The sequence below is a fragment of the Pristiophorus japonicus genome, chromosome 26 (assembly GCF_044704955.1).
Source record: "Pristiophorus japonicus isolate sPriJap1 chromosome 26, sPriJap1.hap1, whole genome shotgun sequence".
Taxonomy (NCBI): domain Eukaryota; kingdom Metazoa; phylum Chordata; class Chondrichthyes; family Pristiophoridae; genus Pristiophorus; species Pristiophorus japonicus.
In genome coordinates, this window is record NC_092002.1 from 21,385,326 (window position 1) to 21,457,414 (window position 72,089).

At 50.3% G+C, this 72,089-nt stretch overlaps 1 protein-coding gene across 1 annotated transcript; it reads right to left on the minus strand.

Annotated features, from left to right (window-relative positions):
* Positions 1-17,837: 17,837 nt before the first annotated feature.
* Positions 17,838-50,908, minus strand: chp2 (calcineurin-like EF-hand protein 2). The gene is made up of 7 exons (XM_070867626.1): positions 50,776-50,908; positions 47,531-47,603; positions 26,523-26,603; positions 25,083-25,207; positions 22,986-23,047; positions 18,695-18,817; positions 17,838-18,218 (listed from the first exon to the last, which is right to left on the minus strand). Exons 1-7 carry the CDS (start codon positions 50,840-50,842, stop codon positions 18,165-18,167), a joined length of 585 nt encoding a protein of 194 aa, XP_070723727.1. The 5' UTR covers positions 50,843-50,908; the 3' UTR covers positions 17,838-18,164.
* Positions 50,909-72,089: the final 21,181 nt, after the last annotated feature.

The window sequence follows — 72,089 nt, forward strand, 5'->3', positions numbered from 1 at the left end:
TGACACCCAGGCCTCGTTGCACCTCTCCTTTTCCTAATCTGCCGCCATTCAGATAATATTCTGTCTCCGCGTTTTTGCCCCCAAAGTGGATAACCTCACATTTATCCACATTATACTGCATCTGCCATGCATTTGCCCACTCACCTAACGTGTCCAAGTCACCCTGCAGCCTCCTAGCATCCCCCTCACAGCTCACACCGCCACCCAGTTTAGTGTCATCTGCAAACTTGGAGATATTACACTCAATTCCTTCATCCAAATCATTGATGTATATTGTAAAGAGCTGGGGTCCCAGCACTGAGACTACGGCACCCCACTAGTCACTGCCTGCCACCTAGAAGCGCCAGGAGGACTGCTTTGTCAGTTGAAGTGAAGGTTACAGCTGCACTTTCATTCTATGCATCTGGATCGTTCCATGCCACAACTGTGGCTGTGTGCGCCATTTCTCAACATGCAACACATATCTACATTCAGCTGGTGACTGCTGCACTATATGCCTGGAGGAATGACTTCATAAGGTTTCCTATGACCGCCCAGGGAATGCGTGAAAAGGGCTGTGGGCTTCTCCAGGGTTGCTGGCTTCCCAAAGGTACAGAGCTGCATTGATTGTACCCACGTCGCCTTGCGAACACCTTTGGAGGATTCCAAGATGTACAGGAACAGAAAAGGCTTTCACTCCGTTAATGTGCAACTCTTGTGTGACGACATGCATCACATCATGTCAGTTGATGCGAGATACCCTGGGAGCACCCATGATGTGTTCATCCTACGCGAGAGCGTTATACCTGCCATGTTTGAGCAGCAGCCAGAAGGGCAGAGCTGGCTGCTGGGGGACAAAGGATACGGCCTCGCCACTTGGCTCATGACGCCCCTACGCGCAACCCGGACGGAAGCTGACCGGGAATAAAACATGTCGCACATTGTGACATGCACCATAATAGAGAGGACCATTGGCATATTGAAACAGCGTTTCCGATGCCTGGACCATTCTGGGGGCTACTTGCAATACTCTCCTGAGATAGTCGGTCAGTTCACTGTTGTGTGCTGCGTGCTGCATAACTTAGCCATCATGAGGCAGCAGCAGCTGATAGTAGAAGACCCACCTGAGGTGAGAGTGGCTGATGATGAGGAGGAAGATGCAGATGACGAGGAGGAGGAGGAGGATCAGAAAGGCTTGGGGGTAATATATTAGCATAGATAGAGGATTGGCTAACTAACAGAAAACAGAGATTCAGGATAAATGGGTAATTTTCCGGTTGGCAAATAGTGACTCATAGGGTGCCGCAGGGATCGGTGCTGGGTCCTCAACTATTTACAATCTATATTAATGACTTGGATGAAGGGATGGAGTGTAATGTAGCCAAGTTTGCTGATGAGACTGTCATGTATGTAGACCATGTATACTAACGTATAGTCACATAAGGTGTGCCACCAGAGGGCACTGCGGTGGGAGACCTGAGGGTCACCTGCATAAGTGTGCAGGGCCCAGTATAAAAGGCTGCTCACCATGCTTGTGCCTCACTCTAGAGTTACAATAAATGGGACTAAAGTCACAACAGCTCAAGTACAATAATAGACCTCATGGAGTCATTCATGAGTATTAAAGACATAACATGGACAAAGATGGGAGGGAAAGTAAATTGTGAGGAGGACACAAGAAATCTGCAAAGGGATATAGGCAGGCTAAGTCAATGGGCAAAAATTTGGCAGATGGAGCATAATGTGGGAAAAAGTGAGGTTATCCACTTTGGCAGAAATAATTAAAAAGCAAATTATAATTTAAATGGAGAAAAATTGCAAAGTGCTGCAGTACAGAGAGATCTGGGGATCCTTGTGCATGAAACACATAAAGTTAGTATGCAGATACAGCAAGTGATCAGGAAGGCAAATGGAATGTTGGCCTTTATTGCAAGGGGGATGGAGTATAAAAACAGAAAAGTCGTGCTACAACTGTACTGGGTATTGGTGAGGTCACACCTGGAGTACTGCATACAGTTTTGGGCTCCGTATTTAAGGAGGGAGATACTTGCATTGGAGGCTGTTCAGAGAAGGTTCACTAGGTTGATTCCAGAGCTGAGGGGGTTGACTTATGAGGAAAGGTTGAGTAGATTGGGCCGATACACATTGGAGTTCAGAAGAATGAGAGGTGATCTTATTGAAACTTTTAAGATAGTGAGGCGGAGATAGACAGATTTTTGAGCGATCAGGGAATAAGGGGTTATGGGGAGCGGGCGGGGAAGTGGAACTGAGTCCATGATCAGATCAGCCATGATCTTATTGAATGGTGGAGCAGGCTCGAGGGGCTAAATGGCTGGCTCCTGCTCCTATTTCTTATGTTCTTATGAAGCCATGCAACTACCTGAACCCGGAGCATAACGGCAGAGGAGGGCAGGCCGTCATGCCCCTTTAACGATTGCTCGAGCCTTGCGCCAGCAGTTCATCCGTGAATGCTTTACTGCCTGAAGGCTCAGTGGCAACTATTCCAACTGGACTATGTTTACTGTTTGGACCTGTTCCATAATGTTGTGTTGTGTTAATGGAACAAATAATGGAAATGATTCTTCTTTACTTCAAAAAGTTGTGTTAATAATGGCAGTGAGTTAGTTATATTTTATTCAAAAGTTTAACAAACACTTGTTTGCACTTAACTTAACTTTAATAAAAATATTCTTGTATCAAACTTTAAAGTTTTCTGTTAAGATCACTTACATCACTTACAAACACTAAGATCACTTAAAAATTTAAGATCACTTACTAACTTTTAAACTTAAGGGGAATAGATAGATGTTTCTACGGCCGCAATCGAGACTCCAGGATGGTATGTTGCCTCTCTGGTGCAAGGGTCAAGGATGTCTCGGAGCGGCTGCAGGATATTTTGGAGGGGGAGGGTGAATAGCCAGTTGTCGTGGTGCATGTAGGTACCGATGATAAAGGTAAAAAATGGGATGAGGTCCGACAAGCTGAATTTGGGGAGCTAGGAGTTAAATTAAAAAGTAGGACCTCAAAGGTAGTAATCTCAGGATTGCTACCAGTGCCATGTGCTAGTCAGAGTAGGAATTGCAGGATAGCTAAGATGAATACGTGGCTTGAGGAGTGGTGCAGAAGGGAGGGATTCAAATTCGTGGGACAATGGAACCGGTTCTGGAGGAGGTGGGAGGTGGGACCAGTACAAACCGGATGGTCTGCACTTGGGCAGGACCGGAACCAATGTTCCAGGGGGAGTGTTTGCCCGTGCTGTTGGGGAGGGCTTAAACTAATATGGCAGGGGGATGGGAACCTATGCAGGGAGACAGAGGGAAATAGAATGGGGGCAGAAGCAAAAGATAGAAAGAAGAAAAGTAAAAGTGGAGGGCAGAGAAACCCAAGGCAAAAATCAAAAAGGGCCACATTACTGCAAAATTCTAAAGGGGTAAAGTGTGTTAAAAAGACAAGCCTGAAGGCTCTGTGCCTCAATGCGAGGAGTATACGTAATAAGGTGGACGAATTAACTGCGCAGGCAGCAATTAACGAATATGATATAATTGGCATCACGGAGACATGGCTCCAGAGTGACCAAGGCTGGGAACTCAACATCCAGGGGCTATTCAACATTCAGGAAGGATAGACAGAAAGGAAAAGGAGGTGGGATTGCGTTGCTGGTTGAAGAGGAAATTAATGCAATAGTAAGGAAGAACATTAGCTTGGAGGATGTGGAATCGGTATGGGTGGAGCTGCGGAATACCAAAGGGCAGAAAACGCGAGTGGGAGCTGTGTACAGTTCACCAAACACTTGCATTTTCCTGGACTACTACGCACTCGCTATAAAGACCGAGGGTCCAAATTCCGTTTGCAACACCACCCGTTCGCGACTAACGGGCGGCGAAGAACTTACCGTCGGTGAGGAGCGGGTTCCTCGGCGCTCACGGGAAACATGGCTGGGGGTTGGGGCCGGCGCCAAATGGTGACCGCTGAGCGCTCTGCCGCCACCCACGTGGTGATGTCATCGAGCGTGCAACGCCCCCTTGGCGCACGGCTGCGAGATTCAGTGAGTACGGTGGCCTTACTGGCCTGGGAAAGGTGGGGGAACATCGGGGATCCCGGGGCGGGACGTCCGGGGATCTAGGTCAGCGGGGATGTTTATTTGCTTCAGCATTCATGTATTAATGGGGCCAGTGGGGAAGTGTGGGTGTGGGTGAGGGAGAGGGTCGGAAACATTTTCCTCTTCATTTTTTTTCATCTCACATTCTCCGGCCGCCGACTGTGGGGATATTCGGCCGGCCTCCTGAAATACCGCTCCGTTGGAGCCCGAGGATGGGAGTGCAACGCCACTTTTAGCGCTGATCTTTGGGCAGTAAAACCGAATTTGGCACTTTGAGGCAGTGATTACTGCCTGGCGGTAAAACCACTCTTCAGCCGGTGTCACCGCCTCCGAAATGGCGGCAGGGAATTTCACCCCTCCCCCCCACTGCTTTGATACCTGGGTAACCTCCTCGAACACCTCTTGGCACTAGATACAAGCAAGGAACTGTTTATCTGGCGCCTCTCGCTTCTCGAGCCTCTGATCATTCCCTCTGCACCACATCCTTTGCTGTCTCTTTCTTCTGTAGTCAATATTCCTGGTTTCTCAATCAGCTTTCCTCTCTTATTCACTCTGATCGCCGAACATGCCGTTTACACACTCGTCCTCTGCCTTATATCCTTACTGTGCTGAAATTAAGGCTCATCTCCTCCTCCAACTCAACCTTACTCAGGACTTCAAAATTCTCCCTTCTCTAGCTCAGTCTTTCCTGCTTGGTCTCTTTTTATTACAAAATCATCATAGGGGGTCCCTCGAGTGAGGATGTCTTGCTTCCACATGGGTTCACAGATGTTTCAATGAAGGACCCGATATTCCAGTCCTGAACTCCAGTTGAGGGGGTGGAAGATGCCTGTGTGTGGATTTTTTTAACGTGGGGTGACCGTTGCACAACAGCCACCACACGGGGCTTGACAGAGCGAGGTCTTGGTCCAGTGGCAAGGGTTAACCAGGACGACTGGAGACCTGCTCTGCTGCACGGACCTAGTGACAGGATCATAGAATAGAATGGTTACAGTTCAGAAGGAGGCCATTCGGCCCGTCGAGCCCGTGCCGGCTCTCTGCAAGAGCACTTCAGCCAGTCCCACTCCCCCGCCCTTTCCCCGTAGCCCGGCAATTTTTTTTCCCTCAGGTACTTATCCAATTCCCTTTTGAAAGCCATGATTGAGTCTGCCTCCACCACCCTCTCAGGCAGCACACTCCAGATCCCAACCACTCGCTGCGTAAAAAAGTTTTTCCTCATGTCGCCTTTGGTTCTTCAGCCAATCACCTTAAATCTGTGTCCTCTGGTTCTCGACCCTTCCACCAATGGGAACAGTTTCTCTCGACCTACTCTGTCCAGACCCCTCATGATTTTGAACACCTCGATCAAATCTCCTCTCAACCTTCTCTGCTCCGAGGAGAACAACCCCAGCTTCTCCAGTCTACCCACGTAACTAAAGTCCCTCATCCCTGGAACCATTCTCGTAAATCTTTTCTGCATCCTCTCTAAGACCTTCACATCCTTCCTAAAGTGTGGTGCCCAGAATTGGACACAATACTCCAGTTGGGGCCGAACCCGTGTTTTATACAGGTTCATCATAACTTCCTTGCTTCTGTACTCTGTGCCTCTATTTATAAACCCCAGGATCCCGTATGTTTTTTTAATCGCTTTCTAAACCTGCCCTGGCACCTTCAACGATTTGAGCCCATATACCCCCAGGTCTCTCTGTTCATGCACCCCCTTTAGTGCCATGTATCTTACATTATTATATATAACTGTATCCCAACATGCTATACATGACTGTAATAAGATATGACCTGTAACCACCAGCATACCTTACCACCAGGGGTGCACTTGCAAGAGACAGGTATATAAGGACAGGTCTCAGGCAAGTGCAGCATTCCAGAGCTGTGAAATAAAGGTGCAGGTCCAGAGTGACCTTGACTTCACTACATGCCTCGTGTGAATCTGTACTGAGGGGACAGGACTTTACATTTAGGATTGTAACCTTTAGTTTATATTGCCTCTCCCCTCGTTCTTCCTACCAAAATGTATCACTTCGCACTGTTTTGCCTTTATCTGCCCCGTGTCCGCCCATTCCACCAGCCTCGAAGTCTATCACTATCCACCTCACTGTTCACCAGGGCTCGATTGGGTAGATATAGAAGATATTTCCACTTTTGGGGGAGATCAAAAATAGAGGTCTGAAATATAGGATAGTCACTAATAAATCCACTAAGGAATTAAGGAGGAACCTCCTTACTCAGAAAGTGGTTAGAATATGGAACTTGCTACCAAATGGAGTGGTTGAAACAACAACAATAACGTATTTATATAGCGCCTTTAACCTAATAAAATATCCCAGGGCACTTCACAGGAGTGTTATAAGACAAAAGATTTGACACTGAGCCGCATAAGGAGAAATTAGGGCAGGTGCTTGGTCAAAGAGATAGGTTTTAAGGAGCGTCCTAAAGGAGGAAAGAGGTAGAGGCGGAGAGGTTAAAGGAGGGAGTTCCAGAGCTTGGGGCCCAGGCAACAGAAGGCACGGCCACCAATGGTGGAGCGATTATAATCAGGGATGCTCAAGAGGGCAGAATTAGAGGAGCGCAGACATCTCGGGGGGTTGTGGGGCTGGAGGAGATTACAGAGTTAGGGAGGGGCGAGGGCCATGGAGGGATTTGAAAACAAGGATGAGAATTTTGAAATCGAGGCGTTGCTTAACCGGGAGCCAATGTAGGTCAGCGAGCACAGGGGGTGATGGGTGAGCGGGACTTGGTGCGATGGGGAGTGTTTGCTAGTGCTGTTGGGGAGGAGTTAAACTAATATGGCAGGGGGATGGGAACCAATGCAGGGAGACAGAGGGAAACAAAATGGAGACAGAAGCAAAAGACAGAAAGGAGATGAGTAAAAGTGGAGGGCAGAGAAACCCAAGGCAAAAAACAAAAAGGGCCACTGTACAGCAAAATTCTAAAGGGCCAAAGTGTAATAAAAAGGCAAGCATGAAAGCTCGGTGCCTCAATACGAGGAGTATTCGGAACCCAGGAGAGGGCTCTGAGCTAGTTAGAGTGGGTGAGAGCTCAGATGAACACGACCCCAAGAAAGAATGCAAAAGGCAGGAGACAACAGAGCAGAGTAGCACTAGGGCAAGTGTAAACCACAAGGTGATAGGAAGGGACAATATGCATGAATATAAAGGGGCTGGAGGAGGGGTCAAAACTAAAAATCATGGTTTAAAAACTAGTATTAAAACACTCTACCTAAACGCACGCAGCATTCGAAATAAAGTAAATGAGTTGACGGCACAAATCATTACAAATGGGTATGATTTGGTGGCCATTACAGAAACGTGGTTACAGGGTGGCCAAGACTGGGAATTAAACATACAGGGGTATCTGACAATTCGGAAAGATAGACAAGAAGAGAAAGGAGGTGGGGTAGCTCTGTTAATAAAGGATGATATCAGGGCAGTTGTGAGAGACGATATTGGATCTAGTGAACAAAATGTTGAATCATTGTGGGTGGAGATTAGAGATAGTAAGGGGAAAAAGTCACTGGTCGGCGTAGTTTATAGGCCCCCAAATAATAACTTCACGGTGGGGCGGGTAATAATCAAGGGAATAATGGAGGCATGTGAAAAAAGAATGGCAGTAATCATGGGGGATTTTAACCTACATATCGATTGGTCAAATCGAATTGCACGGGGTAGCCTTGAGGAGGAATTCATAGAATGCATACGGGATTGTTTCTTAGAACAGTATGTTACAGAACCTACAAGGGAGCAAGCTATCTTAGATCTGGTCCTGTGTAATGAGACAGGAATAATAAACGATCTCCTAGTAAAAGATCCTCTCGGAATGAGTGATCACAGTATGGTTGAATTTGTAATACAGATTGAAGGTGAGGAAGTAGTGTCTCAAACGAGCGTACTATGCTTAAACAAAGGGGACTACAGTGGGATGAGGGCAGAGTTGGCTAAATTAGACTGGGAACACAGACTAATAGGTGGCACAATTGAGGAACAGTGGAGGACTTTTAAGGAGCTCTTTCATAGTGCTCAACAAAAATATATTCCAGTGAAAAAGAAGGGCGGTAAGAGAAGGGATAACCAGCCGTGGATAACCAAGGAAATAAAGGAGAGTATGAAATTAAAAACCAATGCATATAAGGTGGCCAAGGTTAGTGGGAAACTAGAAGATTGGGAAAATTTTAAACGACAGCAAAGAATGACTAAGAAAGCAATAAAGAAAGGAAAGATAGATTACGATAGTAAACTTGCGCAAAACATAAAAACAGATAGTAAAAGCTTTTACCGATATATAAAATGGAAAAGAGTGACTAAAGTAAATGTTGGTCCCTTAGAAGATGAGAAGGGAGATTTAATAATGGGAAATGTGGAAATGGCTGAGACCTTAAACAATTATTTTGCTTCGGTCTTCACAGTGGAAGACACAAAAACCATGCCAAAAATTGCTGGTCACGGGAATGTGGGAAGGGAGGACCTTGAGATAATCACTATCACTAGGGGGGTAGTGCTGGACAGGCTAATGGGACTCAAGGTAGACAAGTCCCCTGGTCCTGATGAAATGCATTCCAGGGTATTAAAAGAGATGGCGGAAGTTATAGCAGATGCATTCGTTATAATCCACCAAAATTCTCTGGACTCTGGGGAGGTACCAGCGGATTGGAAAGCAGCTAATGTAACGCCTCTATTTAAAAAAGGGGGCATACAAAAGGCAGGTAACTATAGGCTGGTTAGTTTAACATCTGTAGTGGGGAAAATGCTTGAAGCTATCATTAAGGAAGAAATAGCGGGACATCTAGATAGGAATAGTGCAATCAAGCAGATGCAACATGGATTCATGAAGGGGAAATCATGTTTAACTAATTTACTGGAATTCTTTGAGGATATAACGAGCATGGTGGATAGAGGTGTACCGATGGATGTGGTGTATTTAGATTTCCAAAAGGCATTCGATAAGGTGCCACACAAAAGGTTACTGCAGAAGATAAAGGTTCACGGAGTCAGAGGAAATGTATTAGCATGGATAGAGAATTGGCTGGCGAACAGAAAGCAGAGAGTCGGGATAAATGGGTCCTTTTCGTGTTTGAAATCGGTGGTTAGTGGTGTGCCACAGGGATCAGTGCTGGGACCACAACTGTTTACAATATACATAGATGACCTGGAAGAGGGGACAGCGTGTAGTATAACAAAATTTGCAGATGACACAAAGATTAGTGGGAAAGCGGGTTGTGTAGAGGACACAGAGAGGCTGCAAAGAGATTTAGATAGGTTAAGCGAATGGGCTAAGGTTTGGCAGATGGAATACAATGTCGGAAAATGTGAGGTCATCCACCTTGGAAAAAAATACAGTAAAAGGGAATATTATTTGAATGGGGAGAAATTACAACATGCTGCGGTGCAGAGGGACCTGGGGGTCCTTGTGCATGAATCCAAAAAAGTTAGTTTGCAGGTGCATCAGGTAATCAGGAAGGCAAATGGAATGTTGGCCTTCATTGCGAGAGGGATGGAGTACAAAAGCAGGGAGGTCCTGCTGCAACTGTACAGGGTATTGGTGAGGCCGCACCTGGAGTACTGCGTGCAGTTTTGGTCACCTTACTTAAGGAAGGATGTACTAGCTTTGGAGGGGTACAGAGACGATTCACTAGACTGATTCCGGAGATGAGAGGGTTACCTTATGATGATAGATTGAGTAGACTGGGTCTTTACTCGTTGGAGTTCAGAAGTATGAGGGGTGATCTTATAGAAATAATTAAAATAATGAAAGGGATAGACAAGATAGAGGCAGTGAGGTTGTTTCCAGTGGTCGGGGAGACTAGAACTAGGGGGCACAGCCTCAAAATACGGGGGAGCCAATTTAAAACCGAGTTGAGAAGGAATTTCTTCTCCCAGAGGGTTGTGAATCTGTGGAATTCTCTGCCCAAGGAAACAGTTGAGGCTAGCTCATTGAATGTATTCAAATCACAGATAGATAGATTTTTAACCAATAAGGGAATTAAGGGTTACGGGGAGCGGGCGGGTAAGTGGAGCTGAGTCCACGGCCAGGTCAGCCATGATCTTGTTGAATGGCGGAGCAGACTCGAGGGGCTAGATGGCCTTCTCCTGTTCCTAATTCTTATGTTCTTATGTTCTTATGAGTTGGGATACAGGCAGCCGAGTTTTGGATCACCTCTAGTTTACGTCGTGTAGAATGTAGAATTAGCCAGAAGCAAATAGCATTGATGCCTTTAAGGGGATGCTAGATAAGTACACGAGGGAGAAAAGAATAAGAGGATAGGCTGATGGAATGAGATGGATTAAAGTGGGAGCAGATTCATGTGGAGCATAAACCGGCACAGAGAAGTTGGGCTGAACGGCCTGTTTCTGTGCTGAAAATTCGGTCTAATTCTAGGTGCAATTCTTAGGCCTGTAAAATCAAAGCTTTGCAACACTCATAGAAACGTAGAAACAAAGAAAATAGGTGCAGGAGTAGGCCATTCGGCCCTTCTAGCCTGCACCGCCATTCAATGAGTTCATGGCTGAACATGCAACTTCAGTACCCGCTTCCTGCTATCTCGCCATACCCCTTGATCCCCCTAGTAGTAAGGACTTCATCTAACTCCCGTTTGAATATATTTAGTGAATTGGCCTCAACTACTTTCTGTGGTAGAGAATTCCACAGGTTCACCACTCTCTGGGTAAAGAAGTTTCTCCTCATCTCGGTCCTAAATGGCTTACCCCTTATCCTTAGACTGTGACCCCTGGTTCTGGACTTCCCCAACATTGGGAACATTCTTCCTGCATCCAACCTGTCTAAACCCGTCAGAATTTTAAACATTTCTATGAGGTCCCCTCTCATTCTTCTGAACTCCAGTGAATACAAGCCCAGTTGATCCAGTCTTTCTTGATAGGTCAGTCCCACCATCCCGGGAATCAGTCTGGTGAACCTTCGCTGCACTCCCTCAATAGCAAGAATGTCCTTCCTCAAGTTAGGAGACCAAAACTGTACACAATACTCCAGGTGTGGCCTCACCAAGGCCCTGTACAACTGTAGCAACACCTCCCTGCCCCTGTACTCAAATCCCCTCGCTATGAAGGCCAACATACCATTTGCTTTCTTAACCGCCTGCTGTACCTGTATGCCAACCTTCAATGACTGACGTACCATGACACCCAGGTCTCGTTGCACCTCCCCTTTTCCTAATCTGTCACCATTCAGATAATAGTCTGTCTCTCTGTTTTTAACACCAAAGTGGATAACCTCACATTTATCCACATTATACTTCATCTGCCATGCATTTGCCCACTCACCTAACCTATCCAAGTCGCTCTGCAGCCTCACAGCATCCTCCTCGCAGCTCACACTGCCACCCAACTTAGTGTCATCCGCATTCCCTAGCCACCATTCCCTGGTTTACCTCATCTTCTCCTTTACTCTTTTCAACCTTGGCGTTGAACTACACTCTGGACAGGAGAGATGCCTCAACCGGACTAAGAACAGGTCCATTCTCAGTGACCTGATGCAATTATTGAAGATAATCATTGTTGAAATGATTCGGCCTAGCACAAAATGACAGCGTCACTTAAGTTTGACAAAAATGTCTTGCACTGTGCGTCTAAAGATTGTGTCATCCATTTTGTGGCTGTTAAATTCCATTTTCTTTCCATGAAATGAATTACTCATTTTGTCGAGGATCCGTTGCAGTAACTTAGAATTCCTGCAGATGGTGCTGTGGAGCTCGTTTTCTCAACAGTGCCACCACCAGGAAGGTCTCATTTAATATTTTATTCAATTATAGAAATAAAGATATTGCATTTATATAACACCTTTCACGGCCAGAGGAAGTCCCAAAGCTCTTTACAGCCAATGAAATACATTTGACATATTTCACTACCTGTTGTAATGTGGGAAACGCGGCAGCCAATTTGGGTACAGCAAGCTCCCACAAACAGCAATGTGATAATGACCAGAGAATCCGATGTTTCGGTGCTGATTGAGGGATAAATATTGGACAGGACACTGGGGAAAACTCCCCTCTGCTTTTCTTCTAAATTGGGCCAAGGGATCTTTTACATCCCCCTCAGCGAGCAGACAGGACCTCGGTTTAACGTCTTATTCGAAAGACGGCACCTCCGACAGTGCAGCACTCCTTCAGCACTCAACTGTGCTCAAGTTCCTGGAGTGGGATTTGAACCCACAACCTTCTGACTCAGAGACAAGTGTGCTACCCACTGAGCCACGGCTGACACAGTGGGTGGATTGTAAAGGCATAAGACACCTTTATCTTATCTATTATGGATGAATTGGAGTTTAAGGTCGAGCTGCGTAGAGTGTTGGAGTGATGGAGCGTGTTACAGTGCCGGGGCAGGGGGAGGGGGGGATTAGAGGGAGAGGATAGATTGGGGGGGGGGGGGGAGAGCTGGATGGGGGGGGGGGGGGAAAGAGTTGGATTGGGGGAGGGGTTTGGTTTGGGGGGGGAGGTGAACTGGGGGGGAGGTGTGTGTATTGGGGGGGGGGGGAAGAGGTGGACTGGGGGAGGGGGTGGAGGTGTGTGGATTGGGGGGGGGAGGTGGACTGGGGCGGGCAGGTGTGTGGATTGGGGGGGGGGAGGGGTGTGGATTGCGGGGGGGGAGGGGTGTGGATTGTCGGGGGGGGGGAAGAGGTAGACTGGGGGGGTGGAGGTGTGTGGATTGGGGGGGGGGAAGAGGTGTGGATTGTGGGGGTGGGGGGGAAGAGGTGGACTGGGGGGGGGGGTGTGTGGATTGGGGAGGGTGTGTGGATGGGGGGAGGGTTGTGGATTGGGGGGGGGGTGGTGGATTGGGGGGGGAAGAGGTGGACTGAGGGGGAGGTGTGTGGATTGGGGGAGGGTGTGTGGATGGGGGGGGGGGAGGTGTGTGGATTGGCGGGGGAGGGGTGTGGACTGTGTGGGGGGGGGAGAGAGGTGGACTGGGGGGGAGGTGTGTGGATTGGGGGTGTGGATGGGGGGGGAGGGGTGTGGATTAGGGGGTTGGTGTGGATTGGGGGGGGTGGATTGGGGGGGTGGTGGACTGGGGGGGGGGGTGTGGATTGGGGGGTGGTGGATTGGGGGCGGGGAAGAGGTGGACTTGGGGGGGGGGGTGTTGATTGGGTGGAGGGATGTGGATTGGGGGGGAAGAGGTGGACTGGGGGGGTGTGGATGGGGGGGAGGGGTGTGGATTGGGGGGGGGGGAAGAGGTGGACTGGGGGGGGTGTGGATTGGGGGGGAGGGGTGTGGATTGGGGGGTGGTGGATTGGGGGGGGGGAAGAGGTGGACTGGGGGGGTATGGATTGGGGGGGAGGGGTGTGGATTGGGGATGGTGTGTGGATGGGGGGGGAGGGTGGTGATGTCGTGGAGCAGGTGGATAATATTGTGGAGATGGAAGCGAGAGATGTGGGCGAGGCAGGAGATGTGGGGGTTAAATCCCAGCTCTGGGTGGAGCAGGACACGGAAGCAGTGTATCGCTGGGTCCAGGGAGGTGATCTATTCAGCAGCTGAGGTAACAGATTTCGAGGCCTATCGCTGCAGCTCTCGGGATGACAAGGGACTAATTGGCCCACTGCAGCTCTCCCCTCGTGGCAACCAATAATCCCAATGTTTGTGACAATTACCGTGTTTCGTAGATTATTACAAACATTCACCTCTTTCAGGAAAGAACATCTTCCTGCTATTTATTCTAAAGCGTCCTCTGGTTCAACCTGGGTGGACTTTGAAGTCACACACCTACTTTATCTTATCTATTTCTTTTACTATTTAATGGGCTTCAGTGAGGTCCCATTTAACACCCTTCACTCTGAACTTTGGAGCTTAAGTTTCTCTAATCCTAGCTCATCCCCTTTACTCCGTGCTCGTTGTGGCCTTTCTACTCCAAGCTTCAAATGTCGATCCCAGTAACATTGAAAAGATCCCCAACAAGGAAGCATTTTGATCCATGACGAGTTGCCTCAGAAATGGACCCATTGGAGATGTGATAATAATGTGTCTTCAAGAAAGAGGCAGTCTGGACTTTCTCAACCTAAAATATCTCTTGCATAAAGCTTCTGAAGTTCTAAGTGTCTTGGCAAAGTGAAGAAAATTTCGAGTTCTTGGAAGATTTTTTTAGTTTTGAGCATTTAGTGGACAATTTGCATCTTGCCTATTTTGCCCAGGTTTTGTTTTCTGTGGAGCTGCTGAAGTGGCTGTATGATCGAGGTAAACGTTCCATAAGTTGGTCTGAAATGGTAACCATTTCCAGAAAACAGGTTTGGTAATATACGCTGCGATATGTGTGTGCACTAGGTCTGTGCAGCAGAGCAGGTCTCTAGTTAGTCCTGGTTAACCCTTGCCACTGGACCAAGACCTCGCTCTGTCAAGCCCGTGTGGTGGCTGGTGTGCAACAGTCACCCCACATTAAAAAATCCACGCACAGGCATCTTCCACCCTTCAGGATGTAGTTCGGGATCTGGAATATTTGGTCCTTCATTGAAACACGTGAAATTTTTGACGTGGAAGCAAGTCACCCTCGACTCGGGGGACTCCCTGTGATGATTGATGACTCCAAGTGTGTCCTTTTATGATGTGGCACCCGAGGGTTAACCCACATGAGGTCTGATCCCGTGCATTGCAAAACCATTACCTTTAAAAAGAAGTCCCACCCCACGTTTGCGAATACCTTGTCCTCGGGTTGTCGAGCTGCCAGTCTCAGTTGAGGATTGCTGTGCGTGTCCGGGGTCCTGGCCATCTTTCTCCGCATTGCCTTGGGGGAGAGCTGCCTGCGGCTTCCTCGCACTTTCGCTTGCTGCCATTAGAGGGCGCCCCTTGCCCACCTCGAACAGACCAGGAACTCTCCCCGCCGCCCCACGCGTTCCCGACTTTCTGCGGTGGTCCCGCTGAAGTTGCGGCAGGCGGCTGGGAAAGCCGCTGCTGGCCTTCACTCCCCGGGCTGATCGCCACGCTCAGTCCCGGACACGCCTCTACAACTATTTTGTAGAAATAATCGAGTGACCCCTGATTCAAAGGGGACACACACACACTCCAAAAGCTTTTCAAGTGCCCCCTTGTTTTTTTTTGTTCTGTATTTTCTTTTTGAAGGCACTAAGAACACAAATTATACAAGTGCCCCCTGGCTAAAAGAGGGGCACTAAAACCGGCAACTTAAACAAATTAAACTTTAGACATTTAAAATCAAATTTAAATTTGGTTGCCGGGGGTGATAGATGCACTCCAGTCCCTCCGGCGCCCACCTCTCGCGGAAGGCCACGAGCGTACCGGTGGACACCGCGTGCTCCATCTCCAGGGACACCCTGGCCCGGATGTAACCGCGGAAGAGAGGCAGGCAGTCGGGCTGAACGACTCTACAATCAGAACGAGGCTGTGTCACCCTGAGTCGGCGAGAGTGGAGAAGAACTGTGTACAGATGTGGTCGCCAAGACTCAAGACTTGCATTGCTGTCCCGCCTTTCACTATCTCAGGCTGTCACAAAGCCCCTTACACCCATTGAAATGCAGTCGCTGTTGTAATGTGGGACACGCGGTGGTTAATTTGTGCACAGCAAGCTCCCACAAACAGCAACATGATAATAACTGGGTAATCTGTTTTAGTGATGTTGATTGAGAGATAAATATTATCTAGGACACCGGGGAGAACTCCCCTGCTCTTCATAAATAGCCTCGGTTTAGCGTCTCTTTCGAAAGACGGCACCTCCGGCAGTGCGGCGCTCCCTCAGCGCTGCCCTGGGAGTGTCAGCCTGGATCTTGTCTCTGGAGTGGGACTTGAACCCACAACCCTCTGGCTCAGGGGTGAGAGTCCTGCCCACTGAGCCACGGCTGACACCCAGTGGGAGAGCTTCGGTGTAGGGGACAGGGACCGGCTGTGAGGGGCCGCACGGCCCGCAGACCCTCGGGTGGAGGGCGCCGGTTGGTGTGAGTTACACCAGCGAGGTCGGTGGGTCGGTGGCCGAGGGAGTCAAACACCTTCTCACAGGGAGGCAAACATCAGTCCGTACAAGAACACAACTGAATATTTACCGTCCATTTGCAGAATCATTTTATTTGTTGCAAATCCATCAGGCAACGTGGCGACGAAAAATAAATCGTCAAATTGAAACAATCAATTCAATGGCCTGATATTTGGGACCAACCCAATGTTGGCCATTTCCGGGGCAGAGGAGGCTTCAGGGGTTGTTATATCGGCATGGTTACTGGGTACTGGGGGCGGGGTTCTCCGCTTCACCGGGTGGGTCAGTCACATGGTACCATGATCACCATGGAGACGGGAACCCCAGATTCACCATGACATAAATCCGGGGGGGGGGGGGGAAGAGACAGAGAGACAGGGATGGGGGGCGGGGAGGGGAGGAAATGGAGAGTCAGAGAGAAAAGGGGGGGTGGTTGGGAAAGAGAGAGACGGAGGGGGGGGGAGGGGAGAGTCAGAGAGAGAGCCTGGGGGGCGAGGGGGGTTGGGGGGAGTCTGGCAGATGTGTATAAGGGTTGGGAAGAGACCATGGCACCCTTTATTACAGTGGGGCCACTGGCAGTAGCTGTGGCAAGTCAGGTGGGGTACAGAGAACAGAGAATAGCGACGGCTGCCTATGCTGCCATGTTTCCCCGTGTACTCGCCCCGCCCCCCAGGGCCCGCACTGGATGTATCGGACCCTCCCGCCCCCAGCCCCCTCGGTGAAGGTCTGAGCCCAGGACTGCTCCCAACCCCCGGGTCGGGAAGGCCTCTGGCCTGGCCCATGTTCGGCGATCTGCCCGCTGTGTAAATGGGGCAGTTATAGAGCGTCGGGGGGCTTCTCACCTGGGGGCAGTCCCACACTGGGAGAGGGGAGCTTTAAACCCCAGACCCATTCACTCCGTGGATCGTGTCTGGAGTGCATCGACTGTTACTGTGTGGGCAAAGCACTGGTGTGAGGGAGAGAGAGAGAGAGAGAGAGAGAGAGAGAGGAGGGAAAGGAGAGACAGCGAAAGGATAGAGCGAGCAATAAGATAGAGAGCAAAAGGATAGAAAGTGAGAGATAGAGAGCGAGAGAGAAAAGAAAAAAAGGAGAGGGGGGGATTTTAAACCACACCATCTCCTTTTACTTACACCCCTCTGATGGACCCTCCCCTCCCCGAGTTGGGTTATGGGGCGTGGGGGCCAAGTGACCTTCAGTAACTCTCGCAATGTGGCTTCATTCAATGGGTGAGCCATGTCAGCAGGCCATTCAACCGCACGTGCCGTTTCCAGCCGGGGGTGGGGGGTGGGGTGAGGATGGGGACAGTCACTGCACAGGGACCGGGAGTAGGGACGCCCTGGCTGACTGTCCCGCTCCCTGACTCCAGGGCACAGAGGAGATTTGAGATCCCCATACTGCCAACCCACCAGATATCAGAGGGCTCAGCACCAGACCCGGGGGGTGGGGGGAACCCCAGGGTCTCCCACGTCCTGTATGGGCCCCGAGACTCAGTGAAACATGGTGGGTGGGGAGGGAGAGGGGTGGGGTGGGGAGGGGAGGGAGATGGGTGGGTGGGGTGGGGAGGGAGAGGGGTGGGTGGGGTGGGGTAGGGAGAGGGGTGGGGAGGGAGAGGGGTGGGGTGGGGAGGGGTGGGGAGGGGAGGGGTGGGGAGGGGTGGGGAGGGAGAGGGGTGGGGAGGGAGAGGGGTGGGAGAGGGGTGGGAGAGGGGTGGGAGAGGGGTGGGAGAGGGGTGGGAGAGGGGTGGGAGAGGGGTGGGAGAGGGGTGGGAGAGGGGTGGGAGAGGGGTGGGGTGGGGTGGGGTGGGGTGGGGAGAGTGGTGGGGTGGGGACGGAGAGGGGAGGGGTTGGGTGGGGTAGGGAGAGGGGTGGGGTGGGGAGGGAGAGCGGTGGGGTGGGGAGGGAGAGGGGTGGGGTGGGGTAGGGAGAGGGGTAGGGTGGGGTAGGGAGAGGGGTGGGGTGGGGTAGGGAGAGGGGTGGGGAGGGAGAGGGAGAGGGGTGGGGTGGGGAGGGAGAGGGGTGGGGTGGGTAGGGAGGAGGAAGCCACTTAAATCTCAATCCACAAATCTTAAAATGGCAGTTTACCAGCACACATTTCTGAACTAGTTCCATGTATTCTCCCAGGAACGCAGCAGGCCACAGATCACGGAGAAGCAGTCCTTCCAGCAAAGTTTCCCGGCGTTACTGAAGAAATCGAATGCTCATCTTGTGCTCCAAATTAACATTCTCGAGTGACTGCAAAGGGTGAGACAGAGGGAGAAGCAGACAGATGTTAGACAGTTCATGTCATGTTCCCCCCCTCCCCCACTCCCCCTGCGCTGAAGGTGCTGGGTGTACGATTCCCTGGGAGCGGGCTGTTGTTGGTGTAAGTATAGGACCACCCGGTTATAAAGACTTAAAATACTTGCATTTCTACAGTGCTTTGCACAACATCAGGACGTGAAGTACAACCAATGAAGCACTTTTGGAGTGCAGTCACTGTTGTAATGTAGGAAACGAGGCAGCCAATTTGCGCACAGCAAGCTCCCACAAACAGCGATGTGATAATGACCCGGAGTGGGACTTGGACCCGCAACCTTCTGCAGTGAATTGGCCAACTCTGGCCAAGTTCAGTGCCTGATCAAAATGTTTTCCCCAATACTTGGTTCACACGGTCGATTGGGATCAGTTCTTTTTGGAAGGTGGAGGGGGGGACGCGCAGGGCGAAGTACCTTTCTGAACTCCTCGAAAGAGATGGCACCGTCCCCATCGAGGTCAGCCTCCTGAATGGTTCGGTCGGTGATGCTGTCCAGTTGGTCATCTGTAACCTGCGCCTCCAACATCATTCGAAGTACCTAAAGAAAAAGAGAGAATCGCGTTCTAGATTGGTCTAGAAATGGTCACCGACATTAATGGATGAAAGAGGTACATACAGTAGGGCAGTGTGCACCATCTACAAGATGCACTGCAGCAACTCGCCAAGGCTTCTTCGGCAGCACCTCCCAAACCCGCCACCTCTACCACCCAGAAGGACAAGGGCAGCAGGTGCATGGGAACACCATCACCTCCACGTTCCCCTCCCAGTCACACACCATCCTGACTTGGGAATATATCACCGTTGCTTCATCGTCGCTGGGTCACAATCCAGGAACTCCCTCCCTAACAGCACTGTGGGAGCACCTTCACCACACGGACTTCATCCGGTTCAAGAAGAACATAAGAAATAGGAGCAGGAGTCGGCCATACGGCCCCTCGAGCCTGCTCCGCCATTCAATACGATCATGGCTGATCTGATCATGGACTCAGCTCCACTTCCCCGCTCGCTCCCCATAACCTGGCTCACCACCACCATCTCAAGAGGCAATTAGGGATGGGCAATAAATGCTGGCCTTGCCAGCGACGCCCACATCCCAGGAACACATTTTTTAAAGTAACTGGACTAGCAATACTAGGGGTCACAAGTAAATCCCACCCTCAAACTAAATTCAATCAATCTGATAACCCCCAGCAGTGAAAGCTGCTGGATTTTGTAAAGACCAAACTGGTTCACTAACGTCCTTCAGGGAAGGGGACCCAACACTACTATTTGCGAAAGTTCGCATGCAAGATTCCCAAAGCAAGCACTCTACTCGGAACTCCTACACGGCAAGCGAGCCCCAGGTGGGCAGAGGAAACATTACAAGGACACCCTCAAAGCCTCCTTGATCAAGTGCAACATCCCCACCGACACCTGGGAGTCCCTGGCCAAAGACCGCCCTAAGTGAAGGAAGTGCATCGGGGAGGGGACTGAGCACCTCGAGTCTCGTCGCCGAGAGCATGCAGAAACCAAGCGCAGGCAGCGGAAGGAGCGTGCGGCAAACCTGTCCCACCCACCCCTTCCCTCAACCACTGTCTGTCCCACCTGTGACAGAGACTGTAATTCCCGTATTGGACTGTTCAGTCACCTGAGAACTCACTTTTCGAATGAAAGCAAGTCTTCCTCAATTTCGAGGGACTGCCTATGATGATGATAATGATGATATTCAATGGGTTAGTTCCGCTAATACTTCAAAGGAATGCCATACAAATGTGTTGAGGTGTTTGCCCACACATCATCTTCGCAATCCAGGCTCTTTTTTGCTACATTTATTTTGTAATGGGTGGGGCCAGGAATTTCCTCGAAGCTCCCCTCACTCCGACGCTGAAACTTTGCCGGAAGTGCGATAGAAACCCTGATTAGGCAGGTCCACAGGTTTACACGGCACCTCCGGTGAAGGAACAGGAGCGGTTCGGAGGAAATTCCCGGCCGAGGTCTCCTTGGAACCGGAATCTGCACCTTTGAACGCGCCATTCATGGGATAATCCGCCACGGACTACAATCACACTGGTGTAGAAATGCACGAGGAAGTACGTGGGCCCTGTCCATCCAGAGAGGTGGTGAATACCCGAAAGTCGGAAGAATATCTCGGCTAAAACTGATACTTATAAATTCAATGCAACAACGTTTAAAGCGAGGCAGAAAGCCACAAGAGACTAGTACAGTGCTGGACTAACACAATACATCAATTGTTTCAAAACAAGAAACCAGACAGTCTGATCCCTTGTGGTTCGAATCTCGGAAGAATGCGACGTGGGAGGTTGGTTTCACACTGTGTCAGCCGTGGCTCAGTGGGCAGCACCCTCACCTCCGAGGCAGAAGGTTGTGGGTTCAAGTCTCGCCTCAGAGACCTGAACGCAAAGAATCGAAGATGACGCTCCAGTGCAGTGCTGAGGGAGGTTCTCTCTGGTGTCCTGGCCAATATTTATTCCTCCATCAGCAGAACAAAAAAAAACACAGATTAGCTGAGATTCAGTAACCCACAGGCCTGGACGGTTACTCTGAAGACGTGAGTTTGAATACCACCATGGCAGTTTATGAATTGAATTCAATTAATTAAATAAATCTGGAAGAAGCAGCTAATGTCAGTAATGGCTATCAGTGTTATGTCTGTAGTGAACTTGTGAATGACTCCACGAGGCAATGTGTTGTACTCAAACTGTGGTGACCTTGGTCCTTTATTCGTAACTCCAGAGTGAGGCACAAGTCTGGTGGTTCCCCTTTTATACAGCCCCTGCCACCAGGGCAGGAAACCCCAGCTGCACCCTCTAGTGGTGCCAGCATAGTATATATACAGTAAGCCTTATTGACAGTACATCAGGTAAACAAGTCTCCATCTTATGCAACTATACAGTGACTACAGAGAGTATATCTATAGTCTGCATATATAACAATCAGACTGTGCTAAAAACCCATCTGGTTCACCAATGTCCTTTAGCGAAGGAAATCTGCCGCCCTTACCCGGTCTGGCCTATATGTGACTCCAGACCCACAGCAATGTGGTTGGCTCTTAACTGCCCCCTGAAATAGCCCAGTAATGACCAAGGCACCTTCTCCAGGCAATTTGGGATGGGCAATAAATGCTGGCCTTGCCAGCGACGCCCACATTCAGTGAATAAATTAAAATAATAGAGGTGATCAAAATTGAGGGTTTTTGATAGAGTGAATAAGGAGAAACGGTTTCCAACGGCAGGAGAGTCGGTAACCAGAGGACACAGATTTAAGGTGATTGGCAAAAGAACCAGAAGGGAGAGAGGAGGAGAATTTTGTTTTTTTAATGCAGGGCTGCCAGAAAGGGCGGTGGAAGCAGATTCAACAGTAACTTTCAAAAGGGAATTGGATAAATATGTGCAAAGGAGAAATATACCGGGCGGAGTGGGACTAATGGGACAGCTCTTTCAAAGAGCTGGCGCAGGCACGATGGGCCGAATGGCCTTCTGCGGTGCTGCAACGTTCAATGTTCTCAGATAACTGGGCTCATTACCAACTTAAAACTTGGCCAAGAGAAATCAGCCTCCATTTCAATTCTGGTGGTTTTAAAATTATAACATAAGCAAACGGTTCAACACAAAACAGAAAGTTTGCTTCAGTTACAAGGCAAGGGAATATGCATTAAACGGTAGGACACTGAAGTGTAGCGGAACAAAGGGACCTTGGAGTGCAGGTCCACAGATCCCTGAAGGTAGCAGGCCAGGTAGATAAAGTGGTTAAGAAGGCATACGGGATACCTGCCTTTATTAGCCAAGGCATAGAATACGAGAGCAAGGAGGTTATGCTTGAACACTAAAACACTAGTTAGCCCACAGCTAGAGTACTGCGTGCAGTTCTGGTCACCTCAGTACAGGAAAGATGTGATTGCACTAAAGAGGGTACAAAGGAGATTTACGAGGATGTTGCCTGGACTGGTGAATTTTAACTATGAGGAAAGATTGGATAGGCTGGGATTATTTTCTTTGGAACAGAGGAGGCTGAGGGGAGACATTATTGAGGTGTGTAAAATTATGAGGGGCCCAGACAGAGTGGATAGGAAGGTCTTACTTCCCTTAGCAGAGGGGTCAACAACCAGGGGGCATAGATTTAAAGTAAGTGGGAGAAGATTTAGAGGAGTGTTGAGGAGAACTTCCCCCCCCCCCCCCCCAGAGGGTGGTGGGAGTCTGGAACTCACTGCCTGAAAGGGTGGTAGAGGCAGAAACCCTCAGCACATTTAAAAAGTACTTAGATGTGCACTTGAAGTGCCGTAACCTACAGGGCTACGGACCTAGAGCTGGAAAGTGGGATTACACTGGGTAGCTCTTTGTCGGCCGGCGCGAACACGATGGGCCGAATGGCCTCTTTCCGTGCTGTAAATTTCCTCGATTCTATGACTCATTCCACATATAATAAAAAGGACCCAGAAACAGAACCTTGGTGGGACATGGAACGTTTCACCTGATGGACAGCTCCTCTCTGGCACAGTAGCACTCCCTCGGTACTGCACCGAGGGGGCAGTCCTTGAACAGGAGCTCAACTCCTGAACCCACCACCTTTAGACCCAGAGACAAGAGACCTAGCAAGCCAAGAACTCAATGCAAGATATTGGGATCTGGACTGGGAGAGTTGGTAAAGAAAGCCCCTGGTTAGACAGCTTGCTCCGAAAATACTGTTGCCAAATTTCACCACCGTCTTACCTGGAAAAGCTCGTCTCTCGAGATCTTCCCGTCTCTGTCCTGGTCGTACAGTTGAAAAGCGACTGAAGTAAGAAGGGGGACAAAAAGGTGGTGGGTTAGTACTGATCGTTCAGAGAGCAGTCGTGTCAATCACAGCCATCGGCACCAGCCCTGCTCAACAGTCGCTGAGTAACCTGGGACACTGGGGGTAGCAATGACCTCGGCAAGGCCAGCTTTTCCGGAACGGGAAATTTCACTCGCTTGTTTTCCTGCTGCTCGTCTCCCCGTCCCCCTCCCTCCCACCGCCGCGACCCTTTGCTGCTGGCCCAGCCACTTCCCCCTGCCCCCCACCAGGCAGCAATGCTAGGATTTCTTGCAAATAATTTAGCTGGGGGAGAAAAGTGATCCCGTGTCCATCAACCCAGCAACCTTAGCCGATAGGGTAGGTGTTGCATCGAGACACCACCCTCACACCAGGACCCTGTGACCCCAGGTCAGGACCCAGTAACCCCACCCCCAAGTGTCAGGACCCCGTGACCCCAGACTAGGTCTCCGTGAGCCCACCCCCAAGTGTCAGCACCCTGTGACCCCAGATCTGGACCCCGTAACCCCACCCCCAAGTGTCAGGACCCCGTGACTCCAGACCATCACTCCGTAACCCCACCCCCAAGTGTTAGGATCCTGTGACCCCAGGCCAGGACCCCGTGATCCCAATACAGCTCAAGCCAGAACACAAAAGCGTTTTCAATGTTCTTGTACACCATGAGGTCAGAGGGGCAGATTTATCTGGGTTCGTGCTCCCAACACGTCCGGGGAGCACAAATTGGAGAAATACTGTGGCACCAGCTCATGGGCAGCAGCTCACGGGCAAGGGTAAGGCAATTTCCCAGCATGCATTTGGAGCGCTAAAACAGAAAATGGTGATCCAAGCAGCATTAGTTAGTCACCTTCTGGAATAAAGCCACAAACTGCAATGTGATCATCGATTGGCCAACGGAGGGCCATCTGTCCTTACAGCAATGAATATCACAGCAGAAGGACAAAAGCACAGAGCAGATCAGAGGCTAAGTGTCTCACCTCCTGACTCCCCAAAGTCTTTCTACCATCTACAAGGCACAAGTCAGGAGTGTGATGGAACACTCTCCACTTGCCTGGATGAGTGCAGCTCCAACAACACTCAAAAAGCTCGACACCATCCAGGACAAAGCAGCCCACTTGATCAGCTCCCCATCCACCACCTTCAACATTCACTCCCTCCACCACCGGCGCACCATGGCTGCAGTGTGCACCATCTACAAGATGCACTGCAGCAACTCGCCAAGGCTTCTTCGGCAGCACCTCTCAAACCCGCCACCTCTACCACCTAGAAGGACAAGGGCAGCAGGCGCATGGGAACAGCACCACCTCCACGTTCCCCTCCGAGTCACACACCACCCTGACTTGGAAATATATCAGCCATTCCTTCATCGTCGCTGGGTCAAAATCCTGGAATTCCCTCCCTAACAGCACTGTGGGAGCACCTTCACCACACGGACCGCAGCGGTTCAAGGCGGCAGCTCACCACCACCTTCTCAAGGGGCAATTAGGGATGGACAATAAATGCCGGCCTTGCCAGCAGTACCCACATCCTGTAAATGAATCAATAAAAAACACCAGAGCTACATTTACACTGGGTTTGTAAGCCAATGATAGAGATGGGCACCAGAGGGACTGAAGTGCATTATCACCCCCGGCAACCAAATTATTATTTGATCCATTAACGTCCAAAGTTTAATAGGTTTATTTTGTCAGTTTTAGTGCCCCCTTTAAATCAGGGGATACTTTTATTAATGTTTCTACTAAAATAGTTGTAAGCCATTGGTTAATCCCAAAGTAAAACCGCTGGCCCATCTCCCAGAGATGGGCAAATCCGGCAAGTGGGCTCTGGAGATGCTGTTGGGCACACGGGCCTCGGCCGTTGGGGAGCTGGTGACATCAGTGGGTCCTCAATCCCAACACAAGCGCACCAACGCCCGAGCCAGAGTGGGCTAGGCCGAGAGTCAAAGGTTAAGCTGGAACAATCGGCTGGAAGTCGGGGGTGAGGCCCGGGAGACCTGACGACCAGCTTGCTGTACTTACACCGCAGCTTGTTGCTTCGGCTATTGATCGGCTCCGGTGAATTGGGACCGGCCGACTTGTCCACAGTCACGGGACGGAAGCAGGCCAGGATCCGGATGAAGGAACGGAAATCCAGAGTTTGGTTACTGCGAAGAGGTGCGGGAGAGGGGGGGAAAAAAAAAAGGCCAAAAGTGAGTGAGCAAGGCAATCATAGAACGACACAGCACAGGAGGCCACTCTGCCCATCGGGCCTGTGCCAGCTCTCTGCAAAGTGCCATTCAATTGTTACACAGTATTTGCCCCACAGAAACAGCCCCGACAGACCCATGGCGATGTTTATTCCCCACACCACCCAGCCCACTCCCCCCCCCCACAGCTCTGCTAATATTCACCCTTAGTATCTATCCCAATTCCTTTTGAAAGTTATTATTGAATCTGCTTCCACCGTCCCTCAGGCAACGCATTCCAGATCACAACTCGCTGCGTATAAAAAAAAAATATCCTCATTCCCCCCCCTCCAATTACATTAAATGGGTTTCCCCTGGTTATTGACCCTCCCACCACTCGAAACAGCTTTGCCTTAGTTACGATAGAGAGGGGGGAGGGGCAGAGCGAGAGAGAGAGCGGGAGAGAGAGGGGAGGGAGAGGGGAGGGAGAGAGAGACACACACACACACACACACACAGAGGGAAGGATAGAGATTGAGATAGAACGATATAGAGAGACAGAGGTAAGGACAGAGAGACAGAGAGAGAGAGAGAGAGAGAGAGAGGGAGAGAGAGGGGAGGGAGAGAGAGAGACACACACACACACACAGGGAAGGATAGAGATTGAGATAGAGCGATAGAGAGACAGAGGTAAGGACAGAGAGACAGAGCGAGAGAGAGAGGGAGAGAGGGAGGGATAGAAAATCTGTGTCCTCTGGTTACAACCCTCCTACCACTGGAAACAGTTGCTCCCTAGTTACTATAGAAAGTCAGAGAAAGACAAGTATTTCTATCACACCTTACACGACCACCAGACATCTGAAAGTGCTTTACAGCCAATAAAGCACTCTTGCCAGTGTAACACAATTCTAATGTAGGAAACCCCTCTATTAAATCTCCTCTTAACTGTCTCTGCTCCAATACCAGTATCTCTATCTTGACACGTAACTGAAGTCCCTCATCCCTGAACACAGAAGCAATGAGACCATCTCGAAGGGCTTGACACTCTCCCTACAGTGCGGTGCCCAGAATTGGCCACAGTACTCCCACTGGGGCCTACAGTGATGATAAAGGTTCAGAATAACTTCCTTGTATTAGTACTCGAGGCCTGTGTTCATCAGGCCAAGGACCGATTACCATCACACGCACACAGGAGAGAGATAGATAGATACATCTACCCCTCCCTCACTCCCCCGAGGTAGCTACACAACTTACCCTTCCCTTCCCGCCCATAACCTCATTGCAAGTCACTCACCCGTCAGGAAAGAACGCGTTGATTATTCGGTCTCCCAGCGGATTAACTGCGAGCTCTCCGATACGCTGGAAATCTTCCCGGCTGGAAAAAAATAAGGATGTGTGTTTGTACAGCACCTTCTCAATTCACGGGCGACTCCGCAAAGCACGTCACCCAGGCGACATTTGTTCAAAATACAGCGAGTGCTGCTGTTAGTTACACAATCGCTGCAGCCATTCTACACACAGCAAGACTTCAGCAAATCTAGCAAGGCTCGAGGCAGGGATGTTGGCCAGGACGCTGGGTGAACTCTCTAATCTTCTTCATACACTGACTTGGCATCTATAAAGTCAGTCTAAACCAGCAGGCCACCATCTTGATTTAACGTCTCAATCATAGAACACTACCTCCGACAGTGCGGCACTCCCTCAGTACTGCCCCTCCGACAGTACGGCACTCCCTCAGTACTGCCCCTCCGACAGTGCGGCGCTCCCTCAGTACTGCCCCTCCGACTGTACACTACTCCTCAGTACTGCCCCTTCGACAGTACGCTGCTCCCTCAGTACTGCCCCTCCGACAGTGCGCCGCTCCCTCAGTACTGCCCCTCCGACAGTGTGCCGCTCCCTCAGTACTGCCCCTCCGACTGTACACTACTCCTCAGTACTGCCCCTTCGACAGTACGCTGCTCCCTCAGTACTGCCCCTCCGACAGTGTGCCGCTCCCTCAGTACTGCCCCTCCGACAGTGCGGCGCTCCCTCAGTACTGCCCCTCCGACTGTACACTACTCCCTCAGTACTGCCCCTCCGACAGTGTGCCGCTCCCTCAGTACTGCCCCTCCGACAGTGCGGCGCTCCCTCAGTACTGCCCCTCCGACTGTACACTACTCCCTCAGTACTGCCCCTCCGACAGTGTGCCGCTCCCTCAGTACTGCCCCTCCGACAGTGCGCCGCTCCCTCAGTATTGAACTGGACTGTTGGCCGAGTTTGTATGTGTTCAATTTCTGAAGACAGAGACTTCTGACAAAGAGGAGAAGGTGCAGTCAACACAGAGAAAGAATGACAGAGAGAGAGAGAGAGAGAGAGAGAGAGAGAGAGAGAGAGAGAGAGAGAGAGAGAGAGAGCGAGAGAGAGAGAGCGCGAGAGACACACACACACACAGAGACAGAGCAGCCTTTCGCAAACTCAGGGAACAGAATGGGAGTAGACACTGACTGCTTCTCCCTGATCTCTGCTGTTACTGAAGTTTATTTATATTCGCAGTTATAAGTGAATCCAGAAACATGGTTTGCAAACGATGTGGGTCCAAGTTGCCTCTCCTCCACCATGCCCGGACCCCTTGAATGACCTGCTCACTCTCGGAGGGGTGCACAGGCAATTTCCTCTCAGTACTCGAGGGCGTGGATCCCTCTGCATCTCACTGGGGGGCTGTGACTGTCAGCTGGAGTTTGATCCTTCAGGGAGAATCTCCGAGCAAGAGTTACAACAGCATGCATTTATATAGCGCCTTCAATACAGTAAAACATCCCACAGGACCGTTATCAGTCAAAATGTGGCACCGAGCCACATGTGGATATATTAGGGCAGGTGACCAGAAGCTTGGTTAAAGAGGTAGGGTATAAGAAGCATCTTAAAAGGAGGAGGAGAAAGAGGTAGAGAGGCGGAGAGGTTTAGGGAGGGAGTTCCAGAGCTTGGGGCCCAGGCAGCTGAAGGCACGGCCACCGATGGTGGAGCGATTATAATCAGGGATGCTCTAGAGGGCAGAATTAGAGGAGTGCAGACATCTCGGGGGGTTGTGGGGCTGGAGGAGATTACAGAGATAGGGAGGGGCGAGGTCATGGAGGGATTTGTAAATGAGGATGAGAATTTAAAAAAAATGATGAGTTGCTGGACTAGGTACCAATGTAGGTCAGCGAGCACAGGGATGATGGGTGAGCGGGACTCAGTGCGAGTTAGGACACGTGGCAGCGAGCACCGGGGGGTGATGGGTGAGCGGGACTCGGTGTGAGTTAGGACATGGGGCAGCGAGCACAGGGGGTGATGGGTGAGCGGGACTCAGTGTGAGTTAGGACATGGGGCAGCGAGCACAGGGGGTGATGGGTGAGCGGGACTCGGTGTGAGTTAGGACATGGGGCAGCGAGCACAGGGGGTGATGAGTGAGTGGGACTCGGTGTGAGTTAGGACACGGGGCAGCAGAGATTTGGATCAGCTCATGTTTACGGGGGTGGAAGATGGAAGGACAGCCAGCAATGTTCCCTATAAATATTTTGGGGCCCTGCTCGGTCCATTCAAAATACTGCGCATATGCGTTTTTTACATTGGAAAGCCGTCTGCGGGGTTTGCTGGAGCACTGTGTGGCTTAAAGGGAACATTGGTGGCCAGAAGAGCATTGGAGTACCACCAGGGACTATGTTGGAGCAATACTGAAAATGAAAGACCGTTATATTTAAGAATGATGCATCAAAGTAGGTCACAGTTATAAACCAGTGAGGAGTCTCTCACATGAGTGACACTTGATGTGTGGCCTTTATTCCCTGCAAGCATCGGGAGTTTGCGTTGGAATGGTCAGGACTGCAAGCTACACACAGACTGAGAGAGACTCCGAGATAGCGTGTCAGTACTGGGAACCTCCCCTCCCTCCCTCCCTCGGTCCTCCCCTCCCTCCCTCACTCGGTCCCTCCCTCCCTCCCTCGATGGGGATTATCCTCAGCCTGGTGTCACAACCACACTTACTCCGTGATTTAACTCAACCCCTTTTCAATCATCAATATAAGATTGTTATGTCTGTAATGTACTTATGAATGATTCCACGAGGCAATGTAAGAACATAAGAACATAAGAATTAGGAACAGGAGTAGGCCATCTAGTCCCTCGAGCCTGCTCCGCCATTCAACAAGCTCATGGCTGATGTGTTGTACTCAAACTGTGGTGACCTCGATCCTTTATTCCAAATTCCAAAGTGAGGCAGCCTTTTATACTGGGCACACCTATGCAGGTCTCCCATCGCAGTGCCCTCTGGTGGACAGCCCCTGCCACAGGGGCAGGAAACCCCAGTCTCCACCAGTTGCACTCTCTAGTGGTGCCATCATAGTATATACACAGTGTAAACCTTATTGATAGAACATCAGGTAACAAGTCTCCATCTTATGAAACTAGACAGTGACTACAGAGAGTACATCTATAGTCTGCCTATATAACAAAGATAGTCCCCAATAAATCCAAGAGGGAATTCAGGAGAAACCTCTTTGCCCAGAGAGTGATGAGAATATGGAACATGTGACCACAGGGAGTGGTTGAGATGGATATCATAGATGCATTTAAGGGAATGCTGGACAAGTACTTGAGGGAGAAAGAGAATAGGATATGCTGATAGGGTGAGGGGAGGTGAAGAGAAAAGACTGAAAGACTTGCATTTATAGAGCGCCATTCATGACTAAAGGACTTCACAACCAATGAAGTGTAGTCACTGTTGTAATGTGGGAAACGCGGCAGCCAATCTGCGCACAGCAAGCTCCCACAAACAACAATATGATAATGACCAGGTAGTCTGTTTCTGTTATGTTGATTGAGGGATAAATATTGGCCAGGACACCGGGGATAACTCCCCTGCTCTTCTTCCAACTAATGCCATGGGATCTTTTACATCCACCTGAGAGGGCAGACGGGGCCTCGGTTTAACGTCTCATCTGAAAGACGGCACCTCCGACAGTGCGGCACTCCCTCAGCACTGCACTGGGAGTGTCAGCCTAGATTTTTGTGCTCGAGTCTCTGGAGTGGGACTTGAACCCACGACTCAGATGAGAGTGCTACCCACTGAGCCACAGCTGGTGAGAGGAGGCCTGGTGTGGAGCATTAACACTGGCACAGACCAATTGGACTCTGACACTGACTCGCTGCAGTCCTAGCTCTTGTCCTTGAACTATGTTTCCCAGTTTTAAAAAAACCGAGGGATATATAGAGTTTCCGAACTGGGGTTGAGGGGAATTATTGGGGGTCCAGGGGCCCTTTGGAGGTTAGGATGGCGTCCGTAATGTATTTGCTTCTTGGGTTCTTTGCTTAAGAATTCATAGCAACACATGGCTATTAAAATCTAGTTGGTTTATTACACTACACATTACCAGTTCATCCATCGGGCTCACAACCACCTGCCCCATCGTGGATCCTCTGAACCCAACTGGCTGGGGTTTTATTGAGTCTTGTGACCATCACGTGACTGGCTAAACCATTCACAGTGCAACAGCTCTACAACTATTTTAGTTGAAACTATAAATCAAATGCCCCCTTATTAAAAGGGGCACCAAAACCGACACATTAAATAAATTAAATTTTAGACACTAACAAATTAAATTAAAATTTGGTTGCCAGGGGTGATGATGCACACCAGTCCCTCCGACACCCACCTCTCGCGGAAGGCCACGAGCATACAGGTGGACACCGCGTGCTCCATCTCCAGGAGTTTGCCAAACGCTGACAGGGCATTCCCCACACAGGAGCGAGTCGTGATGAGGAGGTTGGGTCTGACTGTGGTGACCTTGCAGCTGGTGCATAGATTTGGATCAAAGTTTATGGTCCTCCCGCAGAGAATGGATTCTGCCCTTCCTGGGCACGCCTGTTAACTTTCAACAACACAAAAAGGTACAAAGGTTTCACGTAAAAATGACAGGCACGTGACTCAACAGCTCAGAACAGGCTCTCGAGTTGGGTATATCAAATACCTGGCCCGTCACAAACACATCTTAGATTCAGCCAATGAGGAAAGAACAGAATTAGGAGCAGGGATAGGCCATTCAGCCCCTCGAGCCTGCTCCGCCATTCAATAAAATCATGGCTGATCTTTGACCTCAATTCCACTTTCCCGCCCGATCCCCATATCCCTTGATCCCCTAGAGTCCAAAAATCTATTGATCTCAGCCTTGAATATACTCAACGACTCAGCATCCACAGCTCTCTGGGGTAGAGAATTCCAAAGATTCACCACCCTCTGAGTGAAGAAATTCCTCCTCATCCCAGTCCTAAATGGCCAACCCCTGATCCCGAGACTGTGACCCCTGGTTCTAGACTCCCCAGCCCAGGGGAAACAACCTCTCAGCATCTACCCTGTCAATCCCCCTCAGAATCTGGTATGTTTCAATGCGATCACCTCTCATCCTTCTAAACTTCAGAGAGTATCGGCTCAATCTATTCAATCTCTCCTCATAGAGCAACCCTTTCACCCCAGGGATCAGTCTAATGAATCTCTGTTGTACCGCCTCCAAGGCAAGTATGTCCTTCCTTAGATAAGGAGACCGAAACTGTGCACAGTACTCCAAGTGTGGTCTCACCAGGCCCTGTACAACTGTAGCAAGACTTCCTTACTCTTGTACTCTGACCCTCTTGCAATAAAGGCCAACATGCCATTTGCCTTTCTAATCTTCTTAGAACTTTAACTTTAACTTTGATGAGGATGTTTAACTTTGTAGCTAGATTTAAATACTTCCCCTTCTCCAATTACCCCCCACCCCCGCTTCTCTGTCACCCCACGAAGGTGCTCACAGGGCTTCAGTTTGAATGGATGCCCAGTTTTCCAGTAAGTTGCCCTGGTGAGAATCCTTCAGTACATGGAAATTACAAAGTGGAAACAAGCTATTCAGCCCACTGCATGTGAGCAGTGGACCCAATGCCAAGTGTGCACCCTGTTCCTATATCCCTTTAATCCCCCACCCCCCCCCACCCCATCTCCCTGCTTTCCTTCACCCATCTCTCTAACCCGTATTTCAAGACTGACATGGTCTCTGCTTTCAACAGCAACTCCAGGAGTCCATCCCACAGCCTCAGCCCGGGCAACTCTGGGTGCAAGTGTCCGACGAGGTTGTCGTCACATGATATCCTGCCCTGCCCCCACACTCCCGCCATTGGTTGCCTGACCCGTCCATCCTCGCGGCGGCCCGCCTTCCCACAGCCAGCTGGAACGTTACCCGATTGGATGGCCCTCTCACCCATCTCCCCTTTGATTTGATCAACCCTCGCATTTCTCTCGCTGGCCTTGCTCACTGGAGTGTCAGCGAGATTCATCCTTGATTCTTGCAGACACCACAGCAATCCAGGAAGGTTCACAACCCCACGTGTTGAAACAAAATCTCTCGCCCGCTCTCTGTAATAAATCTCATGTCATCTTGTATCAATTTCAGGCCCTACAAAATCTCTGGACACGTGTGAAGTGTTGACAAATATTAAATATTAAAAGAACGAACTTGCATTTATATAGCCCCTTTCATGACCATCGGACATCCCAAAGCACTTTACAGTCAGTGAAATACTTTTGGAGTGTAGTCACTGTTGTAATGTAGGAAACACGGCAGCCATTTTGCGCACAGCAAGCTCCCACAAACAGCAATGTGATAATGACCAGATAATCTGTTTTTGTTATGTTGGTTGAGGGATAATTATTGGCCAGGACACCAGGGATAACTCCGCTGCTCTTCTTCGAAATAGTGCCATGGGATTTTTTTTCTGTCCACCTGAGAGAGCAGATGGAGCCTCGGGTTTAACATCTCATCTGAAAGACGGCACCTCCGACATTGCAGCACTCCCTCAGCACTGCACTGGGAGAGTCAGCCTAGATTTATGTGCTCAAGTCCCTGGACTGGGACTTGAACCCACAGCCTTCTAAGTCACGTATTGCAGTCGAGGCCGATGCGATTCTCACACCGACCTCGTGTCTTTGCCAGGCATGTGATCAGGAACAGGACACTGGGTTAACCTCTTATCACTCACGCCCTGCCACCGACTGCAACACCCCAACTATGGCAGCAGCCGAGACCGTCTCTTGTGACAGGGGCTAAAGCTGGGATGTTTTGGGCCTTTCAGTACAGCACTGGGTCATTAGGGAAGCTCGTGTGAAGAGCTGTGAGCTAGAATATACAACCAGCGGGTGTTCAAAGGCCTTTACACTCGGACTGTGTTGCGGGAGCGTGTGGATGAGCTGGGCTCCGCTTGTACATGGAGCCCCACAGACATGACCCCCAGGGTTCGGTCATCCTACACATGGTGGGCACGACAGGGTGGGAAGAGATTCTTGTCCAGTCTTCATTACCTAACCCGCAAGAGTGAAAGACTTCTACAAATAAACAACAAGGCGACACACATCATTTTAGCAACGAGGGAGACTCAAACAAATGAATGGGATGTGCTTGGAAAGTTTCTGGGGAATTAGCGAGGAGTTCAGGGAGAGAACATAAGAATTAGGAGCAGGAGTCGGCCATTCGGCCCCTCGAGCCTGCTCCATCATTCAATGAGATTATGGCTGATCTTCTACCTCATCTCCACGTCCCTGCACTATCCCCATATTCCTTAATATCCAAAAATCTAGTGATCTCCATCATGAATATACTCAACGACTGAGCCTCCACAGCCCTCTGGGGTAGAGAATTCCAAAGATTCACAACCCTCTGAGTGAAGAAATTTCTCCTCATCTCCGTCCTACAATGGCCGACCCCTTATTCTGAGAGAGTGTGAATAGGATTAACATCCCTGTGTGTTTATGGAGCCTTTCGGACCGGAAGTGAGCTTTTAGAACTTTGCAGAACATTTGATTTTGTCGAGAGCAGACGGGGAAACTGGGCACCAAGCCTTTTAAGCAATGGTTAAATATCACAGACAGGCCCTGCCACACCAAGGCTACACCACCGTCAGTCTAGGGTCAACTCTGACTTGGTCATCACTGCTGAGGAACCTGCATCCACACGCCTGACTGTCCAGACAATGTTTGCCATGTATCTTACATTATTATATATAACTGTATCCTAACATGCTATACATGACTGTAATAAGATATGACCTGTAACCACCAGCATACCTTACCACCAGGGGTGCACTTGCAAGAGACAGGTCTATAAGGACAGGTCTCAGGCAAGTGCAGCATTCCAGAGCTGTGAAATAAAGGTGCAGGTCCAGAGTGATCTTGACTTCACTACATGCCTCGTGTGAATCTGTACTGAGTGGACAGGACTTTACAGTGGCGACGAGTTACGGGATCACAGAATCCACAGAATGGCGAACGACGGATCAGATGAAAAGTACAATGCAGGAGACAATTGGGAGGACTTTATAGAAAGGCTCCAGCAAAGCTTTGTAACCAAAGACTGGTTAGGCGACGATAAGGCAGACAAGAGAAGAGCCCATCTCTTGACCAGCTGTGGTTCGAAAACATACGCTTTAATGAAGGATCTGTTGGCACCCGAGAAACCAGCAAGCAAGTCGTTTGAAGAATTGAGCACACTGGTAAGAGACCACCTGAAGCCAGCGAGCAGCCGACACATGGCCAGACACAGGTTCCACAACTACAGACGCTGTGTGGGCCAGAGCATACCCGACTTTGTGGCGGAACTTTGGAGGTTGGCTAGTTTATGTGAGTTCTCCGATGAACTGAGGAGAGAAATGCTGAGAGACTTTTTCATTGAAGGAATAGGCCACGCAGGCATATTCTGAAAGCTCATAGAGACCAAGAACCTGACCTTAGAGGCAGCAGCACTGGTCGCACAGACATTCTTGGTAGGGGAAGAAGAAACGAGGTTGATTTACAATGCAGGTACGACAACTAACGAAATATCGGAACAAGAAGTTCACAGCACTAAACCCACACACAGACAAAACCGGGAGAACAGGCTCTCGACAGCAGGCAGAACCCATCAAGGGTCACAGGAACAGCCGTTCACACCTCATCAACCCACAATGCGAGCAATCAACTACAAACTGAGAGAAGCTCAAGAGAGATCAGCCAGATGCAGCTCATTCTTTGGGAACACTTTAAACAATGGAACAGGTCTGTGCTGGAGGTGTGGGGGTGGGCACTCGTCAAGGGGATGTCGATTTCAGCAGGCTGTTTGCAGAAATTGTGAATATACAGGGCATTTGGCCCGCATGTGCAAAAAAACAGCAGCTCGGCTGCTATACGAATCGGATGGGTCGGCAAGCGGACCAGAAGATGGTGGGGACAGTACCCGGGACACCGATGTACAGCGGGTCAACACGATCAATGGCCGCTGCTCCTACAACAGGATGCCTCCTATAATGATGAGGGTCCTACTCAACGGGTTATCTGTCAACATGGAGCTGGATACGGGAGCGAGTCAATCTCTCATGGGCGCTCAACAATTTGAACAACTGTGGCCGCATAAAAGAGACAGACCAAAACTCACAAGGGTCGACACCACACTAAGGACCTATACCAAAGAAATCGTAGCAGTCCTCGGCAGCGCCATGCTCTCTGTCACACACAAAGGGACAGTGAACCGACTTCCCCTGTGGATTGTCCCCGGAGATCCCCCAGCATTGTTGGGGAGAAGCTGGCTGGCAAAACTAAACTGGAAATGGGATGATGTCCATGCCATGTCATTAGAGGAACGGACCTCCTGCTCAACAGTTATAAAGTGATTTGAACATCTCTTTCAGCCAGGTCTGGGCACTTTCAAAGGGGCCAAAGTCAAAATCTACATCACACAGGATGCTAGACCGGTCCGTCACAAGGCCAGAGCTGCACCCTATGTGATGAGGGAAAAGATTGAACACGAACTAGACACCTGTGGAATTTAGCGACTGGGCAAGTCCCATCATCCCAGTCATGAAGCCTGATGGATCCGTACGAATCTGTGGGGACTACAAATCTACCATAAACAGAGTCTCCCTACAGGACCAATACCCGCTGCCCAGAGCGGAGGACTTATTTGCCACATTGGCTGGAGGTAAACTTTTCTCAAAATTAGAAACATAGAAACATAGAAAATAGGTGCAGGAGTAGGCCATTCGGCCCTTCTAGCCTGCACCGCCATTCAATGAGTTCATGGCTGAACATGCAATTTCAGTACCCCATTCCTGCTTTCTCACCATACCCCTTGATTCCCCTAGTAGTAAGGACTTCATCTAATTCCTTTTTGAATATATTTAGTGAATTGGCCTCAACAACTTTCTGTGGTAGAGAATTCCACAGGTTCACCACTCTCTGGGTGAAGAAATTCCTCCTCATCTCGGTCCTAAATGGCTTCCCCTTATCCTTAGACTGTGTCCCCTGGTTCTGGACTTCCCCAACATTGGGAACATTCTTCCTGCATCTAACCTGTCTAACCTCACATCTGCGTATATGATGTAAGAATTGACCGAGGAATCCAAGCTACTCACCACCATCAACACACAGAGGCCTTTTCACGTACAATCGATGCCTATTCGGCATCAGGTCGGCAGCTGCAATATTCCAGCGCAACATGGAGAGTCTGCTCAAGTCCATCCCGGGGACGGTTGTATTTCAAGACGACATACTTATCACGGGCAGGGACACTGACTCCCATCTCCGTAATTTGGAGGAAGTACTAGAGCGATTGGATCGGGTAGGCCTACGAGTCAAGAAATCCAAGTGCCTGTTTCTCGCACCCGAGGTTGAATTTTTGGGCAGAAGGATTGCCGCTGATGGAATCCACCCAACAGAGTCCAAAACAGAAGCAATTCGCCTGGCACCCAGGCCCCAGAATGTCTCAGAACTGCGCCTTTCTCGGGCTACTCAATTACTTTGGGAACTTTATGCAGAACTTAAGCACGCTGCTGGAGCCTCTCCATGTGCTACTCAGGAAGGGGTGCGATTGGTTTTGGGGAGGGGGAAACGCCCAGGAACACGCCTTCAATAAGGCATGCAACCTTCTGTGTTCCAACAGTGTTTTGACTTTCTTTGACCCAGGTAAAAAGCTAGTTCTCGCATGCGATGCGTCAGCGTATGGGGTCGGGTGCATTTTGCAACATGTCAATAGTGCGGGCAAATTACAACCCATAGCTTATGCCTCCAGGTCACTTTCGCGGGCGGAGCGCAGGTACGGAATGGTAGAGAAGGAAGCACTCGCGTGCGTGTACGGTGTCAAAAATATGCACCAATACCTTTTCGGGGCCAAGTTCACGTTAGAAACCGACCACAAGCCCCTCACGTCCCTCCTATCTGAGAGCAAGGCAATAAACGCCAACGCCTCGGCGCGAATTCAACGGTGGGCACTCATGCTGGCATCCTACGACTATACCATAAGGCACAGACAACTGTGCCGACGCGCTCAGCAGGCTACCCGTGGTGACCACGGAAGGGTCTGACGAACAGGACTGTGAGATAGTCATGGCAATCAATGCCTTTGAGACAACAGGTTCACCCATGACGGCTCACCAAATCAGAGCCTGGATGGCCAGCGACCCCACGTTATCCTTAGTAAAAAGATGTGTCCTAACCGGTGACTGGGCAGAAGCTCGCGATGCCTGTCCCGAGGAATTAATACTCTTTCACAGGCGCATGCATGAGCTATCACTACAAGCAGACTGCCTGATGTGGGGCAGCCGAGTAGTCATGCCTCTGCGAGGCAGAGAGGCATTTGTCCGGGAGATCCACCGCGAGCACCCGGGGATCGTTCTCATGAAGGCCATAGCCAGATCCCATGTCTGGTGGCCTGGTATTGACGTGGACTTGAGCTCTGCGTCCGAAGGTGCACCATTTGTGCCCAACTCAGCAATGCCCCCAGGGAGGCTCCCCTGAGCCCCTGTCCCTGGCCTACCAAACCGTGGTCGCGGGTGCACGTAGATTATGTGGGCCCATTCATGGGCAAGATGTTCCTCGTAGTTGTAGATGCATTTTCAAAGTGGATCGAATGCACCATTTTAAACTCGAGCACAACCTCCACCACTGTGGAGAGCCTCGCAACCATGTTTGCAATGCACGGAATCCCTGACATATTGGTCAGTGACAATGGTCCGTGCTTCACCAGCGCAGAATTCCAAGATTTTATAATTGACCACGGCATAAATCACGTCAAGACGGCACCGTTCAAGCTGGCCTCCAATGGCCAGGCAGAGAGAGCAGTGCAAATCATTAAACAAGGCATGCTTAAAATCCAAGGTCCCACGCTGCAGGGTCGCCTGTCGCGACTGTTGCTGGCATATAGATCTCATCCGCACTCATTGACTGGGATCCCCCCCGCGCAACTGTTGATGAAAAGGACTTTAAAAACAAGGCTCTCATTAATCCTCCCAGACATGCACAAAATCGTAGAGGCAAAGCGCCGTAAGCTGACTGAGTACCATGACAGAAATTCGAGGGGGAGATGGAATGAGATAGGGGACAAAGTGTTTGTACTAAACTATGGCAGGGGTCCCAAATGGCTTGCAGGGACAATAACAGGCAAGGAAGGAAACAGGCTACTGGTAGTAAAAATGGACAATGGCCAAACCTGCCGGGGGCATGTAGACCAAGTCAAAAGCAAATTTACCAACAACACTGCGGAACCAGAGGCAGACTACAATGTGGAACTCGCACCACACCTGGTGGACAGACAGAGGGAACAACCTGAGGAAAGGGCAATCCCAACAGACAGCCCAGGCGAGTCAACAACAATCACACCAATTGAAACAGACAGCCCAGGCGAGATACCAGCAACCACACCCAAAGAAAAACAGACACCAAGGCAAACAACTGAACCACAACTCAGACACTCCACGCGAGAGCGTAGACCACCTGAGAGACTGAACCTATAAAGACAGTAAGACCTTGGGGGAGGGTGATGTCATGTATCTTACATTATTATATATAACTGTATCCTAACATGCTATACATGACTGTAATAAGATATGACCTGTAACCACCAGCATACCTTACCACCAGGGGTGCACTTGCAAGAGACAGGTATATAAGGACAGGTCTCAGGCAAGTGCAGCATTCCAGAGCTGTGAAATAAAGGTGCAGGTCCAGAGTGACCTTGACTTCACTACATGCCTCTTGTGAATCTGTACTGAGGGGACAGGACTTTACAATGTTGTGCAGGTGGCGGGCGGAGCAATTGTTTCTCCTGGCACGGTCAGTCAACCAACCATAGACTTCGAGGAGCAAGATGAGGCCATTCAGCTCCCCCCCCCCCCCGAGCTTGGTCCGCCATTCAGTTAGATCGCGGCTGATCTGTATCTCAAGTCCATTTACCCGCCTTGATTCCATATCCCTTAATACCCTTACCCAATATAAATCTATTAATCTCAGTTATGAAAATTTCTATTGTTCTCTCCTCAGCCTCAACAACTTTTCTTTGGGAGGTGGGGGAGGGGGGGGGGGGGGGAGGGGAAAGAAGAGTTGCAGATTCCCACTGCCCTTTGTGTGAAGAAGTGTTTCCTGACATCTCCCCTGAACGGCCTGGCTCTAATTTTAGGCTAACGCCCCTGTGTACTGACTCCCCCCACACCAGAGGAGAAAGTTTATCTCGATTTACCCAATCAAATCTTTTACTCATGTTAAATACCTCGGTCACCCTTTAATCTTCGATACAAGCTTGGTCTAGGCAACCTGTCCTTATGAATTTAACCCTTTTAGTTCGGGTATCATTCTTGCGAATCTGCCCTGCTCCCCGTGAGGGGCAATGCCCAGAGCTGAATGTAGTGCTCCAGGTCGGGTCTACTGAATGTCTGATGGAGATAGGGGCCCGGCAACATGGCCAGTAGAACAACTCAACCTGTGGCATGTTAGTGAAACAGGACGGGAGTCCTGGAGATAAAGCACATTTAGTCTCCTTACAGCACAGTTCAATCCTGCAACTAGCAATGAGCCACCAATCGCCATCATCATCAGTCCCTCAGAATCGGGGAAGACTTGCTTCCACTCTAAAAGTGAGTTCTCAGGTGACTGAACAGCCCAATACAGGAATTACAGTCTCTGTCACAGATGGGACACAGTGGTTGGAGGAAAGGGAGGGTGAGGAGTCTGGTTTGCCGCACGCTCCTTCCGCTGCCTGTGCTTGGTTTCTGCATGCTCTCGGCGACGAGACTCGAGGTGCTCAGCGCCCTCCCGGATGCTCTTCCTCCACTTAGGGCGGACTGGTCTTTGGCCAGGGGCTCCCAGGTGTCGGTGGGGATGTTGCATTTTATCAGGGAGGCTTTGAGGGTGACCTTGAAACGTTTCCTCTGCCCACCTGGGACTCGCTTGCCGTGTAGGAGTTCCGAGTAGAGCGCTTGCTTTGGGAGTCTTGTGTCGGGCATGCGGACAATGTGGCCCGCCCAACGGAGCTGGTCGAGTGTGGTCGAGGTGTAACTATTCAAGCCCAATTCTGACCGTGTGTTCAATGTTGCCCACAAATACAGTTACTTCGGAATAGAGGAGCAAGATGAGGCCATTCAGCTCCTCGAGACTGTTCCACCATTCAATGAGTTTGTGGATGATTTGTATCTCAACTCCATGTACCCGCCTTGGTTCCATATCCCTACCAAAAATCTGTCCATCTCAGCTTTGACATTTTCAATTGGTCCCCCCAGCCTCAACAGCTTTTTGGGGGAATCGAGTTATGCCCCCTTTTGTTCCAGGCTCTGCCCTCCTCGATACCCTCTCGGAAACCGAGATATCCACACTAAACGAGTGATCAGAATTGCACAGGCTTCTTTCATTAGGACCGTGCTTTATACAAGTTCACTATTAACCCCTTAGATCTGCGTTCTCACCCTCTGGTTATCCGGAGATCTAGTTTGACCTGCCTCAGCTCATCTACTGAAACCCCCATCCCTAGGCCTTTGTTATCTCCAGTCTCGACTATTCCAACACTCTCCTGACGAGCCTCCCACCCTCTAAACTTCAATTCATCCAAAACTCTGCCCCGTGTCCTAACTCGCACCGAGTCCCGCTCACCCATCACCCCTGTGCTCGCTGCCTCTGTGTCCTAACTCGCACCGAGTCCCGCTCACCCATCACCCCTGTGCTCGCTGCCCCCGTGTCCTAACTCGCACCCAGTCCCGCTCATCCATCACCCCCTGTTCTCGCTGCCCCCGTGTCCTAACTCGCACCCAGTCCCGCTCACCCATCACCCCCTGTGCTCGCTGCCCCCGTGTCCTAACTCGCACCCAGTCCCGCTCACCCATCACCCCCTGTGCTCGCTGCCCCCGTGTCCTAACTCGCACTGAGTCCCGCTCACCCATCACCCCTGTGCTCGCTGCCCCCGTGTCCTAACTCGCACCGAGTCCCGCTCACCCATCACCCCTGTGCTCGCTGCCCCCGTGTCCTAACTCGCACCCAGTCCCACTCACCCATCACCCCAGTGCTCGCCAACCTACATTGGCTCCCGATAAAGCAAAGCCTCGATTTTTAAAATTCCCATCCTTGTTGTTAAATCCCTCCACGGCCTCACACCTGCCCTGTCTCTGTAACCTCCTCCAGCCCTACAACCCTCCGATCTCTGCGCTCCTCCAATCCCGGCCTCTTGCGCCTCCATGAATTTCATCACTCCACCATTGGTGGCTGTGCTTTCAGTTGCCCTAGTGCTGCATAAACATCTCCACATCCCTCCCTCTCTCCCTCCGTGTCTCTCTCACTTTCTCTCTCCTCCTTTTTAAGACGCTCCTTAAAACTCTTTGACCAAGCTTTTGGTAGCCTGTCCCAATATCTCCTGATGTTGCTTGGTGTCCAGTTTTGTCTGATAATGCCCCTGGGAAGTGCCTTGGGTTATTTTACTACCTTAAAAGGCAAGTTTGTGTTGTTGTGTACAGCACACCGCGCTGGTGGTTTCAATAAGCTGTTTACCAGAACGCCCCTGCCCCCTGCCGTCGAGGACCATTGGCTGCTCGCATCCCTTGGCAGTGTGTAGAAAACCAGGCATTCCCTTTGCGACAGACACCACCTGAAATGACTTGTTGTGAACAATGAGTTCCCAAGCACTGGAAGAACTGGTCTTTGCGGTAAGTGCAATGGTTGGGATCAGAGTGTGGTTGAGACACTGACTGAGCAGCGGCGGACTGCGAGCCACAGGTTGGAATGTTACGCTGCAGCTGGAATAACTGTGTTCAGTCCTGATCACCGCACTCAGGGAGGCCATCCATTTTGGTAGGAAAAATAAAAAAGCTAATTATTATTTAATTGGGGAGCGATTACAAAATGCTGCGGTACAGAGGGATCTGGGGGTACTTGTACATGAAACACAAAAAGTTAGCATCCAGTTACAGCAAATAATCAGGAAGGCGGATGGAATGTTGGCCTTTATTGCAAGGTGGATAGAGTATAACAGCAGGGAAGCCCTGCTACAACTGTACAGGGTATTGGTGAGGTCACACCTGGAGTACTGCACACAGTTCTGGTCTCAGTATTTAAGGAGGGATATACTTGCATTGGAGGCAGTTCAGAGAAGGTTCACGAGGTTGATTCCTGAGATGGAAGGGTTGTCATATGAAGAAAGGTTGGGCCTATACTCATTGGAGTTTAGAAGAATGAGAGGTGATCTTATTGAAATGTATAAGATTCTGAGGGGGCTTGACAGGGTAGATGCAGAGAAGATGTTTCCCCTCATGGGAGAATCTAGAACGAGGGGGCATAGTCTCAGAATAAGGGGTCGCCCATTTAAAACTGAGATGAGGAGGAATTTCTTCTCTCAGAGGGTTGTAAATCTTTGGAATTCTCTGCCCGAGAGAGCTGTGGAGGCTGGGTCATTGAATAAATTTAAGGTGGAGATCTAGACAGATTTTGAGCGATAAGGGAGTCAAGGGTTATGGGAGCGGGCGGGGTAGTGGATCTGAGGTCATGATCTTATATTAGCCTTGGAGAGGGAGCAGTGCAGATTCACCAGACTGATACCCAGAACAAAAGGATTGCATTATGAGGATCGATTTCATGAACTGAGCTTGTATTCCACTGAAGAGAAGATTAAGGGGTGATCTAATTGAGGTGTGTAAGAGGACACAAAAGGTTAGTATGCAGGTACAGCAAGTGATCAGGAAGGCCAATGGAATCTTGGCCTTTAATGCAAAGGGAATGGAGTATAAAAGCAGGGAAGTCTTGCTACAGTTATACAGGGTATTGGTGAGGCCACACCTGGAACACTGCGTGCAGTTTGGGTTTTCATATTTATGAAAGGATATACTTGCTTTGGAGGCAGTTCAGAGAAGGTTCACTAGGTTGATTCCGGAGATGAGGGAGTTGACTTATGAGGAAAGGTCTTGACTCATTGGAATTCAGAAGAATGAGAGGTGATCTTATCAAAACGTATAAGATTATGAGGGGGCTTGACAAGGTGGATGCAGAGAGGATGTTTCCACTGATGGGGGAGACTCGAGCTAGAGGGCATAATCTTAGAATAAGGGGCCGCCCATTTAAAACAGAGATGAGGACAAATGCCTTCTCTCAGAGGGTTGTAAATCTGTGGAATTCACTGCCTCAGAGAGCTGTGGAAGCTGGTTCATTAAATAAATTTAAGACAGAAATAGACAGTTTCTTAACTGATAAGGAATAAGGGATTATGGGGAACGGGCGGGGAAGTGGAGTTGAGTCCATGATCGGATCAGCCATGATCGTATTAATGGAGGAGCAGGCTCGAGGGGCCGTATGGCCTACTCCTGCTCCTATTTCTTATGTTCTTCTGTTCTCTCTATCTGCCCTACTTCCTCTGGTGGGGCTACAAGGAGAAGGAAAGCAGAGATGCTTTACATCGGAGAAACGGCACACGAGGAGACACCTGAACAAAGTTGTCGAGATTCTAAGGGGTAGAAATAACCTTGTTTGATGCAAAGTGCTGGACACAGCTGCCTACTCTGTAGTCCGGGGCCACGAGCACCTGCCCGGAACAGGGAAGGTGAACAGACACTCTGGGTTTAACTTTTTCAGGGAGGTGAGTGTGTGGAACACATTGCCCAGAGGGAGGTGGGGTGGGGGTGCTGAGAGGCAGCAGGCTAGTTGTTTAGTGAATGAAAAAGAAAGAAAGAAAGACTTGCATTTATATAGCACCTTTCACGACCACCGGACGTCCCAAAGTGCTTTGCAGTCAATGAAGCACTTTGGAATGCAGTGACTGTTGTAATGTGGGAAACGCGGCAGCCAATTTGCGCACAGCAAGCTCTCACAAACAGCAATGTGATAATGACCCAGATCATCTGTTTTAGTGATGTTGATTGAGGGATAAATATTGGCCCCAGGACACCGGGGAGAACTCCCCTGCTCTTCTTCGAAATAGTGTCATGGGATCTTTTACACCACCTGAGGGGACAGACGGGGCCTCGGTTTAACGTCTAATCCGAAAGACGGCACCTCCGACTGTTATGTGTGTATCGTCCCAGTACCTTAAATGTAATGTAAGTACTATGCCACACCACAGAGGGCGCTGCGGTGGGAAACCCTGGTAGTACCTGTAACAAGGACTATATAAGGATGACCACCACACCTGGGAGGGACTCTGGAGCTGAACAATAAAGGACGAAGGTCACAGCAGTTAGACTTACACCAGACCGTGTGGAGTCAGTGATTTGTATGTTACATACACCACATTGGCGACGAGGAAGCGGACGAACTCCACGCAACCATGGCTACTCTGGGCTCGCTAAAGGATTTTACCGTGGGCAATGATTGGGAGGCCTTTACGGAAAGGCTCGAGTACTACTTCACAGCAAACGACCTGACGGAGGACACATACGCAATGAGAGAGAAGCGTAAGGCGATATTGCTCTCCAGTTGTGGCGATGAGGTTTACTGTCTCGTCAGGGATTTGCTGGCACCCGGGAGCGCCAGGGACAAGTCATATGAGGAGCTGACTGAACTCATTCGTGACCAGTTGAAACCGAAGGAGAGCATCCTCACGGCCAGGTACAAATTTTACCATCACTGTAGACCCGAGGGCCAGGATATCACCAAATATGCTGCGGACCTCAGGAGACTCGCGGCGCCGTGTGATTTTGGGGCACACCTTGACGAGGCGTTGCGGGACATTTTCGTTATGGGGATTGGCCACGAGGGCCTCCTTCACAAGCTGCTGGCCACGGAACCCACAGTCACCCTGACAAAGGCCATCGCCATCAGCTGGGCACATATGACCTCGACTTGCAGCACCAAGCAAATAATCCACACAGTCTCGAACCCGGCATGCACTGCAGAATGTGGCTCTGCCCGGGGCAGAGAGCACGGATCCCGGGATCTTGGAACTCAGAGTCCGCTGAGGGGGGCCAATCAAGCAGCGTTATGGAGGAAGCCATGGGGCTCACTGGTGCAGGTTTGCGGAGTACACGTGCAATACCTGCCACGTTAAAGGCCACCTTCAGCGTATGTGTAAAAGAAATCAGACTCACCATGTGGCTGAGGAGATGGGAGATGATCTACTGTTCAGCGAGGAGCAGGGAGAAGAAGATGAGGTGCTTGGACTGTATTCGTGTACTGACGATTCGCCCCCAGGGAAGTAAAAATCAACGGAGTCCCCGTGAGTATGGAAGTGGACACGGGCTCGGGTCCGTCGTTGATGAGTCGGAGAACTTTTGATAAACTGTGGATTAACACAGCTGCACGACCCAAGCTGGTCCCGGTCACGGTGAAGCTGCGTACCTACACCAGGGAACTGATACCTGTTCTCGGCAGAGCGATGGTGCAGGTATCCCACGGGGACGAGACGCATGGTTTACCTTTGTGGGTCGTTGCAGGCGATGGGCCGACACTCCTTGGCCGGAGGTGGATGGGGACGGTCCGTGGGAGCTGGGAAGACTTCATCACCCCACAGGCTGCTGCTCCCCGGGGTGCTGCCGTGCCCCGGGTCCCCAGAGAGCAGCGCCGACCGAGCTGGAGCTGCAGCCTCAATCCACCCACAGGCAAGTCCCAGGTCTGGATCTCACACAGAGACCCTGCAGCCCCAGCCCCCACAGGCAAGCAGCCCTGCACAGAGGGGCCTAAGGGGGGTGGGGGTTGAGCCGTCGGGATGCTGCGGGCGGGGTGCTGAGGGATCCAGGGGCCGGCGGTTCGGAAGGGCCCCGCAGAGGAAGAGGCCGTTGGGCGGGCCCCGCCGAGGAGCTGGTAGCGTCGGGCGGCCATGGCGGCCGCAGGGGAGGCCGCTACGGAGGCCGCGGGGGACGCGGCAAGTGCGGCCGCTGGAGAGGCCACGACGGCCGCAGGAGAGGCGGCAAGTCAGGTGGCAGCGGAGGGGAGCAGAGGCTGCGACGGCGGAGGGCATCCGGAGTGGCGGAGAAGAAGATGGCGGCGGCATCGTGTCGGAGCTGCAGAGCATCAAAGATGGCGGCGACAAGGAGAAGCCTCGTGGAATCCTGCTGCATCAAAGATGGCGCCTTAAAAAGGAAATGCACCCGGGAGTCTTAAAAGGGCCTTACAAAGAGGTGGTCCCCACAAAGGACTTCTGTTCGGCAGAGCGAGTCTAAAATGAGCAATGTTAATGTGAGATAGTCAATTTATAATAAGAATTACTTTTTTATGCTGAATGGCCACTGTATTTGTGTAAAATAATGGATGAAGTACAATTAATGATAACGGCTAACAAGGAAATCAAGGATCCGCTATCAGTTAATAACCAGTTAATGTACCAAATAATATGTACCATACTAACGCACTGTCTATGCCCACCTGCCTTCCGTTGGACAAGTGTGATTTATGTAATGATGTGTGTATCGTTGTCCTGGGTCCAGGTTGGGGGGGTGGGGGGGAAGGTGATGTTATGATGTGTGTATCATCCCAGTACCTTAAATGTAATGTAAGTACTATGCCACACCACAGAGGGCGCTGCGGTGGGAAACCCTGGTAGTACCTGTAACAAGGACTATATAAGGATGACCACCACACCTGGGAAGCACTCTGGAGCTGAACAATAAAGGACGAAGGTCACAGCAGTTAGACTTACACCAGACCGTGTGGAGTCAGTGATTTGTGTGCTACATACACCACACCGACAGTGCAGCACTCCCTCAGCACTGCACTGGGAGCGTCAGCCTAGATTTTGTGCTCAAGTCTCTGGAGTGGGACTTGAACCCACAACCTTTGGACTCAGAGGAGAGAGTGCTGCTCACTGAGCCATGGTGGACACAGTGGAGGGGGATACAGGAGTTAAGTCTTGTGTTGTTTCGCGTTTGGGACTGACTCTGTAGGCCCTTCACATTCACAGGCTTCTCTCTGCCGGTCTCGGTCTTGGTCAGGTCAATAAAAGGTCGCTCCCAGTCCCAGCTAATCATTAACCTCTCTCCTTCAGGTGCCGATGGGCCCAGTGAGCGTGTTTCCAGCACCTTCGGTTTCCAAGGTTAGTCAATCAGTTTTATTCCTCTGCTTACCTCAACTGCCCTGCTTTGTTTTGGTCCAGCCCTTCAAATCGATCGTACAGACGGCAAACGTGAGCCTTGGAAACTGAGAGAGAAGAATGTTAGCAGTCGGTGAAGTGCTCATCACATGTCTGACCTTGCCACAGCTAAAGGAACATTCCTGCTTTCTGGAACCTTTGACTAACGCGTTCGATCCCAGTACAATACACGCAGTTATGCTGCAATATTCCAGTGGGCCAAGTTAGCATCTATGCTACTGAACCCCATGGACCAAACTACTTCCCTACGTATAAAACCCCGATGCGCCAAACCCCATCGGGGCTAATCGACCAGCCCCCTCCCACTGAACACACATCCAATGAACACAACCTGTTCTCATTCTAACAGATTCAACCCCTTCCCATTTAAAGAAAGAACTTGCATTTATATAGCACCTGCCACAACCGTTACACGCCTCGAATCTAGGATCCTGGGACTGGAGTGCATCCCCACCCCGGCAACCAAATTTGAATTTGATCATTTAAGTTTAAAGTTTAATTTGTTTAATTTGCCAGTTTTAGTGCCCCCACTTTTAGTCAGGGTGCACTTGTATAATTTCTGTTTTTAGTGCCCTAAACCCCCCCAAAAAAAGGGGGCACTGGAAAAATTATTATTTTGGAGTGTGACCCCCCCTTGCAGGGGGCATTTGTTTAAAGTGCCCAACTAAAATAGTTGAATCTAGGATCCTGCTGCCAGGGTGAGGGAGTCAGATCTCTCTGCGTAAGTGCAGGAGGCCGGAGAACGGACTCCAGTCTCCATGGTCTGACAGAAGTGCCTTACTGTTATAGCAAGAGGCCAGCGAGGCCCACAAGTCTGTCATTCAGTAATAGAAAGACTTGCATTTCTATAGCACCTTTCACCACTTCAGCATGTCCCATAGCGCTTTACAGCCAATGAAGTACATTTTAAAGTGTAGTCACTGTTGTAATGTGGGACTGTGGCAGCCATGGCACGCACAGCAAGCTCCCACAAACAGCAATGTGGAAAAATGACCGGATAATCCGGTTTTTTACGATGTTGGCTAGGACACTTGGGGCAACTCCCCTTCGAAAGAGTGCCATGGGACCTTTTACGTCCACCTGAGAGAGCAGACGGGGCCTCGCTTTAACGTCTCATCCGAGAGTCGGCACCTCTGAGAGTGCAGGGCTCCCTGCACTGGGAGGTGCTGGAGTGAGACTTGAACCCACAAACCTCTGACTCAGAGGCGAGGGTGCTTCCCACTGAGCCACGATGACCACAAGATAGCTGCCAGGGAGTGGAGCAGCTCTGCGGTCAAACAAACAACCACCTCTCGTGGCTCAAACAACCAACAGCCAATATTTGCGGGCCACAGGCAGGCTTTGTGGTCAGCCTACCCCTACAGGCCCGAGAGTCAGCTTAAACCTGGTTGGCCTCCATGACCCTTTCACCTCCGCCGACTGTGAAGGTTTATGGCCAGTGAGCAACTACATGGGCACAAAGTGCGAGTGTGATTGCTCCAATATTGTTACTGGGGCTTTGAATCCCTTCCCGCTACATAAACACGGCAACCTTGAGCCAGCGGCATTATTGTGCGAAGAATACAAACAGAACTTCAGCAGCTGGAAGGAGGAAAATACAAATTAACAAAGACGAACCAACTCTGCTTAATAGATAAACCTGTCATTCATCCCAAACACTATGGTGGGGACCTTGGTATAAATAAAAACATGGGCATTTATATAGCACCATTCACGACCACCCCAAAGCACTTTACAGCCAATGAAGCACTTTTGGAGTACAGTCACGGTTGCAACGTGGGAAACGCAGCAGCCAATTTGCGCACAGCAAGCTCCCACAAACAGCAACGTGATAATGACCAGATAATCCGATTTAGTGATGTTGGTTGAGGGATAAATATCACCGAAGGCACATGGGGAGAACTCCCCTGCTCTTCTTCAAGTAGTGCCGTGGGATCTTTTACGTCCACCTGAGATAGCAGACGGGGCCTCGGTTTAACGTCTCATCCAAAAGACGGCACCTCCGACAGTGCGGCGCTCTCTCAGTACTGCCCCTCCCTCAGTGCAGCGCTCCCTCAGTACTGCCCCTCTGACTGTGTGCGCTCCCTCTGTGTCAGCATGGATGTGTGCTCAAGTCTCTGCCGTGGGACTTGAACCCACAACCTTCTAACTCAGAGGCGAGAGTGCTACCCATTGAGCTGCAGCTGACACACAAAAATAAACGACCACATTTGTCTAGACACAGTCACTGTACATCAGCGGGTGTGTTAAACACTGATCATTCTTGGTTATTCCCACTTTCCGCCCTCCAAATCCCACATTGCAATATATCCATGCAGCACACATACGCACACCTTTTTATACAAGGCTGTATCTCTGGTATAAACCCCTTCACCAACTTACTCTCACCTCCGAGGTCGTGGGTTCAAGTCCCACTCCAGGAACTGGAGCACAAAATCCAGACTGACACTCCCAGTGCAGTGCTGAGGGAGTGCCGCACTGTCGAAGGTGCTGCCTTTCGATTGAGACGTTAGAGCAGACGGGGCCTCGGTTTCTCACGTGGACGTAAAAGATCCCGCGGCACTATTTAAAGAAGAGCGGGGGAGTTATCCTCGGTGTCCTGCCCAATATTTATCCCTCAATCAATGTCACTGAAACAGATCATCTGATTATCACATTGCTGTCTGTGGGAGCTTGCTGTGTGCAAATTGTCTGCCGCGTTTCCAACAGTGACTACACTTCAAGAAGCACTTCATGTGAAGCACTTTAGGATGGCTGAAAAGGTTCTATATAAATGCAAGTCTTTCTTTTACACCAACCTTAAATCCTTATGCTGTGTCTCCACCTAAAACTCAAACCTCCCTCTTTCCCAACACCGTGCCTGGCAGCATCCACACATTTTAGTTTTGAACCTCAGTCACGTTGCCAAGCCCATTTTGCTAAAATACAAGTTTCAAACTGCACAGGAACACCCTGAATAGGGACTCCTCCCAGGCACAAGAACTGAGAGACATAAAGCCCATCTGCCTAGAATGAGAGCTTGCTTACAATTCTCTGTAAAGCCCTCCCCAAAAAAGCACTTAAAGGGGAAGGTTCAGTGTGTGCCGTACAGATGCTGAAAGTGCAAACACTTTCCCTTTAAACCCACTTGTGATTCCGCTACAGGAGCAAATCTCTGCAAAAGTTACAGCTGAACAGGCAGAAACAAAGAGACTTCCCAGCCGCTCTGCGCGTACTCACAGCCTGTCTCCTGGATAATTCCCTGCAGATCCTCGATCTTGGAGACGTGGGAAGAGTACGAGCCCATTTTCCAGCCTGAGCTCTGTCTCTCTGTCTCTCTCTCCCTCCCTCAGCACTATAGTCTCCCTGTAGTGTGAGCACAACTTTCACAGCACATGATCCACCCCTACAGCCTGATTGACAGCTCATTCACCAATGACAGGGCTCCTCAGCAGCTCATCAAAACCCCATCTGCTCAATGGAGGGGCGGGGGACTCCAGGTTTCCATAGTGCAGTGGTTATCATGTTCACCTCACATGCAAAAGGTCCCTGGTTCAAGCCCGGGCGAATGTCCAAAGTTTAATTTGTTTACCCTAAAAGAGTTGTGTGGGGAGGGGGGAGTCCGGGGTCCCACGCTCCTGATCTTTGGGCACCCTGTGAGGAGGGGAGCGGGCAGGTCGGAGGGCCTCCCCGTAGGACTGCTCCTGGGCCTGGCCAAGGGGGCCATCAACCGGTCCAGGCAGCAGGCGGTCGAGGGGGTCGTTCAGCCCGACTGCCTGCCTCTCTTCCGCGGTTACATCCGAGCCAGGGTGTCCCTGGAGATGGAGCACGCAGTGTCCACCGGTACGCTCGCGGCCTTCCGCGAGAGGTGGGCACCGGAGGGACTGGAGTGCATCATCACCCCCGGCAACCACATTTTAATTTGATTTTATATGTTTTAAAGTTTAATTTGTTTAATTGCCGGGTTTTTAGTGTCCCCCTTCCCTTTTATAGGGGGCACTTGTAAATTATGGTTTTAGAGCCCACAAAGAAAACACAGAAAAAACTACAAAAATACAAAAAAAAAGAAAAAAAAAAGGGCCTTGGGAAATGTTTGGAGTGTCCCCCAGATCGGGGGGCACGATTTAATGTTTATTTTTTTCCCCAAAAAGAGTTGTGTGGGGAGGGGGAGTGACCCCTCCCTTTTTATAGGGGGCACTTGTAAAATTTATGGTTTTACTGCCAAAAAAAAAGCAAAAAAAACAAAAACAAAACAAAACAGAAAAAGGGCAGCTGGAAAGTGCCTGGAGTGTCCCCCAGATCGGGGGGGCACTTGATTTAATGTTTATTTTTGGTTTCTTCAAAAAGAGTTGTGTGGTGAGGGGGAATCCTGTGGCCAGTTTAGAACCCCATCCCTGTTCATTTGGGCCCCTCATGTACCTGACCCACTGTTCCCTTGACCTGCAACAACTTATCTCCGAACAACAAATGCATTCATTCTGCTTACATTATGCTTTTTCGCTCAATGGGCCCCCTCAATCCGTGATGTTCGAGAGTGTTGCTCACACTGACACCAGCTGTGAACTCTGAACCCGTTGCATTAACCCCGGGTCCAGCAGTACTGAAAGCAAAGCTTCTGATCTTCTTTAGAAACCCTCTGCTTTTTTTTCCACTTTGGCGTCCGCCTGTGGCTCAGTGGGCAGCACTCTCTCACCTCCTGAGTCAGAAGGTTGTGGGTTCAAGTCCCACGCCAGAGACTTGAGCCCATAATGCAGGCTGACACTTCCAGTGCAGTGCTGAGGGAGTGCTGCACTGTCGAAGGGGCAATGCTGAGGGAGCGCCACACTGTCAGAGGGGCAATGCTGAGGGAGCGCCACACTGTCGGAGGGGCAGTACTGAGGGAGCGTCGCACTGTCGGAGGGGCAGTACTGAGGGAGCGCCGCACTGTCGGAGGGGCAGTACTGAGGGAGCGCCACACTGTCGGAGGGGCAGTACTGAGGGAGCGTCGCACTGTGGGAGGGGCAATGCTGAAGGAGCGCCGCACTGTCGGAGGGGCAGTACTGAGGGGGCGCCGCACTGTCGGAGGGGCAGTGCTGAAGGAGTGCTGCACTGTCGAAGGGGCAGTACTGAGGGAGCACCGCACTGTCGGAGGGGCAGTACTGAGGGAGCACCGCACTGTCGGAGGGGCAGTACTGAGGGAGCGCCGCACTGTCGGAGGGGCAATGCTGAGGGAGCGCCACACTGTTGGAGGGGCAGTACTGAGGGAGCGTCGCACTGTCGGAGGGGCAGTACTGAGGGAGCGTCGCACTGTTGGAGGGGCAGTACTGAGGGAGCGCCGCACTGTCGGAGGGGCAGTGCTGAGGGAGCGCCGCACTGTCGAAGGGGCAGTGCTGAGGGAGCGCCGCATTGTTGGAGGGGCAGTTCTGAGGGAGCGTCGCGCTGTTGGAGCGGCAGTACTGAGGGAGTGCTGCACTGTCGGAGGGGCAGTACTGAGGGAGCGCCGCACTGTCGGAGAGGCAGTACTGAGGGAGCACTGCACTATTGGAGGGGCAGTACTGAGGGAGCACTGCACTGTTGGAGGGGTGTACTGAGGGAGCACTGCACTGTCAGAGGGGCAGTACTGAGGGAGCACCGCACTGTTGGAGGGGCAGTTCTGAAGGAGCGCCGCACTGTCGGAGGGGTAGTACTGAGGGAGCACCGCACTGTCGGAGGAGCAGTATTGAGGGAGTGCCGCACTGTCGGAGGGGCAGTACTGAAGGAGCACCGCACTGTCGGAGGGGCAGTGCTGAGGGAGCACCACACTGTCGGAGGAGCAGTATTGAGGGAGTGCCGCACTGTTGGAGGGGCAGTACTGAGGGAGCGCCACACTGTTGGAGGGGCCGTCTTTCGTGATGGGACGTTAAACCGAGGCCCCGTCTGCTCTCTCAGGTGGATGTAAAAGATCCCGTGGCACTATTCCGAAGAAGAGCAAAAGAGTTTTATCCCCGGTGTCCTGGGGCCAATATTTATCCCTCAAACCAACATCACTAGATGATCTGGGTCATAATTGCATCGCAGTTTGTGGGAGCTTGCTGTGCGCAAATTGGCTGCTGCATTTCCTACATTACGACCGTGACTGCACTCCAAAAGTATTTTATTGGCTGTAAAGCGCTTTGGGATGTCCTGTGGTTACGAAATGTAAGCCGACCTTCCCCCTCCCTCCCCTGAAGTTGCTGATTCATAGGAGTGGCATCACCCCCAGGTACCCTCCAGTACCCCCCACAAAAGGCCGTGTAAAAGCATGGCCGGCAAATGTTATCTGGCTATTCGACTGCGCACTGCATCACAGTCAAGCAAGATTCCAATATCTCTGCACGTGTACACTCAATTTTTGGGGTGCTGACTGGGCGGTGATCAGGAGCAGGAACCCTGGCAACGTTTTCTATTAACTCTCCCCGGAAGCCCCGGGGGTACTGAGGCTAACTGGAGCTCCCCAATCACTGCACCAGTTGAGATGATGTCGCTCGGTAGAGATCAGGGGCTGTGCCAGGAGCTTGCTGGTTCCGGACTCCGGGAGCTTGTGCAATTACCCACGAGGTCATTAGGGAGAGCTCGGAGCGGGGGCACGTCAAATGATTAGAAGCTGAAAGTCAAGGTTTATAGATGGAATCATACTTTATAGGGCCAATTTCCTGCTCACCCGACTACAGTTATTGATTACCACTCCCAAGCAAGAGAAAAACGCAGCCAAACTCCGCTCTAAAACACCAGCCTCTGTCTCGGGAGCAGTAACTTGTGACAAAGGGGATTTTCTTTACATAAAACAACAATGTTTCAGAGCACTTAACAACAACCTGCATTTTTATGGCGCCTTTAATGTAGTAAAACGTCCCAAGGCGCTTCATCATAGGCAGTCCCTCGGAATCGAGGAAGACTTGCTTCCAATGTAAAAGTGAGTTCTCAGGTGACTGAACAGTCCAATACGGGAATTACAGTCTCTGTCACAGCTGGGACAGACAGTGGTTGAGGGAAGGGGAGGGTGGGACTGGTTTGCCGCACACTCCTTCCGCTGCCTGCGCTTGTTTTCTGCATGCTCTCGGCGACGAGACTCGAGGTGCTCAGCACCCTCCCGGATGCACTTCCTCCACTTAGGGCGGTCTTTGGCCAGGGACTCCCAGGTGTCGCTGGGGATGTTGCATTTTATCAGGGAGGCTTTGAGTGTGTCCTTGTAACGTTTGCTCTGCCCCCCTGGGGCTCGTTTGCCGTGTAGGAGTTACGAGTAGAGCGCTTGCTTTGGGAGTCTTGTGTCGGGCATGCGGACAATGGTATCAAACAGAATTTGACACCAAGGTGCAGGTGACCAAAAGCTTGGCCAAAGAGGCAGGTTTTAAGGAGCGTCTTTAAAAAAAAAACTTGCCTTTATAATAGCGCCTTTCACAACCACTGGACGTCTCAAAGCGCTTTACGGCCAATGAGGAGCAAAGAGAGGTCGAGAGGCGGAGAGGTTTAGGGAGGGAGTTCCAGAAAACAGGGCCTGGTCTTTTACTGTCGGACAACACTTTGTGCATTGCATGATCCCACAATAAGAGCCAGGTGGCGAATGACTAGTTGAGCCGTTCTTTTCCTGCTTTGGGGGCCAGGTCACCGGGAGAACTCCCCGCTCGACATCGAATGGGTTTTGTGGCACCTTTAAAATTGGTTTCCTGCCTCCGTAACAGGGCGGCACCTCTGACAGTGCAGCACGCCCTCGGTACTGCACCGGTGTCGGCCTAGATTGTCCAACGAAGCCCGGGAGTCAGGATTGAACCCACAAACTTCTTCTTCAACCACCAACTTGATGGGCCCTGGTACAGCAGAGGAGCGGGAAGGTCATGACGGACTTGCGACGAGTGATCGGGACGGAGGAGTGATGAGGGATCGTGGCTGAGATTTGGTGGGTGATCGTGACGGAGGTTCGGCGAATGTTTGGTGCGGTGGTTCAGCGGAAGATTGTGTCGGAGGTGCGGTGAATGAGGGTACGGGGCCCAGAAGAGGCGAGGGCCCAGGGACAGCACGGGCCCAGCCCACACTGCGATATGTGTGCGCACTAGGTCCGTGCAGCAGAGCAGGTCTCCAGTCGTCCTGGTTAACCCTTGCCACTGGACCAAGACCTAGCTCTGTCAAGCCCGTGTGGTGGCTGGTGTGCAACGGTCACCCCACGTTAAAAAAAATCCACGCACAGGCATCTTCCACCTCCTCAACTGGAGTTCAGGACTGGAACATCGGGTCCTTCATTGAAACATCTGTGAACTCTTGTGGAAGTAAGTCATCCTCGTTCGAAGGACCGTCTAATGATGATGATGATGGTTTATGAATGGATTTGCAACTGTGGATCCTACCTGTAATATCCCAGCGAATCACAGGCCTCAGGCCATCACTTCTGACCCCGGTGGCAAACTTAATGGGCATCGTGACCCTCTCAGAAACTAGCCCCTCCCAGACTTTTTGTGCCAAATTGCAAATACAAATACTCAACTTACAAAGAAAGACTTGCAATTATTCGGTGATTTTCATCACCTCGGGACGTCCCAAAGCACTTTGAACCCAATGAAATACTTTTAAAGTGTAGTTACTGTTGTAATGTGGGAAACGCGGCAGCTGATTTGCGCACAGCAAGCTCCCACTAACTGTGATGTGATAATGAAGTGCTGGAACCACCACTCTGACTTAACACAGGCTGGCGATCGAACCTGGAGCACTCTGAGTCTGTAGTGTCGCACCACGTGCTACCAGGGAGGGGGGAAGGAGTGAGAATAACCAATGAATATCGATCAGTTTTTCACACGCCTGCTGATGTACAGTGACAATGTGTAGACAATCGTGGGTGCTGTTTCCTATGGGTCAGCTGTGGCTCAGTGGGCAGCACACTCGCCTCTGAGGCAGAAGGTTGTGGGTTCAAGTCCCACTTGAGCACATAAATCTAGGCTGACATGCCGAGGGAGTGCTGCACTGTTGGAGGTGCTGTCTTTCAGATGTGATGCCAAACTGAGGCCCCGTCTGCTCTCTCTGGTGGACGTAAAACATCCCAGAGCACTATTTCGAAGGGGAGTTTTCCCTGGGGTCAATATTTATCCCTCAATGAACATCTCTAAAACAGATTATCTGGTCATTATCACATTGCTTGCTGTGCGCACAATTGGTTGCCTTGTCTCCTACATTACAACAGTAGCTACACTTCATTGGCTGTAAAGTTATTTGGGATGTTGTGAAAGGTGCTATAGAAATCCCAAGCTCTTTGCTTTCACCCACCGGGCCTGTGGGACAGGCTATATTACTTTGCTGTAATGTCGGGACTGCCCCTTTAAAGGTGGCATCCTCCCAGTCTGACTGGGACTTTTCTGACAGTCAGGCTGATGGATCACAGCAGGTGTGTCACACAGACAGAGGCGCACTCCCTGTGCTTCAAACCTCACAGGACAAAGATTTGGGAAACGAGCGGGCGTCTTTGTGGAGGAGATATTTTTAAACAGTGCAGCCCCTCCCCTGGCCACTGTTCCCACTAACACACAGACCACATTCCATTATTTAAAGAGGCTGCTCCTCAATTTCTGGTTGCACTTCAGTCCCACACTCCTGATCTTTGGGCACCCTGTGCGGAGGGGAGGGGGAAGGTCGGAAGGCCTCCTCGTAGGACTGCTCCTGGGCCTGGCCAAGGGGGCCATCAGCCGGTCCAGGCAGCGGGCGGTCGAGGGGGTCGTTCAGCCCGACTGCCTGCCTCTCTTCCGCGGTTACATCCGAGCCAGGGTGTCCTTGGAGATGGAGCACGCGGTGTCCACCGGTACGCTCGCGGCCTTCCGCGAGAGGTGGGCACCGGAGGGACTGGAGCGCATCAGTTCAACAGGGAACAGCATTTTAATTTGATTTGATTTGCCAAAGGTTCACTTTATGTTGAATTGTTAATTTGTGTTTTTGGTGCCCTCAAAAAAAAAACAAGGGGGCACTTGAAGTTTCTGGACTGTGACCCCCCCCACCTTTAATCAGGGTGCAATTGATTATTGTTCTACTCAAAAAAAAACACAGACCAGGAATTAGGGGCTGAATTAACGGACGGGAATGAACTAGAAGGGATTGACCTGATCACAGCAGCTCAGTGTGAGGACATCCAGTTAATCCATTCCCCTCTTCCAACGTCTTGCTGCGATAGGGTGCCCCGGGCTGGAGGCCTCCCCCTCCTTACCTCACCCAAGGGGCCAGTTGTGTTAGCTATGGCTCAGTGGGCAGTACACTTGCCTCTGAGTCAGAAGGTCGTGGGTTCAAATCCCACTCCAGGGACTCAAGCACAAAAAAAAGTCTATGCTGACACTCCCAGTGCAGTGCTGACGGAGTGCTGCACTGTCATAAGAACATAAGAACATAAGAATTAGGAACAGGAGTAGGCCATCTGGCCCCTTGAGCCTGCTCCGCCATTCAACAAGATCATGGCTGATCTGACCGTGGACTCAGCTCCACTTACCCGCCCTCTCCCCGTAACCCTTAATTCCCTTATTGGTTAAAAATCTATCTATCTGTGACTTGAATACATTCAATGAGCTAGCCTCAACTGCTTCCTTGGGCAGAGAATTCCACAGATTCACAACCCTCTGGGAGAAGAAATTCCTTCTCAACTCGGTTTTAAATTGGCTCCCCCGTATTTTGAGGCTGTGCCCCCTAGTTCTAGTCTCCCCGACCAGTGGAAACAACCTCTCTGTCTCTCTCTTGTCTATCCTCCTCTGCCTCTGCCGATCCCCGGACTCACGCCTCAGTGACGCACCTCCTGACTGCTGAACCCGCGGCCTTTATAGGCCTCTCGCCGACCCCTGACTCACGCCTCAGCGACAGAGCAGTTGTGAGAGACGATATTGGCTCTAATGAACAAAATGTTGAATCATTGTGGGTGGAGATTAGAGATAGTAAGGGGAAAAAGTCACTGGTGGGTGTAGTTTATAGGCTCCCAAATAATAACTTCACGGTGGGGAGGGCAATAATCAAGGGAATAATGGAGGCATGTGAAAAAGGAACGGCAGTAATCATGGGGGATTTTAACCTACATATCGATTGGTCAAATCAAATCACACGGGGTAGCCTGGAGGAGGAATTCATAGAATGCATACGGGATTGTTTCTTAGAACAGTATGCTACAGAACCTACAAGGGAGCAAGCTATCTTAGATCTGGTCCTGTGTAATGAGACAGGAAAAATAAACGATCTCCTAGTAAAAGATCCTCTCGGAATGAGTGATCACAGTATGGTTGAATTTGTAATACAGATTGAGGGTGAGGAAGTAGTGTCTCAAAGTAGTGTCGGAGGTGCCGTCTTTCGGATGAGGCGTTAAACCGAGGCCCCGTCTGCCCTCTCAGGTGGATTAAAAGCTCCCGTGGCACTATTTCAAAGAAGAGTTATTCCCCGGTGTCCTGGCTAATATTTATTCCCCAAATTAGCATCACTAAAACAGATTATCTGGTCATTATCACATTGCTGTTTGTGGGAGCTTGCTGTGCACAATATGGCTGCTGCTTTTCCCACATTACAACAGTGACCACACTTCAAAAGTGTGGGGTCAATATTTATCCCTCAGTCAACATAAAAAAAACAGATTATCTGGTCATTATCATGGTGCAGTGTGTGGGAGCTTGCTGTGCACAAATTGGCTGCCGCGTTTCCCACATTGCAACAGTGACTACACTCCAAAAAGTTCTTCATTGGCTGTAAAGCATTTTGAGACGTCCAGTAGTCGTGAAAGGCGCTATATAAATGCAAGTCTTTCTTTCTGCATGCATGACTGGGCGAGAATCACAAACAAAGCCCCATTCTATCTCACATCCGCTGATGAGCCACTGAGCCACTGTGGACACAGGGAGCACACGGTGCGGCGCTATAACTGTACAGACCCAGCCTGCTCCAGCTCCGATCTCCCGCCGGGGCTGACTTAACGGATCTCAGTCAGAGTAGTGAGTCAATATCACATCGCAGTTCGTGGGAGCTTGCTGTGCGCAAGTTGGCTGCCGTGTTTTCCCACATTGCAACAGACGCTACACTTTGAAAAAGCACTCAGTTAGCTGTAAAATGCTTTGGAACATCCTGATCGTGTGAAAGACGCTATATTAATGCAAATTCTTTCTTCACTTTTTGTTCAGTTGCCCTTTTCAGCTGGGGTGGGGTGTGCAGGGGTGGCAGACAGCAATAAATCCTGGCCGGGTGCAATGTATTTGCTTCATGGGTTCTTTGCTTAGTGTTATATATGCAGACTATAGATATACTCTCTGTGTAGTCACTGTACAGTTGCATAAGATGGAAACTTGTTACCTGATGTACTATCAATAAGGTTTACACTGTGTATATACCATGCTGGCATCACTAGAGGGCGCAACTGGTGGAGGCTGGGGTTTCCTGCCCCTGTGGCAGGGGCTGTATAAAAGGGGAGTCACCATGCTTGTGCTTCACTCTGGAGTTACGAATAAAGGACCAAGGTCACTACAGTTTGAGTACAACACATTGCCTCGTGGAGTCATTCATAGGTGCACTAATACTTAGGAATTCATAGCAACACATTGCTATTCAGAACTAGTTGGTTTATTAACAAAGGTTTAACAATCACACGACACATTACCAGTTCAACCACCAGGCTCACAACCACCTGCCTCATCGTGGATCCCCCGAACCCAACTGGCCGGGGTTTTATTGAGTCTTGTGATCATCACGTGACTGGCTAAGCCACTCCTGGCTAAACCTGTGAGCATGCTCACTGATGCATACATTACAGCTGGTATTGCCCCTTCCTCAGCCTAGGGGTTTTCTGGGGCTCCTGTTGCGATCGAACCTATCACCAACAAATAATATACAGGCATCTCCCCAATAGCTGTTTCACATGATCATGTGTGCAATCGGTACAGTCAGTGTCACTTTCACTCTTCCCACTTTCAGAGGTGGAGGACTGAGCTTTGGAATTGCACTGCAATCGCCATGTTGGGGTGTGGACATTGTGGGGGATGGGGGCAGGGGAGTAGGTCTGTCAATGCAGAAGCTTCAATATCTTAAAGGGGAGTATCTGGCGGGCAGCACTTGGAGTTGGTCACTGTGAAATTAACTTTGTTTTCCCCCACCACACAGAGCAACTTCGGTCTAATGCTTCAAGCTGTGCTGGATTGTGACCTTGCTATTTGATTCTTGCAGAAAGCTCTGGACTTAAACCTCGAGTATTATGTGATCCAGGCTCGAGAGACTGTTCGAGGTAGAGCACAGCACAGTACAGCACTCCGCCTGTACCTGATAAACTTAATTCAGAATTGCTTTAGGATTAACTGGATGTAAATTGCCCAATAATCTTGCACATTTCCGTGTCCGCTGTGTACAGTTAATATGTTACTGGACTAGTAATGGGGAACGGAGAGATAGAAGAAAGGTCTTTTAACTTCCTGTCATGTTGCCCCTATCTCTCACACTGTTGTGAACACATGTTTGTGGCAGAGGAGTGGTGAGAGATCATGGCGGAGGTGCGGCGAATGAGGGTACGGGGCCCAGAAGAGCCGAGGGTCCAGGGGCAGCACGGGCCCAGCTCACACTGTGCGATATGTGTGCGCACTAGGTCCGTGCAGCAGAGCTGGTCTCCAGTCGTCCTGGTTAATCCTTGCCACTGGACCAAGACCTAGCTCTGTCAAGCCCGTGTGGTGGCTGGTGTGCAACGGCCACCCCACGTTAAAAAATCCACCCACAGGCATCTTCCACCCCCTCAACTGGAGTTCGGGACTGGAACATCGGGTCCTTCGTTGAAACATCTGTGAACTCATCCCTTTTGGTGTGGAAGCAAGTCATCCTCGTTCGAGGGACTGCCTTTGATGATTATGATGATGAACCAACGAACTCAGCACCTACCATAGAAATTTACAGCGCAGAAGGAGGCCATTCCGCCCATCGTGTCCGCGCCGGCCGACAAAGAGCCGCACGGCCCTCGGTCAGCAGCCCTGAAGGTTACATATAAACCTATGAACAATGAACAATGGCGGAAAGGTAAAGAGCACCCAGCCCAACCAGTCCGCCCCACACAACTGCAACAGCCCTTACACCGAAACATTCTACACTCCACCCCAACCGGAGCCATGTGATCAAGGGGTATGGCGAGAAAGCAGGAAGGGGGTACTGAAGTTGCATGTTCAGCCATGAACTCATTGAATGGCGGTGCAGGCTAGAAGGGCCGAATGGCCTACTCCTGCACCTATTTTCTATGTTTCTATGTTTCTATCTCCTGGGAGAGGCAAAAAAACAGATAAAAACCCAGGCCAATTGGGGGAAAAACAAAATCTGGGAAAATTCCTCTCCGACCCATCCAGGCGATCGACACTAGTCCAGGAGATCACCCTGGCCTTATTCGATTCCCTGCAGTACTTACCATCGTACCTGACTCCACGGCAATAATCCAGCTCTGTTTGGGTCAGTTCCACACCAGGCAGTGCACTTCTCAGCTCAGCCACCGGCAGTGCTGGTGAGCGCATTGTTATCGCTGGAAAGAAAGATTTGCATTTATATAGCGCCTTTCACAACCTCAGGACGGCCCAATGCGCTTTACAGCAAATGAAGTACTATTTAAGTGTCGTCACCATTGCAAAGTAGGAAACGCGGTGGCCAATTTGCGCACAGCAAGCTCCCACAAACTGCGAAGTGATAATGAACGGATAATCAGTGATGTTGACTGAGGGATAAATATTGGCCAGGACACCGGGGATAATTCCTCTCTGCTCTTCGTCGAAATAGTGCCATGGAATCTTTTATGTCCACCTGAGAGGGCAGACAGGGCCTTGGTTTAACGTCTCATCTCCAACAGCGCAGCGCTCCCTCAGCACTGCATTGGAATATCAGTCTGGATTTTGTGCTCAAATCCCTGGAGTGGGACTTGAACCCACAACCTTCTGACTCAGAGGTGAAAGGACTTCAATATGTATGTCACTGCCAAAACATCTCACCAGCAAAGGGAACTGTTTAAATGCTCTGAGCTTGTTTCTCTTTCCGATCTGTTTTGCTTCCAGCTGCCTTACCCTCTCCCACTCTATGTCTGACTCACCCAATCTCTGTCCAACTCACCCATCTCCTCCATACTTGCTGGCCTGCACTGTCCTCTTGTCCCTCAGTGCATTCAATTTAAAATCCTCAATCCCTGTCCTCAAACTCCTCCGTGACATTGCCCGACCCTAGCTCTGCAACCTCCCCCAGCCTCCTACTCTCTCGCACCCTCGCGAAGCTCGACACCATCCAGGACAAAGCAGCCGCTTGATCAGCACCCCATCCCCCACGTTCAACACTCACTCCCTCCACCACCGGCGCACCGTGGCTGCAGTGTGCACCATCTACAAGACGCACTGCAGCAACTCGCCAAGGCTTCTTCAGCAGCACCTCCCAAACCCGCGACCTCTGCCGCCTAGAAGGACAAGGGCAGCAGGCGCATGGGAACACCACCACCTCCACGTTCCCCTCCGAGTCACACACCATCCTGACTTGGAAATATATCGGCCGTTCCTTCATCGTTGCTGGGTTTAAATTCAGGAGCTCCCTCCCTAACACATTCTTTCATATGGTTGTAGCAAAGCAAATCAAACGTCAATATCCACGTCGGATATCCAGACCAAAGCTCCCGGTGTAACAGCGTGGATATCCTGTAGGCTGCCTGTGAATTCCCTCTGAGGGCAGAGCTCAATGATGTGCTCCAGAGTCTGATTAGGAGCTCCACAGTCACATGATGGGGAGGCTTTAACCAAACAGCACCACGGGAGCACCATCAAGAAGACGGCCCCCCGCCCCGCCTTACAACAGTTCTAGACACTGGAATTATAGTGGTGAACAGAAATGCAGTTATAGCCAGATCGTTCGGTCTCAACCGTCACAATGCTTTTATTCAAGTTAAACACACACCTGCACCCAGTAAAACACACCCTGGTGGTGTAAAACAAACAAACACAGTACAACACACAACTCTGGCCCGTCTGAATAGACCCCTAACGCGAAGTACCCACGACTAAACCACCCCCGCTCGGATTCAAAAGCGCACCACCAAATCTGTCCAACAGAATTGTGTGTACGCTTACGATCCGTGCAAAAACCTCCCCACTAAACCTCTAAGGCTTGATTGGGACACACAACACCCCTTCACACTATGTCGTGGTCTTAAAGATGTGTGGGCTGGGCTAAATGCTCACCAATTACCCCTCTGGCTTACTCGCTGCTTCTCCCGATGAGGCGTATCTTCTGGTTCTGTGCCACTCTGTGGTATTCAAGTCCAGTCTCAAGGTCAGCTTCCCAGTCGAAATAGCGAGGCTCTCTTTGCTTGTTGATGGTGTTTCGTCTCTCCATCCCAGACGGAGTGCTCAGTCCTTGTGCATTGAATGAAGCGAGTAAGCATAGAAGAGGAGAGAGAGAGAGAGAGAGAGGTGGCTGCAAACCTGCCACTCTTTTACCTGCAAAATGCTTCTTTTCGTGCCAAAAGTTCAACTGTCCTTCGCCTGAGGCTGTGCAACTGAAAGAACAAAATCAACGTCCTCGGCCTGTTCCTTTGTTACTGGCTGTACCTCGATAGGCTCCGATGAGTCTGTGTGGTCAAATAGCTTCCCTTTGCGTCCTGAGCTCCGACCAATCTGCTTGATCCCTCACTGATCACAGGGTGACCAGTCCGATTCATCACAGCAACATTAGCACAGTGTTTTGAGAAGGCACCTTTACCTTGGAGGAATGTCCCAAGCCCTTTACACAGTGCCGTTGACCAGGGAATGGACGGCAAGTACCAGGTTAGGAGGGGTGATTGAAAGCTTGGCCGAAAAGATGGGTTTGTGAGAACATTTTCGAAGGTGGAAGGAGAAGAGGAGAGGTGATGGGGTTCTAGAGCGGGGGCTAAGGTGGCTTAAGAAAGAAATACTTGCATTTATATCGCGCCTTTCACGACCACCGGACGTCCCAAAGCGCTTTATAGCCAATGAAGTACTTTTGGAGTGTAGTCACTGTTGTAATGTGGGAAATGCGGCAGCCAATTTGCGCACAGCAAGCTCCCACAAACAGCAATGTGATAATGACCAGATAATCTGCTTTTGTGATGTTGATTGATATTGGCCAGGACACTGACGATAACTCCCCTGCTCTTCTTCGAAATAGTGCCATGAGATGTTTTACATCCACCTGAGAGAGCAGACGGGGCTTCGGTTTAACGTCTCATCCGAAAGACGGCAGCATTCCCTCAGCACTGCACTGGGGGTGTCAGCCTAGATCTTTGGGCCCAAGTCTCTGGAGTGGGACTTGAACCCACAACCTTCTGACCCAGAGGCGAGAGTGCTGCCCACTGAGCCACAGCTGACACCTTAGTGAGGGAGGGGTGATGCACAGAATGTCAAGATTCAGAAAAACAATTCATTGTCAGGCACTGACAAGGCCGACATGTAAGAATTCGGCAAAAACATCGACAGCAAAAGCTTAAACTTTTATACTTAGGTTTTGGACATTGCTTGGACACATTTTCTGTTACTGCAGAGGAGCAGAGCAGCAGGAAGTGGGACAGACCTAAACATGTCCCACAGGAATACACATCAGGTATTTGTTTTACACTCTATCCTGATTCTTTGACTTTGGAATTTATAGGGGAAAGGACAACACATGGCACAAAATTTAGGTTTAACCCAGTGTCAGTTTTATTACACAGAAAAACGAACCAAAACTACAGGACTAGACTTCTGAGAGAAATCGACTAGAGACATACAATCACCCTTCCTGGTTGTAGCTTGTAGGTTCGTGGTCGTTGGTTCCGTGACCGGTTGCTTATTCTTCTGGCCGTTCTCTTCAGTGCTGTTCCTTCCGTGTACGTTCTGTACTACATGTCCTTCCGTCCGTTCGTCTGTTCGTTCTTTCGGCCTGTGTCCATCTGTGGCCTCGCAACGCACCGTGCCTCTGTCCTTCACTTGTTCCACCCATATATACCACATTGCAGCAATGGCAATGGGCTCCCAAAGCCATTTTTAGAGGTCACGGAAGGACACAGTGTTCAACTTTCGAGTGGACAAGTGAATTTGTGACACCTAAACTGAATTGTTGCGATGTTTTACCATTAATGCTGACCAGAATGGTCTGCACTTCACCTGCGCGGGTCTGTATGCACAGCGACTGCATGTTGATTCTCACGGGGACACGGGTAGCGTGTGGAGTCACTGTTCAACGGGGTCGGGACAATCATGGTTGCGCTTACGGGATTCATCGGAAGCATCGTCCTGTATGACCGAGCTCGCCAACCATTCTGTTCTTATGTTGAGTGGATGGAGATGGGTTTTTTAGGGCCAATAAGATTACTGAGACCGAAGGTAGAGATGAGAAGGTTCGAACTCAAAATAGAGTAATTCGTTAACGTAACAAAGTGATTTCTCGAATGGAGATTGGGCCAGATGTCTACGGAACATTGACAAACCTTCTAGCCCCAGGGAAAGCGAAGGATGTGCTGTTTGAAGCCATTGTTGAGAAACTCGAGGGCCATAAGAATTAGGAGCAGGAGTTGGCCATTCGGCCCTTCGAGCCTGCTCCGCCATTCAATAAGATTCTGGCTGATCTTCTACCTCAACTCCACTTTCCTGCACTGTTCCCATATCCCTTGATTCCCCTAATATCCCAAAAATTATTGATCTCTGTCTTGCATATACTCAAAGACTGAGCCTCCACAGCCCTCTGGGGTAGAGAATTCCAAAGATTCACCCCCCTCTGAGTGAAAACGTTTCTCCTCAGCTCAGTTTGAAATGGCCGACCCCTTATTCTGAGACTGTGACCCCTGGTTCTAGACTCCCCAGCCCGAAATACTGCAGATGCTGGAAAATAAATAAAAACAGAAAATGCTGGAAATCTCAGTGGGTCAGGCAGCATCTGTAGAGAGAAACAGAGTTAATGTTTCGGGTCTGTGACCCTTCGTCAGAACTGGAGAGTGTTCAGAAAGAACAGATTCTTAACAAGCGTTGGAAGGGGATGGGGGAAGAGAGAACAAAAGGGAAGGTCTGTGATAGGGTGGAAGACAGGAGAGATTAGAGAGACAAAAGGAATTGAAATGGTAATGCCAGGAGTTAGAAAAGGATTAGTCAGGATAGGGTGTGAATGGTGGGATAATGACCAACTGCCATTAGAGACAAGGAGGGAAAAAAATAGGGTGGAGGGGGGGGGGGAGGGCGGGGGGGGGAGGGCGGGGGGGCCAAGGATCGACAGAGATCACGCTCTGAAATTGTTGAACTCGATGTCGAGACCAGAAGGCTATAAAGTGCCTAAACGAAAGATGAGATGTTGTTCCTCGAGCTTGCGTTGAGCTTCATTGGAACAGTGCAGGAGGCCGAGGACAGAGAGGTCAGAGTGGGAGTGAGCGGGGAATTAAAGTGACAGGTGACCGGAAGCTCAGGGTCACACTCACGGACTGAATGAAGGTGTTCCGCAAAGCGGTTACCCAATCTACGCCTGGTCTCCCCAATGTAGAGGAGACCACATCGTGAGCAGCGAATACAGAATACTAAATTACAAGAGGTATCAGTAAATCGCTGTTTCACCGGGAAGGAGTGTTTGGGGCCCTGGACAGTGGGAAGGGAGGGGGTCAAAGGGCAGGTGTTGCATCTCCTGAGCTTGCACGGGAAGGTGCCGTGGGAAGGGGAGGGGGTGCTGGGGGTGACTGCGGAATGGACCAGGGGGTCGCGGAAGGAGCGGTCCCTTCGGAATGTTGAGAGGGGAGGGGAGGGGAGGGGAAGACGTGATTGGTGGTGGGATCACGCTGGAGGTGACGAAAATGGCGGAGGATGATCCGTTGAACGTGGAGGCTGGTGGGGTGAACAGTGAGGACAAGAGGAATCCTGTCGTGGTTCTGAAAGTGTACGGTTACAATTTTTCCAGAAAGCACAGAACGATGCCACAAACTAAAAAATTGATTAAATTGATTCGATACAAGGTTTTGGAATTAACTGGACAAAGAGAGCAAAAGGGTACCAGCCCGGGGGTGGGTGGTGACTCGCCCCAATTAAGGACAAACTCTGCGGTCACATACCAGATTGGTTTTATGCAGAACAACATTTTCATAAACTAACTGAAGAGGCCCTGAACTGATTGGCCAGTGGAGAGAAAAACAAATCTCGCTGGAGACACCAAGTCTGCAAGAAGATCAGAACAACAAAGGGATCCCACCAGATGCACATGTTTGGAGAACGAGGTACTTAAGATGAGGAGTCATCTTTTGCCTGGTAGACTCCGTGTGCAAACTGGGAGCATTTGGGTCCATCATTGCAGTCAATCAAACAAGATCACCGCAAACAACGTATCGATTCAAACACACTGTCGAAAACCGCAGCAGTGGGAGATTATTCATAAATATGTGAGCTAGAAATGGCTCAGGGGTGAAGAAGAGAAGTGAAGAGTGGTACCGTACCGAAGCGAAGTACGGAACGGACATGGAAGGGACAGAACTGAGAAGAACAGCTAAGTGAGGAACAACCGGTCACGGAAACAACGACCACGAACCTACGATCCACAATTACAGTGATAAACTGGATGGGTGATTGTATGTCTTCAGTCAATTCTCTCAGGAATCTAGTTCTGTAGTTTAGTTAGTTTTTGCTGAATAAAACTGACACTGGGTTAAGCCTAAATTTTGTGCCATATTTTGTCCCTTTTCCTATAATTCCCGAGGTTTACGAATCAAGGGAGAGTGTTAAAACAAACGCCCTATGTCGAGGGAGGGGAAGGAGTGAGAGCGGAGGTGCGGGAAATAGAGCGGACACGGTCGAGGGCCATGTTAACCACGGCGGAGTGGAATCCTCGGTTGAAGAAAAAGGAAGACATGTCAGAGGCGCGAATGTGTGAAAGATGGCGTCGTCAGAGCTGATTGAATGTGTTCTTTAGAATGTGTTCTTTCCAAACACTAGCCAGTCCTGATGAAGGGTCACAGACCCAAAACATTATCTGTTTCTCTCTCCACAAATGCTGCCTGACCCGCTGAGATTTCCAGCATTCCGTTTTTACTCGCTGCATCTACCCTGTCAAGTCCTGTAAGAATGTTGTATGTTGCAATGAGATCACCTCTCATTCTTCTAAACTCTAGAGAATATAGGTCTAGTCTACTCAATCTCTCCCCATAGAACAATCCCCCATCCCAGGAATCAGTCTGGTGAACCTTTTTTGCACTCCCTCTATGGCAAGTATATCCTTCCTTAAGTAAGGAGACCAAAACTGTACACAATACTCCAGGTGTGGTCTCACCAGGGCCCTATATAACTGCAGTAAAACGTCTTTACTCTTGTACTCAAATTCTCTTGTAATAAAGGCCAACACACTATTTACTTTCTTAATTGCTTGCTGTACCTGCATGTTAACTTTCAGTGATTGGTGTACAAGGACACCCAGGTCCCTCTGAACACCAACATTTTCCATCTCTCACCGTTTAAAAAATACTCTGCTTTTCTATTTTTCCTACCAAAGTGGATAACTTCACGTTTCTCCACATTATATTCCATTTGCCATGTTCTTGCCCACTCACTTAGCCTGTCTCTATCCCCTTGAAGTCTCTTTGCATCCTCCTCATAACTTACATTCCCACCTAGCTTTGTGACCATTTCGACCCAAAGCCTTTAGGACCAGCAGCTGTAAGTTTGGTGCCAGAAACCAAAAAAATAACAGTGAGACCATCAGTGAGAACATTGTAGCTCTTAAGAACCTGTCTTTCCCTTGTGACTTTGGCACATTGTTGGATCGTGCCTTGCGAGGTAAGTTTGTGTGTGGACTGGTGGCTGAGTTACTGAACACTCCTAACCTAACGTTTGTCATAGCATGTGTTATGTTCATAATAAAGCAATGTAACTGAGTACTGTAGACGTGAGTAAGTGTGACCTTAGCTCCTTTATTCAACCTCCAGAGTGCTGGTACAGCATGGGAGGTCTGCTTATATACACTGCTCCCAAGGTATGCTGGGATCCCTTGGGATTCCAACAGGTATGCCCTCTGGTGGTGGTATGATACAGGTTGCATAGGGTTACATACATAACAGCATGCAAAATTCCTCTATCGATGGAGATGGCATGGAAGAACGCTAGGGAGCTCCGGCCAGCTCAAGTGACATAGTCCAGCTGAGGTCTACGCTCACAAAGCCACCGCCAAACCTGAAGTTGTGAGACTGGGTTAAAAGCCTGTCAGTGAGAACAGTTCAGTGAATGGTTATCGCCGCAATGGCACTCACTCACCACGGTCCGGCCAATACTGAAATGCCAAGTGTTCCCACTGCCAGAAGCAGGCCATATTTCAACTGCATGCGAAGCTAGATCTAAATCAGGAAGTAAGAATCATTGTCGGGGCAATGCAAAGCAGTGACAGCGATAGGGAGGAGTTTGCACTATTGGAGGGAACACGCCTGATGTTGAAGAACTCGGCATCGACAGTATCTCTGCCACTAGCGGCAAGACTTGCAGTCGTGAGAAAGACTTATGTACAAAACTATCGATCAGCGAGCAATATATTGATATGTGTGTCGATACGGTTCTGCCATGAGTAAAAACACACATGTGCGTAAGTTTAATCAAGTACCACTTACAAAGAGTATCGTAGAGTTAAAAACCTACCCCAGAGATATCCTGGAGACATGCGGACAAATGGAGTGTGCGGTTGAACCCAATGGTCAGTCAGTAATGCTGCGTATTGTAGTGAGCGACAACATCATCATCATGGGCAGTCCCTCGGAATCGAGGAAGACTTGCTTCCGCTCTAAAAGTGAGTTCTCAGGTGACTCTACAGCTCAATATGGGAATTACAGTCTCTGTCACAGGTGGGACAGACAGTGGTTGAAGGAAAGGGTGGGTGGGACTGGTTTGCCGCATGTTCCTTCCGCTGCTTCAAGTAGAGCGCTTGCTTTGGGAGTCTTGTGTCAGGGATGCGAACAATGTGGCCTGCCCAACGGAGCTGGTTCCTGAGGAAGAGAGTGTTCGAAGATCAGGCCCTTAAATCTGGCACCAAGCTTATGGTCTACAGGGCTGTAGTGATACACATCCTCCTGTATGGCTCAGAGATGTGGACCATATATAACAGACACCTCAAAACGCTGGAGAAATACTACCAACGACGTCTCCGCAAGATCCTGCAAATCCCCTGGGAGGACAGACACACCAACATTAGTGTCCTCGATCAGGCCAACATCCCCAGCATCGAAGTACTGACCACACTCGACCAGCTATAACAACAGGCCAACTCTCGCGGGCAAAGACTGGGTGAGAAAGTTAAAACTAGACTGGAAAAACATCTTCAGTGCAAATGCTTCAAAGAAGGCTTAGTGAGGGAAAACAAATAAGGTGCTAAGTTCTCAAGAATCTCAGCTACCTTCTTTGGTTGCAGAAATGTCACGTTAACATTTTGATTGTCTTAACAAACAAATTCTTTGAACTTTTGTGACTAGTGGTGTCCCCCAGGGATCTATACTGGGGGCTCGGCTTTTCATGATATTTATCAATGGCTTCATTGAAGGATTAGAGAGCTTTATATCCAATTGTGCCAAATTAGTAAGGGAGTGGAAAGTTGCGACGGGACGCTGATAGAGTAAGTCAGTGGGCAAAACTGGCAGGTGCAGTTCAGTGCGGGGAAATGTGAGGTCACACCTTGGGCCTAAGAAAGATCGGTCAGAATATTTTCTAAATGGCGAGAAGCGAGGAACAGGGGAGATGCCGAGAGGTTTAGGGGACCATGTACAGAAATCACTAAAAGTTAGTCGACAGGTACAGAAATATAATCAAAACGGCTAATGCAATGTTAGCTTTTATCTCAAGGGTGCAGGAATACAAAGGGCCGGAATTGATGCTACAGTTATATAAAGTTCTTTATATAAAAATCTGGTTCCACCTCATGTGGAGTAATCATCATCATCATCATAGACAGTCCCTCGGAATCGAGGAAGACTTGCTTCCACTCTAAACATGAGTCCTTAGGTGACTGAACAGTCCAATACGGAAGCCACAGACTCTGTCACAGGTGGGACAGACAGTGGTTGAGGGAAAGGGTGGGTGGGACTGGTTTGCCGCACGCTCCTTCCGCTGCCTGCGCTGGTTTTCGGCATGCTCTCGGTGACGAGACTCGAGGTGCTCAGCGCCCTCCACTTCCTCCACTTAGGGCGGTCTTTGGCCAGGGACTCCCAGGTGTCGGTGGGGATGTCGCACTTTATCAGGGAGGCTTTGAGGGTGTCCCTGTAACGTTTCCTCTGCCCACCTTGGGCTCGTTTGCCTTGTAGGAGTTCCGCGTAGAGCACTTGCTTTGGGAGTCTCGTGCCGGGCATGCGAACAATGCGGCTCGCCCAATGGAGCTGGTCGAGTGTGGTCAGTGCTTCGATGCTGGGGATGTTGGCCTGATCGAGGACACTAACGTTGGTGCGTCTGTCCTCCCACGGGATTTGCAGGATCTTGCGGAGACATCGTTGGTGGTATTTCTCCAGCGACTTGAGGTGTCTCCTGTATATGGTCCACGTCTCTGAGCCATACAGGAGGGCGGGTATCACTACAGCCCTGTGGAGTGACTGCGTTCAGCTCAGGGCACCGCCTATCAGGAAGGCCTTGGACGGGGAGCAGTGCAGATTC

Excerpts from the sequence above, each read along its gene's own strand:
- chp2 (XM_070867626.1), bottom strand. The coding sequence starts at position 50,842 with ATGGGCTCGTACTCTTCCCACGTCTCCAAGATCGAGGATCTGCAGGGA. Across the intron at positions 47,604-50,775 it reads AATTATCCAGGAGACAGGCT|TTTCCAAGGCTCACGTTTGC; the intron begins GTGAGTACGCGC and ends CTTCTCTCTCAG. Across the intron at positions 25,208-26,522 it reads AACGCGTTCTTTCCTGACGG|TAACCAAACTCTGGATTTCC; the intron begins GTGAGTGACTTG and ends ACCTCTTCGCAG.